Below are 71,364 nucleotides of genomic sequence, written 5' to 3'. Positions count from 1 at the left end.
TACGCGTCGAATTCACGCCTTCATGTTTATATTCATATCGAAATCGATTATTTTAAATCGATCAATATTGCAGGCCTGATCCCGGTCGCCCATGTGAGAACATACGCCGCCCGTTTCCTCCATATTTGAAGTAACGAGCAGCGTTTCTGTCCTCCGGAGGCCAGTTAAAAGGCTAATTATGACCCCTCCTTTGTCAGTGCACAAAGGGCTTTTGCGCCAAAAAAGTAAATGCAATAATTAGTGATCAAGTATCCAGATAGAGTGAGCGGAGATGATGAGAAATTTGTGAATGGGGAGTCAAATAATCAGGTATTCGTTGTGCGGTGTGACGCTGCCCAGCGCGCAGCCAATCCGGAGCCGGCTGGAAATGTTGAACACGCCGAAACCAAACCAATGGCTCATCATATAGCAAAGACTAGCGCAAGAAGAGGCCAATCAGTGGGAGGCATGCAAACGAGGAATTTGCTCCGGCAGGCTCTGAATGTCAAGTAGTCAAAGATGGAGTCCGGATCTGCGAGGCCGTGTGCTTGTGCGTGGAAGACTTGCGATTTTTTCCGACTCTTCGGGCTCCGCAGATTTCGATCTTGATCCGCACCCCGCGCGGTGGGAATGACGCCGTGAATCCTCACAGCAGCGGACCGTGAAGTGTGGGTTTGTGGAGAGGGTTGCTTTTCTTTGTTTTATGGACAACTTTTTTTTCCTCCTTCTCTCCCTCTCCCTCTCTCTCCCTCTTTTTTCTTTTTTCTTTTTACCCTATAACGGATTGTCCCTCCCTTGGCTAGATACTATTCATGATTTTGGAGGAGGTGGTGGTTGTGGAGAGAGAGAGAGAGGAGGAGGAGGAGTGGGGGAAGGAGGAGGAGGAGGAGGAGGAGGGTGAGGAAGGTGGGGGTGAGGTTGTCCACTGCGAGTTGTAGCCGATTTTTTTTGTGCGTAAATTGTCAGGAGCTGCGCGCAAACTTGGAAGTTGCTAAGGTCGCGATGTGAAGATTAAGTGTTTATTTATGAGACTTTAGGGAGGAACGCGGCAATAAGAGTTGATCCAACCCCCTTTGCGCGCTGCGCATCTGGAAGCTCGCTTCAAAACTTGATTAGGACGCGATTTAACGCCTTGTGGACAGATAAACGCGTCCCTGCGCCTTATTGGGGGCCGTTATCGCGGCGTAATGGGTCTCCGAGGGGGGACATTTTCACGGCGCTGGCTTGCGTGTGCAGCCTATAGAGGCTGTTGTGCAATCTAACAAGTCGTCAGTATTGTACTGAGGGGCTTGTGAGCTGGCAGGAATGGCTTACAGAGCAGATCCAGTGCTTCCAAACGTGAAGGAGGCGTATAGGCCGCTCACTGAGAGGTATGGCGGAGAAACCGTAGAGCTTTGAAGAACAGGTAAAAAAAAAAAAAAAAAAAAAAAGCAACAACCTCCACAGGAACACCTTGATGTGCTTTAGAGGAATACGCAGACGGCTCGGCTGGGAGAAAGCTTCATCGTGTTCTAGAGATTTCCAGCCTCCCTTTTTTCCCCCCTCATGGTATAGATTCTGTATGTTGTGTAACCACGCACTGGGCTAATTGTGTTGCAAAGTTGCAGGGACATAGTTCGCTTCTACTCGAGGGCTTGTTCCAGGTTATCGTGCAGTAATTCCACCTTAACTGAGCTAAGCAACTTTTTCTAACCAAAAAAAAAAAAAGTTTGAGTGGTTTGGTTGAAGGAGTCAATTAATTTATTTCGTCGGATTCCTCCTGTGTTTATTCAAGGCGACCACTCGGAGCCAGAGGACCGAAGTAAAGCACTGAAATGGCTGTTTTTTTGTTTTTATTTTAATGGATTTGATAGTTTAGGTGTGGAGGTTGTAGCTCTGTGAAAGCTATCCGTGTGTGTGTGTGTGTGTGTGTCCGTGTGTGTGTGTGTGTGTGTCCGTGTCCCCCTCCCTGTTTCCAACCTCCCATTTCTCCCCCAAAATTAGAATGCATGTCATTCACAGGAGAGAGAAGTATGGGCCCACATGCTGGGAAATTCCCATTCTCCCAGGGTGAGAGTAACCAATGCTTTTTAATTTAGGAAGTTCATTTAACTCTGCTATTGAAAAGTTGTATTGTTGAACTGTGATATTCTAACTTTTGTTTCCTTTTAGGCACATTTAGTGTTGCTTTTGTGTTTTCATCAGTTTGCAAACTTTTCTGTTTTTTTATTTTATTTTATTTTTTTCATTTCATCCACTTGTAGTTTTGAATGTGAGTAAGTTTAAAAACTAATACTAATAAAAGCACAGGATGGTATGGTGTATTTATTAGTGACTATAGGGTCAATTTGAAGTGATTTTCTTTTTCTTTTTTGGGGGGTGGGTGGAGAAGAAGGTGGATAGTTGAGTCAGTATGTGCAGTGGATGCTGATGGTGTCCATGTTGTTGTCCACTGCCCTTTTTCTGTTGCACTACTGGACATTGAGATGAGCAGTGCAATATTAAAAGGGCATTGGCTGATGAAACAGAGACCCACACCTCCCTTTACTGCCTTAACTGGTAACCTACACATGGAGCTGTGAGGGTGTACTCGAATGTGATTGTGTGTATGTGTGTCTGTGACAAACTATGATTGTTTTTTGTTTTTTACATTATAAAACAATCTCCCCCTATGTTATTGTGCTTCATTTTCAAGGCATTCAGATTGTGAATTTTTCTTTTAATCCAGCTTCTAGCTTCTCACTTATCACACATTTTCACAACTAACATGAAAGAAATAAGCTAAATTCAAATTTCAATGAACATTTCAGCAGCTTCCTTTTTTCTTTTCTTTTCTTTATCGATCAACCATCTAGACAAACAGCATTGTTGCTTATTTAAATGTAATTGGAGTTTGGCAGTGAAGAATAGCTGTCCCCATGTCCACGTGCTGACACATGCTGAGGTCAGCTGCTTTGACAATGTTGCACTACTGTACCATCCATTCTAGCAGTGCAATAGTATTGTCATAGCATTTGGCCTCAGCTCACACTAAACTGGTGCTAAAGGGCTCGTTTCAAATGAGTTTGTGTAGAAGTGGGGGACTGATGACTGATAGCAGGTGGTTGGTGCAGACCAAAAGCCTCCTAAACTGTTTACCCAGAGCTGTATTTACAGAAGAGAGTTTACACCCTCATGCAGGCTGACATAAGCACCCATGACCTAAATTTAAAGTAGTAAAGTACAGTTGCACATTTAGGAATTAGTAAGTAAGTAAAACAAATTGCAGTGTTTTTATTTTCTGCCAAAACTCTATAATAACATTTTTTAAATCCATCTTTTGTGATGGGACATTGTGAATCAATCATTATTTATCCATCTTTTTAGTTTACATCACAGCCCATGAAAAATATAGAGAAAACTATAAATAAACTAGACATGAAAGGAGCAAATCAATAGGTGAGGACAATTTTAAATGAAAGCAGAAAATTGGCAAAGAAACATATAAAACTAATGCATTTTAATACACAAATTCTGTTCCTGTTTGCTTACAAGTAGTTTTTTTTTTGTAGCTATTCATGGTGAAATAATTCTTTCTAAAATCCAGTTTTTTCAATGGAGCTCTGTGTGACTTTGTGTGTATGTTTGTGTGTTCTTTGTGGGGGATTTTTTTTTTTTTTTTTTTTAATTCCACCTGTATGTTGTATTTTTTTGTCGTCACACCAAACACTGACAGTGTGTATCAGTGATGGTAAAATAAGCTGGTGGGGGAAGGAGGGGGTAAAAAAAGAAAAGAAGGGTGGGGGAGAGGTTGATGTGTGTTTTTGAGCATCCTCAGTGGTAGCAGGTCGATGGGGGGAGGGGACGTTTGGGAGGAATGTAGGGAGCAAGGCCCTCTCTCTCTCTCTCTCTCTTCTTTCTCTCTCTTTCTATCCCCCCTTCGTGTGTTTTCCTTCTTTATTTTCTGTGTTGAGATTAGGTGTCACTGCTCCTGTGTGTGCCTCATGTTTGAACCCTAAAGTAAGAGAGTAAAGAGGTTTGTTTGTTTTGATGACTGTCGGCGGATCTCTCCGGGTGGAAATGTTTAACCACAGTCCAGTTGCTGTTACAAGCTGCTGCAAAGGAGGACACCAGTAATTATTAAAAAAAATAAAATAAAATAAAAACAGAAAAAAGGGGAAAACAGTGTTTGGAGAAATTAGTGCTGCAGTGCAAACGTTTCAGGTGGAAGACAGATTTGTTGGGACTGTGTGGGGGATTGTGTGAAGCCCCTTTCTCTAAAGTCCTGTTACATCAAAGAAACGGTTTTGAATTTTATTAGGTGTTAAAGTGTATTTGAATGATTGCACAGTGAAAAGGAGACCTCAGTCACTTGCCTGTGTGAAATTCTCCCTGAGTAAAGAACGTGACTTGTTTAGGCTTGCTTGCAATGCTTGCTGGGAAATCCTGGAATGTGTGGAATGGGGGACGGTGGTGCTTCTGCAGTTATCTGACTGCACAGAGCAGCAAGTATCCTGCAATGAAACCCAACATGTCAGCGCTGCCTCTTTTTTTTTTTTTTTTTTTTTTTTTTTTGAGCAGCAGCTTTGACTGTGAATTGGGAGAAGCTACAGTTGTAGATTAAAACACAGAGAGTAAAAAGCTAATGAGGAAAAATGACATCTGCATTTCATTAAATACAGAAAACACCACACACTCAAACTGTTTCACATAAAAGAAATGTTGTTGTTTTTCCCCTTTTGTAATGTGTTTATGGACCCGCTGTTTGTGAGTTGATGTGTTTTCATTACATTGTTAATGATAATGAAGTTTTCCTTTTTTTATACAGATGAAATCAGTGTAAGAGAATTTGTCTAAGGGGAAAAAGCTAACAATTGGCTAAGCACATTTCTATGCATATTTATTTTTCATGGTTTATTTGTAGCCCTTTATGTAACATTTCTGATGGAAGAAACTGCTGCTATTTGTCTCTGTCACTTTGTCCCTGAATAAAGATGATAAAAATTCATGCTTTGAGTTGTTACACTTCTTTTTACAAACTGGAAAAAAAAACTGACATAAGCATCAGACAGCAAGTCCGACACCTTTATCCTTGACTGACTGTAAGAACTAGAAAACCACAATAAATGAACTCAACAGTGAGAAAAAAGGACCTTTATACTCCAGTGAAAATGTTTAGAAATCTTGATTTTTACCTGAACATGAAAATCTCAGCCCTGACCTGTAACGATAAAGAACATAGGCTTTGTTAATGCTTTTTCACATCAGTTTCCACTCAGAAGAAAAACTGACTCACTCATTAAATATTTTTTTCTTTTACCTCTGATTTACATAAAGTGTCTTTTTAAACTCATATAATGTGAAGCAAGGGTTTGTTCGAACACACAACTTTATTCTAAGTAACAACTAAAAAAGACACTAAATACTCAGATTGAATTTTGGAGAAACTTATAAAAACATGCATGCTTAACATCTTTAAAATATGAACAAACCAACAGAAAACAGAAACACTTAATGCCTTTAATAGATTTTCCCAGCAGGGACATTAAAAGAGAAAATCACAAGCTAAAAAAGTTGAAGTGTCATGTTTGAACTTGAATAACTAAAATATTTTACATTGTAAATAAAAAGCCACGACATAAAATGCTAATAATGCAGAAAACCACAGGCAGAGAGTTGGTGAGAAGGCCTCTGGCGAAACGCTTCAGCAGGGATTTTAATGAAATATGAAGTGCTGCAGATGCCAAGTGCTTTGATGATTCGCCGCCTTCTATATCTTGATAACTTGATTTATATTTTTGACTCATACATTAATATTTATACTTTGAACCTCTGGGAAGTCCTTTGGAAAAAAAAAAGTTCTCTCATGTTTTGTGTTATAATCAAATTGAAATCACATTCAGAGTGGTCGTCAGCACTGGAGCAAACAGCCACTGTCCTCCTTCTCCTCTGTGTTCAAATCTCTATTAAAGCTTTTATTAGGTTCTTTATTAGTGGAGGGTAAACAGATATTTGTGCAGAGTGACATATGGGTGAAACTAGAAACAACAGAGCAGAGAAACTGATACTTTTCACACAGTCACAGTGTGTATTGTGTTGTGGGAAGGGGTGGGGGAGGGGGGTCACAGAGTAAGAAAAGGTAGGTGTGTGTGTGCATGCATGAGTGTGTGTGCGTGTGTGTGTGACCAAAAGCCAGTTATAGCTTGTTCAAAGGCTTCAGCTCCCACTGGAGACGAAGACATAAAGTCACACAAAAAATTATTTAAAAAATAGAAGTGTTTTTACATTCTGGGCTAAAAGTTATGGTTTTGGTTTGGGTTTTTTATTTTTTGACTAAGAGCTGAAGATTTTTGCAGCACGACACATCACATATTACTCATATTACCTCCAACACTGTGGTATTTGTGCCATTTCCTCCTTCAGTTTGTTGTAACCAGATGATGAGTTCAGATGAAAATGTCCTGTCTGTCTTCACACATGAAGGCAGCTGTTAGTCTGGTGTCACACTCTTCATCATTCAGCTCCACATTGGTTTCTGGTTATTTTAAATTCAAATCTGCAGAGTGGCAGTTTAATGCCATCCAAAGGACAGGAGATGTAGTGCAGAGTCGGAGATCTGGCCGACATAATCGCTCACTGGTACAATGAATAATAAATGGTATAATGAGAGTTTAAATGAAGAAGATTGTATCAAAACACAGATGGGGATCATTACTGTGTGTCATCAAACATCAAATGTCACAGAGCTCCGGGGTTAGTTTATGTGCACATGGGTGAAGCAGAGTGGATGAGCCATTTAAAACGTAGGAGACGTGTTGGGTAATCAGTGCAGGTGAGAAAATAAAACCCTGACAAATGGAATGAATAAAATGAGAAAAAAACAGACGACAACAATAAATCCAGGTGACAAGCAGACAATGACAAGGGAAATCCAAATAAACCGAAATAGCTCTCATTCAGGAAATGAAATCATCTAGGAAATGTGTGTGTGTGTGTGTGTGTGTGTGTGTGTGTGTGTGTGTGTGTGTGTGTGTGTGTGTGTGTGTGTGTAGAAGGAGGAGGTGCCATTAAATGCAGTGGGTGTTTCCTAATTTGGACTTTCCTCTCCTGTTTTATTTGAAAGACTATACAGCAGCAAGTGTCATGAAATCCAGAGACTTTCACTGACAGAGAGTAGGCTAATGAATGAATCGTGACAATACAAATAGTTTGAACTTCAAAAACATAAAAAAATATATATATATATTTTAAATGCAGTTGAATACAATTTAGTAAAAGTCAGAATTCATGGTTAATGCAGTTAGAATGATGTTTTTATGTTTTCCTTTTGTTTCCAACCACGTCTTTAAGCTGAAAGTTTAAGGAGCTTTTTCCACTGGCTTTTCTTTTCATACCCTGACCTCCAATATCAACACCAAAGATCAATAACAGTCAAGCACTAAATGGTTACTGCAAAGATTTTCTGCAGAGTGAAATTCACGTGATGCTGTGTGAACAAACAGTGCAGGAAGAACTGCGATAGTCTTCACACTACTCCCTGCAAGAACAATGTACCATTTCCTGTGCTGTGTGTGGAAAAAAAGAAAACATACATAATCACATGTGGGCACTGGTATCATGCAGCGCGGTGTGTGAGCATGTGTGTGTGTGTGTGTGTGTGAGAGACACAGAGAGAGAACAAATTCCTCTCGGCTATCTCTTGATAACGGCTCAGCTCTCGTGGGAGCAGGACTGTCTGAACCAAACACAGAACAAGAGAAGAGGTAAATACAGACTGTGTGTATTACAATAATTCACAGGTTTGTGTGTCTTTCAGTGTGTGTGTGTGAGCGCACACGGGGGTGGGGGGGGTGGGGTTGTGTGCTAAAAGGCAGCTCACATATCACATTTTGACTATTTCACTGCTTTTGTTGGTGAGTGAAGACGCTGCTGAAGCCTCCTGACACCTACACCTGCTGCCACCGCGACGACGCCAGCAAAATAAGCAAGAGTTTTTTATGTTTTTTTTTTAACCAGGAGGAAACATACAGAAACGTGCACTGATCTGAAGTCAGCCAGGAGAGGAGCTGCTGTATTTGCTGCAGAGGTTTGTGAGAACACACATTTCACTGGTACTGCAGTGATTCACAGAAAAAAATTAGATTAAAAGAATAATAATAATGATTCATCAGGTAGAAGCTCAAACTTGTTTGCTGTGAGTAAAGAATAATCTTGCCTCATTTAGTCAGTGCACACAGGGATGGACCTGCAGGTTTGTTGCAGAGGTGATTCGCTGCCATCCAGTGGACAACAGATGTAGAAGCAAAAGACAGGAAAAGGAAACAGGACGGGGAAGAAAAATATACACCAACAATAAATAGATTAAAGAGAGGGTTCACACAAACAAGAAAAAAAAACACATTATTTAATTTGCTGCTTTTAACTTCTATAGTATTTGAAGCTCTGGCTTTATTAACCTAAATTAGACAGGTATGGATTTATTTTTACTTTTGTTGTGGGGCTTGGAACAAAAAAGTGTCCCGGTTATTCAAGATAATCCATAAAACACAGTTAAGTTTTCGCTGGAACCACTTTCTACAAAACAAATAATCCCAGTGAAAACTGTCTGTAAGAAACTGTCTCAACAGTCACTAACACAGTATAAAACAACTGTATGAGCATGTCCTTCAGGGTTAATAATACCAAGATCCTCTCACAGCACATACAACTGTATGTTTAGTTTCAGTTGTTAGACAGTAAAAACTCATTATGTTAACAATATATGTAAGATCATTTACTAAAAATTGTTCAAATAACGAATAAATAAAGTAGCTTCTTAAAAACCATTACACAAACCTCAGAACAAAAGTGCAACATGCACCACAGGAAAATATAAAACAAATTCAGTCAAAATTGCACTCCTATATACAGTAACCCTGAGTCAGTTCTTGCTCGGAATACAAAATCTAAACTAGCTGGTAAACGTTCCTGCACGTGTAATGCAATTCATATCCAGCAGGTGGAGCAAGAGATTATGTTTTGTTTTTGTTTTTTGTTGTTGTTGTTTTTTGTCAAAGTGGGCACAAGATGGCTGCAACAAACCCTTCATGCACGCACGGGTGCAAAGAGTCACCGTCATCCGTGAGTGAGAAGTGTCTGTGACAGGTAGAAGCTCATCAGAAGATTCCTGCTTCACGTTTTCTTCCTCTGTCTCGTCTCAGTCAACTCTCCCCATGTAGCACTGCAAGAAATAAAAGTCTCAACAACTGATTCCTTAACCTACCTTCAATTATAAACAGTAAAAGTGAGGTAAAATGTTACAGTAATACTGGGTTATAATAACCTTAGTTTCTCACAATATGGTCGTTGACATCTGCAAGCTCCTTCGGGTCAAACTCAGCTGAATGTTGTGCCGTGACCTCGTGTGGCATCTGTAACAAACAAGAGTAAGATGAAGGAAATGACCGCAGCAATAAAGCAGCAATAGACCACAGTGTTATTGTCTGTGCAGGCGTGTGACCGAGTGGAGACGACTGACCAGGACTGGAGGAGCCATGAAGAGATAATTGAAGGGGTAGTGCAGCAGGTTGAGGCAGGTGGAGGAGTAGAGATCTGCATATCTCATCAGCTGGCTGGCGAACAGCGTCTGTCTGGAGCCGCTGCGCAGGAGGCTGCCCGTCTGTCCGTAGGACATGTCCAGTCTGTGGGTCAGCACCTGCAAGCACAAACAAACAGGAATAAAGCCTGGGGAGGGGAGGAAGACGAGAAAACAAACTGAGACGCCACTGCGAGGATTAATGACAGACTCTGCTGCTCTTTTATACTGCAATAAATCATCACATCAAATGTTTCAATGAAGCTGATGTTACAAATGTCCCAGCAAACAGGAGGAAACTAGAGAATCTATGTCTCCTCATGACATCTGAAGTTAGAATAATGCTTAAAATAATAATTACTGTAGCGCCTCTTTGTGAGTGTGAAACTACCTTAATTCGGGTGTGAATGGCGCTGATGTCAGGATAGTTTTGACTCCCGCTGTCCACGTGCCTTAAAACCACAAATACAGAGGACAATTAAAGTGAACAACAGAAAAATTAAAGTCACGTGAACAATTGTTACTAGACTTTACTAAATGCTAAATAAATTTCCTTTTTTGTGCTTTAAACCAAGATTTCAAAAATATCAACGTTTTATGATTCCAACAAATACTTTGGAGGAAAGAGTGATTGATTAGTTGATAATGAACGACTTATCTGTTAATTATTTATACACAATACAAAACAAACCTTAACTTCCTTAAGGATAAAGGATTGGTCCTTAATCTTACATTTTGTAATTTAGTAGACCAGCTATTTTTTTTAACATGGTATGAATATCTAAAAGTTTGAAACAAATAATTAAGAATGACATAATGTAAATTATTAGATACTTAGTTAGATAATTGATAATAAATCATATCTTATTATATATGAATTATTTCCACATTAACTTGTTATTAATTCATAATGAACCATATTTTTTTATTAAAGGCTTATAAACAAGAGTTAATTAAGTAAGAGAAATGTAGTAATGAACTCACTTGTAAATTTCAGCTAAGAACATGTCGAGACGTTTCATCTCCTCAAAAAGATCTGAAAGCCAGGAAAAAGCCATCACGACTTTGAATCCCACCACAACAATCACAACAGTAACTAGTTATTGACTTTTTCTTACTTTTCTTCTCCTCCCACACTTGCAGCTCCTTGGTGAGCTCGGGTACGACCAGAAAAGTCTTCCAGCCCTGACGTTTCTTAGATTTGAGGATGTCGCCAAAGATGTGATCTCCAACGTAGAGGATGTTCTTACCTTTGACGTCCAGCAGATCACAGACCATGTCGGAGGAACCTGAAGGAAATATTAAATAAAACATCCAAATCGTACACATGAAAACACACGTGCATATTATGAAATCCAAGAAATGTTATAATCATTTAACTTCCAACTTTATGAGCAACTGAAACTAAACCACCACTAAATATTTAAAGTTTCTTTTTTAATAATAATAAAGTATTATTATTGTAAGTATTTGCAGTTCAAATTCATACAATAAATATTTAAATTATTAACAATTTATATTACAACTATATTTTTAAAAGTATATTTTTTGGGGCTTTTTGCCTTTAATGGACACGGATTTCGAACCAGTGCGGCCTACAGTGAGGACTATAGCCTCAACACATGGGGCGGGTGCTCTACCAACTGAGCTAAACACCGCCCCTACAATTTTGATATTATTTCCATTTTTTAAAAATCAACATTTTTAAACTGCACAAAACGTAATTGAAAGAATTGACATATTAAAGTAGGCTATTTGCAGTACAAACTCAGACAGTTAAGATTTCAATTACTAAGAATATATAAAGACTATAGTGAAGTTGCTTGTTTTGTCTATATCCTACATAATTTTAATATGAATTTTAAAGCAAAATATTTCAGTGCTATATTTGTGACTTTGTAAATTTAGTGTTGATTTTGGCGGCCCCTGTGGACAAAAGCGGTGGTGTTTTGCCGGAATGAAAACTGCATTTCCCACTGTCATGAAGACGTTTGTGTACATTTGTTTTGGAAACGTTGGAAAGAAGACAGGACTTGCTTCTTTTTTTTTTTTTTTTTTAGCAGCGTAATGTATCTATTCGTATCGTTTCGTCAGTGGTCCGACCCAACCATGCCTTCCACAGATATAGAATTAGACTACTTAGAAATAGCGTATCTTCACACTGATGGGCTCAATTGCTGTTGTAGGTAACAGAGCAGCAGAAACCAGAGACTTTTGCGTATCCAGTTAAAAGCTCCGTACAGGGGCCTTAAAAATGTGTTCGTACATACACAACGGTTTTCTTGGCTTGTGAAGCATGAGGATGCATTTTCGAGTTTAATTACATTTTGTAGAAATTCCCAATCCCCAAACTTTATAAGGGAGTTGAGCCTCATTTTCCTCTGTTATCTGTAAAGCCTTGACTCATGGTCAAAATAGTGCAAATCATCACCGAAAGAAAACTGTTTGCCTTTTCCACCCAGTGTTGATTTTATCAGTCCACCTTAGCTCCTGTTTCTAAGGTTTAAATACTCAAAACTGTGCAGAGCTACCAACAAAAAAGGAGACACCACTGCTTCTAAAGTAAAACTACATATTCTGAATCTCACCTCCGGAGTACACTGTCCCGTGCTGGAGGTCGCCTGTGTATGTCCCGATCCGAAGCTTTCCTGTGTCCTGTGTCCAAAATATAACATATATTATTTAAAAATTGCTGTGTGCCAACATCGCTGTGTAAATACTGTATACAGCACAATAGACTCTTCCATACCGTGTCCACTTGTCTCAGCACAGTCCCCTCTGCAAAGAACTGAGGCTTCCTGGTGTCTACGACCACGAGGTCAAAGAAGGTGCGCCAGGACCTTTTTGGACTTGTAGTCTAGATTGAAGAATAACATTACACTCACATGAGCTATGATATTGTCCAGGAACTTAAATGAAATGACAGTTGACTTACTTTAGCATTACTTTCCAGCAGGTATTTCATGATGGCCTTGACGAAGAAGGAGAAAACACACGTTACTAGAATCATTTTGAATGGCTCTATTTTATTATTTTATTGTCATTAAGAGTGTTAAATGAAGACACATTTCTATGCTCACCTCAGTGTAGTCGTAGTCACTGTTGGTGGCAAGAAAGACTTTGGCCACCTCTTTAATTCGAGTCAAAAGCACAGGAAGCCTTTCCTGTAAAGAAAACATTCATCTGTTCAAGATTTGATCCATTTTTGTCTGAAATAAAATCCAGTTGGTTCTTAATGAGGACAGTGAACTCACATCTTGCATCACATATTTCTCCAAATTCTTTATAGTTCGTTCTTTCAGGACTCCCTACACAGCAAAAACATATCACATTTAGTACACAGACAAATATAGACACACATTATATACTGTATAGCATTTCCTCTAAAAAAAAAAAAAACTCTGTATATGAGTGTGAATATAAACTTTGTTAATTTACCGTATCATGAATATGGTCCATTGCATCTCTAACATCCTGAAACATGCTTCTGTAGGACATGAACAGGTCTCCGTGCTGGTAACCTTTTAGCAGCCTGGAAAACAGACGGTTGAAAGTTTGTTTAACAGTTGGTTCCTCTGTTGATTTATAATAGTTCAGAGCTGAGAGGTAAACAGAAGCAGAAAGGAGCAGTCAGACTCACGGGGGTAGTAAAACTCACTTTGTGTATCTTTTGCATCTGGTGAAGAAGTCCACAAGGCAGGCGTACAGATAAGTCTCTGCAAACCCAGGGAAACATTTTCCATTGGATGACATCATACATTTTTTCTTTTTTAAATTTCTATAAAATGATCAATTTGTTTGTGTAATTACGAAGGAAAATAAACTAGTAATCTATGGTGATTGTAATTTTACACATAAAAACAAAGGTACATTTTCCACCTGACAGATTGAAGAGTGTGTTCAGGATGTAAAAGCGGTCGGTGTCGTCTCTTTGAATGAATTTGTTGGGGTAGTAGTTGTGAATGTCTTCTCTGTAAAACACAAACACAACACAAGTCAGTATAACAACTGCATGCACACAAATGACAAGAAAATGAATTTAAATCCCAGGGCTATAAAAGCAAGGCTTGTAATTGTGAGCATAGAAATTAGACGCACAAGTGAAAACCTGCAGTCAGTGGTTTTAAGATTTACATACATATAATAAATCTATATGATTAGTAAATAAATGTTGTGTTGCATATATTTATTATATTGTTATAGGTTTTTTAAACCTACTGCAAAAGCAACATAAATGTACCAGAGGAAAAATGTCCAATGAATTTTAGTGCTGTAAAAGTATGTGTATGTATATAAGTTGCATTAGTGGGAATTTACACAAGTCTGGTACAATCACTTCTAAATTCTGCTTAATACAGAACTTGTGTAGATTTATCAATAGTCACCAATATGTTCTATATAGTAATGTCTAGTTCTAAATTTGCTCAATCTTCAATGTCACGTCTCCAGATAAAATATTTCAACCAATATTTCTTTTTACTTTAAACCTTTTTATGATCAGTTCTGTCTGTTCAATGTGTTCTAACTTTAATTTTCGTTCTCTCTCCCTGTCTTCCTCGCTGTTTCTGTCCGACCTTACTGGAGTTCACAGCTGTACAGGTTCATTACAAAGTAGGAGAACAAGAGAGTGTGTGTGCTTAAAAGTTTGAACTTTACCCTTTGAGGAAGCGGAAGCCGTGACTGCAGACTAAAATGTTCCCATTTGAGTCGACCTTCAGGAGGTTCCCGTATGTGGTGTCAATCACTAAACCACTAAAGGTGGAAATGACAATGGAGCAGAAAGGAAAAGAAGAGAAAGGTTATCAAGACATTACAGGATTAGACATTTGTTTTGTGCTCATTATTTACCCAACTTCTGGCTTTGTAACATTGTTTCCATTTTTTTTTTTTTATTATGGTGTGTTAATATCTATTAACGGTGCAGTATTATCATTTATTCCTTCCCAAAACTGAGTTCCCGGACAAGAGACAAAGAAAACTTTATTAAAAAAGCAATAAACAGAAAGGCCTTGTTTGATCCAGGGAACTTTGGTTTGAGTTTCATTTTGTGTTTCCACAGTATAATTAGATAAATGGATGACTTCACTGTATCCTGAGTCTTGAGTTACAGAGGCAGATTTGAGGACAAACCGTGTGGGGAAGCTGGGGTCGTATGTGTAGCGTAGGAGCTCGTGTGGGTATCCAATAGATACCATTCTGTCTCTTATCATCTCAAAGCCCAGGCTCTCGTAGTCAGGGGACTTGTATGCTGCAAATTAACACAATGAAAACACCAGTTTGCATGAAGCCAGTAAATCTGTTCAAGAGACAACCGCGAATCCAGAATGAAGAATTAAACAGTGACAGACAGACCTTTGTGTTTGACGGCCTTTACATACCTGCCAGAGTGTAATCCATGTCAAAGCCGTAACATTTGATGTTTTCCAGCGTCAGGCTCCGGTTGACAAACACCCTGTGATCAAGAGCACAACACAAACTCAGCTAAAGTCTGCAGACACGTGACCCCAGGGAGCGGGTGTTTAGTTTGAGGACAGGACCTCAAGCCACGACATGTTTTGGGTTAATTGCACAATCTGTGTTTGTGGTGGGTTTGGTCTGGATGAGGTTTCTTAAGGTCTCAGTGTGTTACAGCAGCACACGCTCAGGGTCTTTGCTTATCAGCCTGTTTGCATTAAAGCAGAAGTAAGCGATCCGGTCGTTTTGGCTAACTTTTTGTCAGCCGATGGAGTTAGCAGCCCCCGCCCTCGTCATGGATCTATTGGTCCTCGTCCCTACGTCACCACATTCACGCGCATCCCTTGGCTGCACACACAGCCCTTCATGCCGTTCTCTCTCCTCATTGGATAAAACTTGTAGGATACAAGGAAGTATACAAAAATTGTTCTCCTGGGCTTACAGCAGAGCAGAGTGACCGACAGACCCGTGTTTCGGACCAAACACTCTATGTAAGTGATTGCCGTCGGAAGATATAACTATTTAAGACTTATATTAACACAAACATTCCGCTTACTTCTGCTTTAATTGTTCCCAGAGGCCGTGCTGCTCATCCCGGGCAAAAGTCATGTAAGGTGAAGAGACCCTTTTTGTTGCGGTTGTGTTTCTGTGACATCACTGCTGTCCTCATTGTGGCTTAGATGCCTATTTTCAATCACAGAAACGTATTTCTTTAATCAATAACCTCTGTCCACACCTCACTTGGAAGAAAGCCAAAACCTCCACCAATTAAAAAATCCAATCAAAACTCAAACCCTTTGACCTGGTTTTGGCTATTACCTCCCCCACCAGTCTCCACAGCGGGGGTGGAGCTGGGTGGAGACTTGAGATGTTATCATTGCCCTCAATTATCTCCACCACTGTTTCAAATGACTCCCAATAAGAATTAAAAAAAAAAAAAAAAACCTGACCCTTGATGTGTCCGTTACAGAACTGTTGTGTTCACTGGTGTAACTGTACGTGGTTTCCTGTGTCACCCGCTCCCAGATGCTGCTCTTTATCAGTGACACCCTGACAGAGGCAGGGAGGCCTATCTGCAGCCCATCCAGTGTGGATGGCCCCATTTCAACACCGCCTGACACTTCATCCATATAGAGTTGCTGTAAATAATTTACCTGCGAGCTCTTGTTTAGTGAGCTTGTTGCTGCAGAGCATCAAGGATCTCTCTCCTGAGATCAAGCCAGCAAATAAAAGCTGGCCAGGAGCGAGTGAATCTGATGCTGGGGCACTTGGAGTGGGGGAGGGGGGGGGGGGCTGCGGGTTTCAATATCTACTGGTTAAAATATTTAGTGATATGGTGCAAACCCTTTAAGGGATAGTAGCAGGGGAGGGATGTCAGACAGCAGAGACCGGTGGAGATTATAGATCATCTTCCAGACTGGATTTGCTACTGTAACATCACAGAAAATAATATCTGCAGATGTTTGAAATATAGAAATAAGCTTTTTCATGAGCGAAACTCTACAAATCTCTACTTTTATGTTGAGCTGAAAGGCTGTTAGCTTGGTGCAGAGTGTGTATGTGTGAGAAATAGCCTTGAAAAGAAAAGCACTCACTTCTGATCAAAGACTCTCTTCGACTTGGGCCCATCAGTGGAGCTGCTGGGGTCAGTGTCCATTGCATCCATTGCACAGCTGTCCTGCTCCTGTCAGTTATGTTCACATGCAGCAGTTGTGCGGTCAGTCATAAGAGGAAGAAGAGGAGGAGGAGGAGGAGGAGGGGAAGGGGGGGCATTTAAATGACCACCTATTACACAAACTTTAAAGGCGTGGACCGCTGTGTTGTTTTCAGTTTTGCAACGCAGGCACAAACTCCTCCCCGTGTCTTCTTCTCACCGCCTGGTGATGTCAATGGCTGCTGACTACGCGCATCCAGCCTCTCGTCCTGCGCATTCGTCCAGTGTAAAGTCGTCCAACACGTTAAGCTTTGAACGTGTAGATTGCGTTATCAGGGGCGCACACATGTGCCGCGGCCGCACGTCTGCGTAATTGGTAGGAGTTTCCTCCCCGACGCCTGTCAGTCCACCAAAGCAGAGAGCTTTCAGATCTTTAAAGGATTCATGAGGTTTTCAGTTGCACCAAAAAAGCTCAACCATAAACATGTTATCAGCGACATGTACCGAAGAAAAAACAACTTTGACACCCACATGCTGCGGCTCATGGAAAAACCTCCACAGTGTTGTGGAGGTTTATGGTGCCATAAAAGTTTCACTTTGTCCAGAATAAACAATGAGTTCTTCTTTTTTACATGATAATAAAAGTCTGTGCTGTCAGTTCTTTCTGCTGGGCCTTTAATTTGCATACCTGTTCTTTACAAGCCTATATATTAATTATTACATTATTCATTATTATTGCAGGCAGAAACACCGTAAATGTTAATATTATAGTCATTCTTACAGTTATAATTATTGTTATTAATTGTAATTACTGATGAAATTATAATTACTGTTCTGTATTTTTTTGTAATGTATAGGATTAAGCTGATTTGTGTATAAAAATATTAATTTGTAAAGTATTTCAGCTTCCATATTAGTGAGGTAAGAAATACAATATTTATATTAGAAATAAGTACGAATAAGGAGTAGAAGTATAAAGCTGTGGAAAATGTGAAGTATTCAAGTACCTCAAACTTTCCAGTTGCTAAACACACATGACTCGTGGATAAACCTACACAATGCAAATGTGACCACTCCTCACTTGAGGCGATTTGTGCTGCAGGGAGCAGCTTGAAGTTTATGCAACTGGTCACTCTATACGTTCTGATGCCTATCTGTGTAGCCAGAGGTTAAACACGCAGCCCCCACTGATAACCTCCATGACCAAACCTTGTTTCAAGATAAAAAAGCCTTGTCTGCCCACTGGTGCTAATATCTACCTTCGGGACATGTTAAAGTTCAATAATAGGAGTTCACCCAATAACTTAAGGACACACAAACACACACTGTGAGGTTTCTAGAGGACAGGAAAACCAGACAAGTCATGAAAGACAGTAGAGTCACATTTTAATCTCACAGCACACAGCTGCAGTGACACATTATCTGTAATGGTTAGTTTTACCTCACACTTTGTCTTTGTGTGTGTATATACGTATATATAGCACATCTTCTCAATCTGAAATTAATGTCTTCTTCCAGCTTTGACACGTTGTTTGAGCTCGGTGGATATATTCAGAATTTGGTGTCATATGTTTGGACTTCGCTAAGTTTTGCTGACTCTTTGGATTCTTCCTTGGATTCCCCAGATTTGCAGTGAATCTTATCAAACTCAGCAGCGATCTCCAGCGCCGTGCGACTCTTGGTCTCGGGGACGTTGAACCACACGTAGAGCCCGCAGGTGAGGCAGAAGACCAGGAAGATGAGGAAGCAGAAGTGATCCAGATTCTCCTGGAGAGGAGACAGTGAGTCAGCAGAGAAGCGATGCATTTAATCACAAAACATCTGTCCAGTCTCTCCTGATTATGTTTTCTCAGTAAGATTAAACACGGTGCTCACCACTATGATAGGGAACAGCATCCCCAGCACAAAGAGGCCTGTCCAGTTTATGGAGCAGGCGATCGTGTATCCAGCTGTTTTAAATGACTGGGTGAAGATTTCCCCTGGAAGAGGGGCTGTAACTCCAGCTGAGGGGCAAGAACATTACAGGGGTTTATTTAGACACCATGGAGTTGATTCAATGTGGAAATCCTAGATAGATAGATAGATAGATAGATAGATAGATAGATAGATAGATAGATAGATAGATAGATAGATAGATAGATAGATAGATAGATAGATAGATAGATAGATACTTTATTAATCCAAGTAGGGAAATTCAGGTGTCTCTCGCTCATCAAGACAATTAAAACAGTTAAAACGCAGACCGGTACATACAATAACGGGACAATAAAATAAAATAAATAAACACAAATGAGGCAGTACACTACACTACACTACAAAGCCAGCGTGCCTACCAGTGTGCGGTGTAAGAGCACGAACAAATGTAGAAGTGAAGCTATAGAATAAAATCACAGTGTAAGTGCATGATAAGAACTGTATAAAAGATAAAAGACTGGATAAAGACTGGATAAAAGACTATAAATAAAATTGATGTGATAAACATACCTGGTCCACTGGAAAAAAAGAATATGAACATGAAAATAAGGACCATGCTACAGTACGGCATCCAGGAGACCACCTGAGCCTGAGGAAGACACAAAGACCTGTTGGATGAGTTGCATGCATGAGGGATATGAGTTGCGATCAGTCGTTGGCTGACGTGGTGGTGACTCACTTGCAGGTACACGGTGATGGTGAGGAGAACCAGCGTGGCAGACATTCCCATGTACCCTCTGAACAGCAGGACCTTTTTCCCCATGTTCTCAATAACCATGAACTGCCAACATGAAAACAGTTTCACCAGTAAACCACATGGGGAAGCTCTAGCTACACATTAGGACAGAGATGTTTCACATAAAAGGATGCACATAAAAGGAGACCACTGGGAGACAAATATAAGAGCGTAGAGCCATCTGAAATTGGTACAACAAGTATAAAAAACACATTTGTGTGAGGGTTTAAAGGATATTACACCAAAAAACAGTGAAATGAGACTTACACAAGCGAGAGAGGTGGCCAACTCACACAGCCCTGTTCCTAAAGCAGCGTAACGTAACTGCTGTTCTCGGATTCCTGCCGCACGAAACACATCAAAAGAATAAAAGTACACCTGGAGAGTAAAGCCCCACAATAAAAGATTTTCAAACACTTAGACATGTTCACGTTCATGAGTCTAGGTGGAACATGAAGTGCAGGATTAAGTTCAGGGGAGAAATATGTCACTTATTTTCTATTTCTAGGTAAACATTTGCAACATTTTTGTTTGACTGTTATCAAATGTCACTAAAACGAAACAAAAAAAGAACAAAATACAGAAAAGAAAATGCAAACTATAGCCACTCATATCTACAGGAGCAGGAACAATTCAGGTTAAGATCAGGTGCAAAAGAGTGAATCCAGATGCAGGTTAAATGTTTTTTTTTTCTACATTTTTACAAATTTTCCTTTAGGAGCACCAGTGGTTTTTGACCAATGTCGAGCACATCAGCCTCACTGTTGTTCACACGAAAACAAAGTCAGACAAAATCAATAGTCCTTGTTTTTGGGATGTAGAGGTCTGAAGCTGATCATTAGTTCTGTACACTACATTACCTTAAGATAAAGAGGTGAAATGTCAGTATCTCAAAGTGCAGGCAACAACATTTGGGAGAGAATCGTTCTGTGTGTTTCCTGTAACTGACCGCGTTGATGCCACAGAGCTGCAGCGTGGTGAAGCAGACCACGACGGTGATCAGCTGCCAGCGGACGCTTCGGTTGCCAAACAGCTCCGTCACCGAGTGGTTGTGGACGTTCTGCAGGGCGGCTTTCTCCTTCATCATCTCCTCCACCTCTGCGCTGTGGTCACCGTCGCCCCATAACTGCTTTAAAGCTGAGAGGGGGGCATAAAACAAAAGCAGCAGATCACAACAGTATTAAGATCACAAACAAGTTTAAAAATAAAAAAGCTTTCTCACACCTTTGTCACAGGCCTCACGGTCTCCTCTGTCCAGCAGCAGGAACTTGGGCGACTCCGGCAGGAAGGGCAGGGAGACAAGCTGAAGCAGCGCAGTGAAACCATTGAATCCGAGCAGCCAGGGCCACCGCTCCTCCGTGCCAAGTAACTCACTGCAAGAGCAACATCAGCTTCACATCATTCAACAAGAGAGCGATTCATTGTTACACATTGCACACTCTGGTCAAGTGTATTGTCAGTGCTGAAGAGCTTCCTCTGTCGTCTATATGTACATCTGAAGTGTGTCCCCATGTGTTGCACGGTGTAGCCTACACTTAATGACAAAAACAACATGCAGTGTATCAGGTGCTTGTGCTGTTTACAATGTACACACATGGTGTAAGAAGGAGTAACCATAGACAGAGACAGATGGAGCATGGTGAGGCCTTGGTGCAAAAACACAAGAGAAATGTTTCTGATGCTCCAGAAAACAAAGAGTCTTGGTGTTTAGAGGAAAGATTTCAACAGTGAGGACAAACATCGATTGCAGTTAGAGTGTCGTTTGTTATTGGAGAGTGCTAAAAGAAGAGACTGAGGTCAAACATGGATGTTACATTACTGCTTCTAGGCAGGTTGGCATTTGTAAAATAATTGGAGTAGGCTATGTAATTATTATACTTACTCTACCTGAATAATGAATGATGTGGGAATTAATTTGTTCTCTACAACGTTTGTGTCGTTGCTCTCACTCCCAGAGGGGGGAGACAAAAGTTCAACACTACAGGTCTAAAGCCTTTCACAAAAACACAAGTGCCCTCATGGTGGTTCCACAGGAAAAGTCAGGTGGTCACCAAAATCAGCAGGATCATGGACATGTAATAAAAAACTGATATTTCAGTCCTGATAAAAGTGAAGGGAGAATCTGACAGTGGCTAAAAATAAGAAATGTCCTTTTTTCCAGAACCATAAGTGTTCAAAATGTCTGCTGTTCTCTTCCTCCTTGACATTTTGCAGTGATATAATGATTTACAAAATGTGTCAAGCCCCAGATCTTTTATATCAAATACTGGATTAATAAGACTTTTTGCACAGTAGGAAACTAAAACATGCACAGTCCAATAACTCTGCACCATCAGAGAGGCTGCTCCTCCCAATCACATCCATCCGGGTTTCTCCATCATCACCCCCATGGGCAATGAAGTCCCCAGGCAGAGCCTCCTCCTGGACACCAGTCCATAATGCATTGATTTTTTACATTTATTTGACTAGATCACCCAAAACAGCCACTGCTTTTATTTAACCTTCGTCTTGTGTTTGCTTTCTGCTACCATCTCTTGTGTTAGGGTCAGTTTTGACCTGAGTCTTAAATCAGCTGTAAAACACACTAAAAACAATTATTTATCATTCCATTTGTTTCTCATCTCTTGGTTATGTTGTTAGGCTTCCTTATCCATGAATAGGTTGGTTTTGCACTTCAGTTTTAACCAGAGCATTTTAGAAATTTGTGAAAAAATTGTTTTTGTTTTATTTCGTTTAAATAGATCCTGACAAAGTCAAGAAGCCTTGATGCTATAAACAAATTCATGTGGTACTTTTATGCATTTAAAACCAATAACCAACAATATTATAAAACTATAAATATCATAGCACCACATATATTGTTTTATATGTGGTGCTATGATATTTATGACACTGTGAACATATTAAACACCATGGGTCCTGAGGCTACAGCTCTGGCCCACATGTTGGCTGTCATATGAGCCGACCACCACCTGACCTCAGTATATGTGATGCTGGACTCCTCACCTGATCCCCAGAAGCTGACCGCACAACTTCCCTGAGGAGATGAACGTAGCAATGGTCACACCCACCATCCCTCGCAGCCTCTTGGGGGCGCATTCAACGAGGTACATCGTCTGAGCTGAGAGACTGATTCCTGGAGGCGTACACAAGGGAATCATACATTCTCAGAGGAGTCGATAATGATCAATAACTGGGTGAAAAATGACCCAGAGAGCTTAGAAATATAATAGTCACAAGTACAAATAGAAATCGACTGTCTGTAGGATTAAGTTGGAAGCCAAGAGTGATGGAGAAAAAAGAGATTTACTCGCTTCCCCACGTCGTAGATTCACCTGCATTGATGCCATAGATGGCTCGTCCCACCATGATCATCTCAAAAGACATGGCTTTCTGGCTCAGGAGCATCAACACAGCTCCACATATAGCCACAAAATTGTTTGACAGGAGGCATCGCTTTCTGTTGGACAGGGAGACAGAGACTTTTGTGCATGTGCCTATAAAGCCATTAATAAAAACATAGAAGAAAAAACAGAGCTAAAAATTGAATTTTGTTTGTCTGTTCTGTTGATGTCCACAAACCTGCCATATCTTGAGATCAATGGACCCGCTATTAACGATCCAAGTAACCCACCGATGCAGAAAATGGACACAGTGAAGGACCAGATGAGAGAGAGCTGCCAGTGCTCCAAGGAGACATTGTATCTCTGCAGACATGTTCTGTTCACCAACTCCTTTATATACTGCAAATATCAAATATCACATCATATCACATATTAGTCTCATTTTAATTCCAGCTGAAGCAGCATTAAATGACATTCATCAGGTTTTCTTTTCAAAAGAGGTGCAGTGCATTTTTCTCCATATCTACTTGTATATCACTACATTTGTAGTTCTGCTTACCTCAGAGGGAGAAGTCATCACAGATATGCAGTATCCATATTGAAATGTGCCTCCAATGCCACAGATAAAAATAGCAGCAATCACGACAGGGCAATTGAGCTGCAGAAATGAAGCATGTTTATGGTTTAACGGATAAAAGTACATTTACTGTATGTTTAACTCTTTCGCGACCATTGACGAGTTAACTCGTCACAGCCTGCCGAACGTTCACGACCACTGACGAGCAAACTCGTCAAAACCGTTTTTTTACAGATTACGATAATAGACACTCTGAGGTACCCTGTGTGTGAATATGGTAGTCCTCTGATATGTAAAACTGTTTTAAACTAAAATCAAAACATAATGTTTTTTATAAACTGTGTGATCTTGGTTTTATTTGAGTAATCGTTCTCCTTGAATGCTGCTGTGGGGACAGCGTGCAGCGCTGTGCGGCTGTCGGCTACAGTGTTGCGACTTCCTCGCTGAATCTGGCGACTTTCCAAACCCTCTTTTGACAAAAGCGACCGACGACAAATGTGGCGACTTTTACCGGTGCTGTTACAAACGTTTATGGTTTGGAGACTCGGATCTGAAAGCCCGTTATCACGGCTGTTTTCACGGCGCTCTGCAGCAGAGCGGGCGCTGAGCAGCGGGGGCTGTGTCCGGCCGCCCCCGCCACAGAGCACTCATCGCCGGCCAGTCACACAGCAGTGTCCCGGAGCTGCTGCGCTGCAGCCAGAGACCCACACCGCTGCACCGCTGCTCTCCAAGCTGCCACACCCCCCAGATATGCCTACAAATATATTTATTTAGCCGTAGAAATGATTTGGGAGACGCCACACTGCAGAGTACCGGTAAAATGAGCAGATTGCCACTTGACACAAAAGTGCGTTTTTCTCTGAAACTAGAGCGGGAGCTCCGTTTTTGGAGAAACCCAGCTCTCTTCTTCTACTTCGTCCTCACGAACGAAACGGCGGAAAAACTCGCCGTTTTTTCGTGGAGCACGTTGTAAAGTCACTCTTCAATCACGTGAAGACCGTTTGTTTCTAGGTGACGTACAGAGTTCGGTTCGACGTGAGATAAAAGGTAAACAAATAGCCAAAAACATGTGGTCCTGAGCGGATGTGCTGAGGAATTAGTGTGGTCGCGAAAGAGTTAATGTAATATTACAAATTCAGCTTTTCCATTAAAGATGCCCCAAAGGTTACTGTTGTCCACATCTGTGTTAAATCATTTATGTTGCAATCACTCAGAGCATTTAAGTTACAGTATCTGAATTATTTTTTCTCAGTGAACAAATGAGAGGTAAACACAATTCATAATATATAGATATGTCTATATTTTACCTACCAGGAGTGTTAAGTGCTGTGTCATGGTGGCTGGAGTCTGGTCGCTTTCATGTCTGCAGTCTTTACAAAGTGTTCACTCTTTAAACTGACTGCTGCGGACATTTGAACTCTGCACTGAAATCATTAACTTTCAACTCAGGCTAAATGTAATGCAGAATGACAAAGCAACCATCATGTTTGGTAAGTGTGTGTATGTGCGTGTCTGTGTGATGTTTGTGCAGGTAGATGAGCTTTATGGATTTGGTTTCTGTTTGTGGAAGGATTTTTGCCCAGCGATGATGATGATGATGAAAGATCTGGGACAAACCAGCCTATAAAGGACGGTTATTCATTGTCCAGCATCCTATATAATGGCTTAAAAACGTCCTGGAAAAGTCTCAATATGTAATGGTGACTGTGTTGTGGAGGTGTGGGCGTGAATAAAAACATTCAACACAAATTACTAAAAAAGAAACCTTCCCCCATCACCCCTCCTTTAAAATCTAACAGCCTTTCCTGGGTTAGCTGATCCCTCCGGTTTACACATTTGAATCATGGATAAAAATAAGAAATTTGGTATCACTTTACAATAAGGTTCCCTTAATTAGCGTTAGTTAGTACATTATTAAGCATGAATTAACTGTTCACAGATATATTAACAATCATTATTATGTATTACACACATTAATTAATGTAGCATATTAGTAAGCAGTTAATTAATGTTTTACTACTTAAAGTTAGTTAATAAATTATTAAAGCAGAAGTAAGCGATCCGGTTGTTTTGGAAAAACACTGTACAAGTAAAATGTACTATCATTAACATTATTGTTGTTTTATGTTATTTTGGAGCTTTGAGCAAAATAGTTGCTAATGTCAGAGTGATTGTAATAATGTTAAAGCAGAAGTAAGCGATCCGGTCGTTTTGGCTAACTTCCTGTCAGCCAATGGAGTTAGCAGTCCCCGCCCTCGTCCCTACGTCCCCACATTCACGTGCATCACTTGGCTGCACACACAGAGAGGACCGCCCCTTTATGCCGTTCTCTCTCCTCATTGGATAAAGGTTGTAGGATACAAGGAAAGTTTTCTCCTCAGCTTACAGCAGAGGAGAGTGACTGACAGACCCGTGTTTCAGACCAAACACTCTATATAAGTGATTGCTGTCGGAAGATATAACTATTTAAGACTTATGTTAACACAAATATTCCGCTTACTTCTGCTTTAAGTAATAATAAAAGTTGGATAATGTAATTAGTTATCATCATGTATGCATTACAGTACTCAGCATTAATTAACACATTAGTTTATACATTAATGCTTAATAATGTACTAACTAACGTTAATTAAGGGACCCTTATTGTAAAGTGTTACCAGAAATTTCTGCCATTTCATGGAAATCACAAGCGTGAGAAAGCAGGAGTTGACGGATCGACACTTTAAAGAATAGTTAGAGTTGTTTTATTCCAGTGCGTATACAGTATGTTCATTTGCTTAATTAGAGATTAAAACAATCACTGTCACGTCTGTGCAGTAAATATGAAACCACCATTAGCATCTGATTAGCTCAGCTTAGTATAAAGACTGGAGTGTTTTGGTAATCTTTAAACAAATTGGATACACTTATGTTAATCAATGAGCTGCTGGGTTGCTTTAATACCTTTGGACAGAGTCAGGCTCAGTGTTTTTTCTGTCTGTGTGCTACACTGTAAGCTAAGATGACCAGCAGTTTAGAGCAAAGTGATACAGAGAGTCTCATCTGACTGACCTCAGGCAAAAGTGTCAAACTGCTCCTTCAAAATACATCAAATCGTCTCATAATCTCACACACATCACTGTTAGCTGGAAACTTTAGGGATGGATTTTGTGGATTTTGTGCTTGTACCAAGTTCATGCAAACCTCTGATTCTGATGAGACCTGCACTGAGCTAAAAACAGAATCGTCCTGCGCTATCACTCTGGATCAGGCAGACACCCCTGCCAGATGTCAAACAGCTGACCTCCAGGAAAGAGCTGGTGACGGCTGTCCTGCATCGTCTCCTGGAGGAGGAGGAGGAGGATGAGGAGGAGGAGGAGGCAGTGGCAGCTTCGAGTGACAGCACACAGCAGACAGACCACTGAGAGGGGCCGAAACTTCTAAAAAAGCTGTCAGGAGGACTGTTTCCTGCAGGAGATGAAAGTCTCTGCAGCTGCCAGAGAGGCTCTATTTACAGCTCTACACGACGAGCATAAATGGCTGACACAGCGTGAAAACAGAAGCATAGTGGGCTTTTCTTTCTCTACATATCTTCAGTATCACTGCATGTATACACAGTTACCCTAAAGCGGCTGACACTGCACAAACACAAAGCGCAATCATGAGTGATCCACAGAAGAATCACTGCTGACCTCGACTGACTGAAAAACAAGACATACGCATCTACTGTTAAGTGACAGTTTTGACGTCTTTGATGTATGAGTGAAAAGTCATTCCAGAGACTAAAATAGATTAAACGAAAATGAATTTATTCATGAATTATTAAATTAAACACAATATATATAATCCTATAATCCCCTAGTTTTGATGTACAATTGAAATCACTATTTCAATAGCTTTCCATTCTCTAACAACAGAACTACAATAGATTGCGGACTGTAACTGCTCATTTTCATGATTTATAATTAGTCCGAGGCGGATCCATTGTGTATTGTCTTTTATTTCAGAGACCCATGGTTGATCAAACTAATCTGACTTGTATTTGCTGTGTAAACTGTAGCCTACTAAAAGTGCTCAGTTAGATTAATTCCCCCAGGCATGTGACAAAACACATGGAAGACATCCTGGTGAACAAGCTAAAAAGTGTCATCCTGTTTCTTCACAGCCAAAAACAACAGATAAAAGAGAGAGGAAATTAGGGCGCTCAGTTAGAGATGCACTTCTGTGTTTGAGGAGGGAAAAGTGACAATAGTTACTGATTGCAAATGGGACCTGGCGGATATGCAACACCTGACAGAGAGAGTGGAGGAGGATGGCTGCTTTTATAGCCACTGAGAATGTGGAGAGGAAATGAAAAAGCCTGAACTACTTGGATCACAAAAGAACAAAGCCAAAGCCTTAAAATTGTAACAACATAAACAAACCTCGCAAGTTACACTGTCCTACTTTAAAAAAGCAAAAACAGTCCCTAGATGAGGCAGAATAAATCTGCTAATCTAGGGCAGAATTACACCACTGCTCTCAAACTCCTTATACTGCACATTTTATAAGGGTCTGGATCTCATCAGCAACAGCAAACGTACAGGAAGACCAGCTGTTCGACTGAAAACCAGCTGAACATCTCCAGCTTTATTGTTGGATAGAGGTTATTTTGAGCAGCTATGAGTCTATTTATCAGACCGCCCACTGTGAGCAAAACACAGAGATGTGTGTTCGCTTCCATTTAAAGCTTTCCTGTAAAACAGTGAGTTCAGCTTCAGCCACCTGCCCAACACAACTCTCTCTCTGTGTTGTGCAGGTGTTGTGCACCTGTATTGTTATTAAATATCTGCATGTATCGAGTGCTCCAGTCGTTTCTTTGGGTTCAGTCTTCGTGAAGTGACCCAAGTACACCTTCCTACAACTCTCTCTCTCTCTGTCTGCTGTGTGGACACCTCTCTGAGAACTGAAGAGAAATATCACATCCTTACTCTTCTAATGAAAGGTTGAACTCAGAAACTATACAACCTGGTTGCTGCTACACTCCAACTTGGTCCAGTATTACCATTAGATTATGGTGGATAATGTTAGCTCAGTCACTGAAGAGAGCAGTGTAGCCTTTGATGACAAGGAAAGGAGGGAGAAACAAGGTGATTGGAGACCCACAGCAACACATTCAAAAGTAGGTATGAGTCAGAAATGTAGACAGTCAGTAACAAAAAACTGTGAATTAGCACAAGCTGCAGAAATAAAAGTAATTTAAGAAGTATAAGTAGTTGGCTTCACCCAAAGGTGAGGAAAGTGAGTAGGAGGGAATCCAAGAGGGATTCAAAGACAATGTGACAGCCTTTTACACCACAGACAATGTGAGTTGTGAAACAATGGGGAAAAAACAGAGCGTAATACGAGCTGAAGTCAGGATGCAAAACAGATTCCTTGTGTACACCCTAAAGAACCTGCTCAAGAAATGTGTAGCTGCCAGAGGAATCAAGGAAGTCTGTTTTTCCGTTGTGCAGACAACGGAAAACACTTGGATGCATGACGGGGTTGTGCATCCAACACTTTTCTGATAGGGAAACATGCTTGTGTATATTACATGAGAACCTGAGCTATGCAGCAGTGTGAACTTTCTCGACACCCTCCTGAATGGAGGAGGGTACGAAGGCTCCAGCCCGGTGAAAAAACACATGCAGTCTGTCACAGAGGACACAATGGACAACAAAGGCTTGACAGTGAAACCCCCTTCAGGAACAGGATGATCTCATTCAGCTCGTAAAAATTCAAAGGCTGTGTAACTTACAACAGCAAAGACACTTTAGCAAACTGAACAGGAACGTCGCTAAGAATTAATATTATGCCAAACATGTGGGCTTTTCTGTGAATTACACAGATGAGCATCTGAGACCTGAGGTGGGGGTTGAATTGGTGTATCCCAAGAGCAAGCACCACTGCACCCTGCAGCTTTAGGAGCTGGGCCATGCGTGTTGGTTCAGACATTAACGTCCCCCTCTATCATAAACGAGTACAGTACTTTATGACCTACTTTATGTTTACTGCTAACTGGCTAATGTGGGCATGCTCATCCTCTACACAAAGTTGGTGAACATAGTAAACATGCTCAATTAATATCAGCATCTTAAAGCAGAAGTAAGCGGAATGTTTGTGTTAATATAAGTCTTAAATAGTTACATCTTCCGACAGCAATCACTTATATAGAGTGTTTGGTCTGAAACACGGGTCTGTCAGTCACTCTGCTCTGCTGTAAGCCGAGGAGAAAACTTTCCTTGTATCCTACAACCTTTATCCAATGAGGAGAGAGAGCGGCATAAAGGGGCGGTCCTCTCTGTGTGTGCAGCCAAGGGATGCGCGTGAATGTGGTGACGTAGGGACGAGGGCGGGGACTGCTAACTCCATCTGCTGACAGGAAGTTAGCCAAAACGACCGGATCGCTTACTTGTGCTTTAACATTATTACAATCACTCTGACATTAGCAACTATTTTGCTCAAAGCTCCAAAATAACATAAAACAACGATAATGTTAATGATAGCACATTTTACTTGTACAGTGTTTTTCCAATGATGGAGCGGAGAGCCTGAAGACTGAGCCATGCAGCTTAATGGAAGTGCAACATTAATCAGTGGAGTGTGCCTTTAATGAAGTCAGCCAGCTAAACTGTTTCAAAACTTTCTTCCAAGAGACAGGAAAGACAAATACTAAATGTCACTTAATCATTTTCATGGATGCCATTATTCATTTTTCCATCACAATTATCACAATGGCATTTATCCAAGTTTTCATAAAGTCTTGACTTATGTACGGTGTCTGGAAACTTTCTATCCACAGCAGACTATATCCATATTCAACATCGTCTTAGAAATGTGTCAGTCAGCCTGTATTTGATGTTTCAATATTTGGCGAAATGACTTTTTTTGTTGGTTTTGTCTTTCTGTGAAAAGCTTTAGAGTAAAGTATGATGAAGTTTTGCTTAAACGACCCCCCCGCCCCCCCAAAAAATTTTTAGCTGTCACTTTTCTATGCAGCACATTATCAATCAAGCCTGCCAACAACATGATCCCTCTGTCACTGGTGAAATCTGCCATGAGGTGGCAGTAGCACAGCTGGTATTCTCAGCACGTGTGCCTGAAAAACGCTGTATGTACTGTATCTCTCAGCCTGGACTCGTTGTTTCAGGCCATAAGAGAAACACTTGGCAGCAGAAACAGACACTCAAGGAGTCGTGCCAAACTTGTAAGGTCCTCCCAAGTAGACAGAGAGTCATGGTAACGCTTGATCACGATGAATAATGGATGGCTCACAGGTTCACTTTACAAGGAGCTTTTCAGGTTCAGACACATACTCACTATATTCTCATTATGTGTGGGTGAGCTGCAGTCTGGGCAGCGTGACTTATACCAGCCGATGTTTCCACAACTTCTGACTCTGCTGAATATTTTCAGAAAGTTAATACACTCCGCTCAGACATTTAAATGCACTTAAACTTTGCAGTGAGAGTTATATACTAAAAAACAGATCTACCGGAACTAGAGCACTAGAAATGTATGTCCTTAAGGAATACTTAAGTATTTGGGGGAAATTACAGGGTTAGATGCCAGGATCAACATCCCTCTCATGTCTCTAACCTAATCATGAAACTACAGCCAGCAGGATGTTAGCTATGTTTAGTATTAAAACTGGAGGCGAGGGGAAACAGCTAACCTCTTAGTGTTGTGTTATTCAGAGGTGAGGGGAAGAGCCAACCCTCATAGCAAGACACAAACCACACACAACAATCCTCATCCTGGAGGGTGATAGTGTTGCAGTCAGTCGTTAACATGAAAAGTGAAATAAATAGTTGTCTAATGAATGAAAACCGAGATCTTGAGGCTGTGTGCTGCTGTCCAACCGTGCATGGTGTGAAGTCGATATCAGATAGTCACTGAAGCGGTTGGACACAGACCCCTTTTTTTACCCTCTGTCAAACAATCCTGAAGGAATATAATGGTCATTTAACTCCATACTTGTATTTATCAACTTGAACTGAAAAAGAATGTCACATAACATTTCAGTGATGATTAAGAAACAGTAGGCTATTTGTAGCTGGTCTCCGATAGTATCGTAGTTGATCTAGTCAGTAAAAACAAGCATATTGTTGGAAAGAAAAAGAAAGAAATTATTTGCAGAATAGCTTTGGTGTGTGACACTATTCATTGCTGTTGGTGGGACAGTTCGGATCATGACAGTAGCATTCATGCTTCCACCCACGTGGCTTTAGTGTTTATATCCGACCCTCCTTAAACATATCAGCGGCATGGCACTAAGGATTGAAAAGTTGATCAGTCACTCAGTCAATCACTTTGATCCAGATAATAAAAGCCCTCAGCTATCAAGTGGATTGAAATTTGACTTTAGGCTACATCACCATCAGTTTGACATTTGCAGTTTTTTTTTTAAGGTGAAATTCTTTTGAACTTTCTTCGAGCACCACCTTTAGATCAGCATATGACTTTGTCCAGTACTTTGGATTATGACCAACTATTTGCAACTATTGTCTCAGCTCTTTGTATTTTTTGTGCTAATTAGCAGATGTTAGCATGCTAACATATAAAGACAGTCAACATAGTAAACAATCTGACAATATTAGCATTTTAGCATTGTCTCAGTAGCTATGTTGGCATGGTTGCATCACAATTTGGGCCTCTGTAGAACTATAAACTCTTAACCTTTTTGTCTCACTGTAAAGCTCTGAACTTTATGTGCTTTTGTACGCGAGAGGCCTAGGAAAGCTTATTTTAACATTATGATTTTTATCTGTCTCTTGACAGATGTTAGAGACATAATCTTCTTACTTCACTAAACTGCATCTAGCTGCAATATGATGTGATAGGCTAATGTGTTACAGACTAAAAAGAGATCCAAGCGGAGGTGAAAGATGCAGCTGGTGTCAGACTTTAGGCGAAACCATCATCATGTAGCTCTGCTCAAAGCATAAAGTCATTATACAGTACCTGAGCAATGCTATATTTCTGTACGCATGATTGTAGTTATCTAAAATGTCAAAGTCTCAGGTATTCAAGTTCTTCTTTGTGAAGCGCACACGCAAATGTACACACACACAATATTCAAGGATAAAAACATGCAGAGCTTGTCAAAGTTGTCCTCAAAGTGCCAGTCATGAGGGATATGTTTTCTAATCTCCACTGGCAGGAAGCAGAGAGGTAAAGCAGAAGACAAAACAAGTTTAATAAAAGAATTTTGCAAGTATTGATGTTAATAATAATAACGTTCGGAAATGTCAAACATGCTTTTGTGAAGTAACCAGACAATCCTCTTGTCTTTGCAAAGTGACACCGATTGGAAAACACACTTCTTACTTTGTGTGTTACATTCATCTTCTGTCAGGCATCTGGCCAGAACACACTTGTGTAGCCTATAAGGTAACACGACAAACAGACCAATTATGTTGTGTGTGTTCCTGCCCGTGCTTGGTGTTAAAAACGACAAATTTGCAAATGAACCAGCGCGGCGGCCGTATATCTCATGGAAATAAACTTGAAACCTGAGAATCAAAATCCCGCATAGTGTATCGTGCCATCATGCCCTTGAGCGTGGCACTTAAACCAGATTGCCAGTAAATCTCCAGCTCAACACAAATGGCTCTTCTGTCAGGTGTGACGCGGCTAAAAGCCCTCTGGATTCAGGTATCAGGGACATTAGAGGAGGAATTGGAGTGAAAACAGGTGCAGAATGCTGCTTGAGGGCAAGTTTCTCACTCAAGTCAGGTATCCACTGTCCATATGACTCACAGCTAAATAAATCATGTTCAATTAATTTCCAGCACAATGGAGACAGGTGACATTGGATTTTTGGTGAAACTTGGATGGATCAATTACACCCAACCTTTAGACAGTGTTTGACAATATTGTGTATTTTCAGTTATCTTTGCAAGTTTACTTTCATCACCTGTGTCTTATTTATGCAGTTGTTTTCTATGTGAAAACCTTTGTGGTGTTTCTGTTTTAATTTGCCATTCATTTGGATTTTTATCACTTGAAAAGCAGATTGTGACTGAGCCACAATAAATCCCTTCATGTGTTCATGTTCACACACATTACCATGGTACCGATGATGACGTATGTGTGATTGTGGATGCAACATAAAAAGAGAGAAAGCTTTTACTTCAAAAGGTTCACCATTAATTTAGGCATGTGTAGATTGTAAAACACACTTTGTTGGCTATACTTTGGTGTGATAATGTATTTAGGGGTTAAGAGTTTCTTTTACCAGGTATTTTGTCATTTCAAGTCTAAATCTATGTAATCGCTATGATCAAATCATCATTTCTTCTTAAATGGGCTGCGCTGAACAAGTATTTGGCTTGTATGAAATGATTCTGTAGGAAGGTGTGAAAGGGAAACCTCCCAGCTTGCAAGAGAAAAGCAAATTTATGAACAGTCTCATTATATCCGGAGGTTATGTCTTCCAGAAAACAAACAATTTGGACCAATTTGCACCGTACTTGGAGAGATGGGGCATTGGCCAAGTAAGAACCCATTAAATTTTGGTGAAGATCCAGGTCATTTACTATGAAATTGAATTTTTTTTTTCCTCTGTACCCTGGTTTATATTTTTCCACACTGGCCTTGCCGGAGGTTTTTACTGTCTGAGTGCTGCTCTAGTTTAATGTATGATCACACATTGTTACCAGTGTGTTGGTGTTTTACACTGTGCTCCACAGTGTTTTAACATTGTTGTATAATTAGGAGTGAATGCAGTTGGGCCATGATTAGTGATGTATGTATGATTGGTGTTAGGGGCAAAGGGGCCAGAACATGCAAAACATTATGCAACGCCACATGAATCATCAGAATAAACACATCCCCAGCTAACTTACAGGTCGTACCACACTTCAACAGTATGCACACTTAACTGCTGAACTTCCATATCATTAAATCTCATGTTGCTCAAACATACAGTTAAAATTATCCTGGTGTTCATTTAAGGGTCTATTGATTGCCTGGCAGCTGTACAGAAAATGCACTCATTTCAAAAGGAGTAGAACAAACTTTTAAGAGGATGATTTACCTGCTGCTTTGGACAATTGTCAAAGGAGCAGTGAAAAAATATTGATCTCAATAGACAAGTGCATATAGTACAAACTGCTGAAGTATTATGGATAAGATGATGGATAAACCCTTCATTTGCAATCATTCGCAGTCTTGCAGCCACCTAGCACCATTTATGGCCTTGAACTCGTTCATTGCTTTGATCTTCTCATCCACAGTCTCAACTGTGCTGTCAGAGTCATCGGAGGCCTTGAAGTTATTAAAAAGAAGCACTGGTGCTCAAGCAAAATGAAACCTCTGCCCATAACCTAACAATACCATAACAAAACCAATTTCTCACCTCCCACCATGGGAATTCAGAGGCAATCAGTGGTCTTCAAATGACTTCAACTTTTTTCTAATAATGTACAAGAATTTGTCACGGAGGCATTGGTGCAAAGATATAGATAACTTTCAACGCTACGGTACATGAGGAGCAGGTGCAAGACTGTCTGAATATAATTAATGTTTCTGAGGGACAAAATGTGTCCAGGAGGTTCTCAGTCATCCAGGTCGTGGTCACTCAGGAAAAGATGAGTCAATGAGACATGAAACACCTCCAAGTTTTTACAACTTATCCTCAAGTATCCCAACCAAGTCTTTCTTGGTACTTTTTGTAGAGACTCCCAGTAAGACGCCACAACGAGAACCTATCAAAGTCAGGAATGTTCACGTTGTTATTTAATGGACTGGTACCTTCACCCAAAGAAAACGGAAGCGGCTGCTAAGCCCCTAAGTGGATGTTTCTTCAACCTAAGCAGGCTACCCACTTACTTACACTACAACTTTCCTTACTCCGTGTTTTTCTACCTGCTTGTCAGTATGATCAAAACACAGTCCAGTAGGTAAACACATGGCATTGCAGGGAAAAGTGGTGCTGACTCTGTAATTGTGTGAGGCAACATAATGTTTCCTTTTCAAGGTACATTACAGGAGAACGGAGAGAGCTGCACGCTCGCACTCAGAAGCAAACTTTTATTCATGAACTGAAAAAAATCTGCTCAACCATAGCAATTTAGGATCAGAACAGGCTGCTCCAATCCAACTATATCCAATGCAACTACAGCATTCAATGGGAATCAGTGAAAATCTAACAAAGTATTTTACTCCTCTGCCACTCAGACTAGTCTCAGGTTGCATCCTTGTTTATCCAGAATAATATAAAATATTAATTGTAAGCATAATTTTCTTTTCAAAAGTTATAGCTAAAAACATGTTTTATGAGGTCACTGTTGTAACCTTTGACCTTTGACATCCAAAATCCAATCCAGTTTATCCTCGAGTCCAAATGACAGTTGTGACCTATTTGAAGAAATTCCCTCTTGGCATTACTGAGATGCGGCGTCACGAGAACAGGAGTGCTGGGTGGACCGACACACTGAAAACATAAGGTCTCTGCTCTTAACTGCCCCTGGTGCAGATGGAGAAAAAATGGATCAATAAATGTAAATGTATATGGTTAAATCTTTGCCTGTTTTATGAGACAAACATTACTATTAATATTTGTCTGGTAGGAATATCTAAGAGTCTCAGTGATCCTCATTCATTTTCTGTACATTTCCACATTCATATTTAAATCATCCATGTAGGGACTGAGTTCATTATCAAAATCTTGATTGGGAATTGATTATTGAATTCTCTAGACTTATTATGAGTGTAGCTGTAAATCCATGCTCCCTAAGTTTTATCTGCTGTTTATTTTTTATATGATATCGTACTGCCAATTCCTTGTCCCATTAGCTGATGTATGGATGTTGGAGGCCGCCCCTGGACGATGAATAACCCCCATCATGTTTGCCTTCTGTGAACCAGCAGCACAATAGATGTTTTTCTTCTCTTTCAAAAAGGACTGGATGGTCGGGCTCCAAAATCATTTCCACCACTAGGGGGTGCACTAACCAGCTCCACAATAACATGGACTATAAATGAATAATATGTGACAAATATAAATGCACTTTTTATAATTATCATGACATGACCATAAATCTTCAGCTGAAAGAAATGTATGAACACTGTGCCACTGAGGCTCATCACAGATCTTCCTGGTTCAGATCCTCATTCTTACAGTAATGTCTAAAGTTCTGCTTTTCAACATACTTAAAAAAAGAAAAAGAAAACTTCTCCTGTACTATATGTAGCCTATATCATATATTATATCTTCAGTGTCCTCTATTGTTTTTCCGTGAACATCAAGATGACTTATGGGGAATTTGACATTGAGATGTCATTTTTAAATGCTTATGAGATGTAGCAGTAATACCAGCTCCTCCAAAGATTTAGACATTTAATAAATATGAAATGTGGTTATAATGTATGAATAATGGAGTAATATACACAGTAGCACAATTCTGAGATGAGCTCAGCAGAAAATCTGGTATTTTGTGATGAAGTTTTGCAGTACAGTATGTCGATACTGGATTCCCTCGGTAAGTGGGTTATGATGTGTTTGAAAGTCGACTTTGGGTGGACCACGAAGATACCCGGGAAAATATCTACATGATTGAGACGTATGCTACGAGGTAATACCTTCTGGAGTGATCACCATTCAGTTTATATGAATAGCTCTCCAGCGGAATCCTATCTCCTCTGACTGCGTCTCACACAGAGCGACGACACGGCTCAAACATTAACCGGATTGGAAGATTACCGTGTGTCCATCCTGTGAGGGATATGTGTGTTGAATTTATAAACCCTGCGTTCATTCACGAAGACTGCACACACACGCACACGCAGACACACACACACGCACACACACATTGAAAAAGGAGAAGCTTCCGCCTGGAGAAGGTGGGAGGTGTCAGGTGGTACGTGTGTTCAGCCAATCAGGAGTAAGTGCGCATTGCGATCCTGTGCAGAAGGATTGTTTTATTAAAGGGTTGGTAGTGATCAATGGGCGAGTGGAGCTGTCCGCGGTGCTGAAAGTTACTTCATGATGGACTGCCCTTCAGCACCACGGACAGCACCGCCGTCATCGCTCCTATTCAGAAACAATACATACGAGCCTATATGCATCAGATAATACTATACTGACACATTTCAAACCAGCGTCCAACTTTATTACACTTGTTTAGTTAATCAGGGATAATATTCAGATAGAGATGTAAGAGAGGGAACTTTACGACTCCGATGCAGATGTGGCAATGAAAGGGAGCATTGTGAAGAAGCTGCGTGCAGCTCTGACTAAAACCCCACTACTAATACAAAAACATAACTCCAATATAGCCCAACAGCTCTAAGACTAAATTTGTTGCTGCTGCAACGCAGGGACGTGTGGATGATTGGGTTTCAGGCTTTGGTTTATGCCTCCACAGCTGCTCAATCTCGGGCAGTTGGCTGTATTTCCTCAGGGTGATATAACTCTTCTACTCCATTAATAACGCAGCCACCAGCGGTCACATCAATCTGTGGCTGCAGACACAGGCTCCGGTCATTTAGGTGCTATACAGGCCTGCACGGTCACATGGTCGGCGGGCCAATGAGCTGAATGAAATCAGCACCTTGTAAATCAACGGTTGCGGGGTGTTTCCTGTGAAGTCAACAAAATGGGAAATCAGTCAAAGAGTTTATGAATAGATCGATATGCGTTGTGGGCAAAAAAGCTAAATTGCACCTGTGAGAGTGGCATATAGGCCTATCTTAAAAAGTGCAAAGATGTATTGGGGAAGTGGCATCCAGGCAGAGTGCAAATAAGAGATAGCCTAGTTTACACTTTGTATAGGCCTGTGTGTGTGTTTTGATCTAAACTTCAATATCTTCTTATAATATCTTCTATCATTTATTCTGTTGTTGGTTGCAGTTTACTAAAAAAAAAGTGGAGATTTTTCTTTTTATTTGTATAAAATTGGAGGAAGATCTTTTTAATAAAGAAAGAAAATAAATAACAATAATAAATGGGTAATAATCTGTATAGTTTCAGTTGATCCTGGTGATCTAAGGCTGGGCTTCACTTCTCCTGGTTGCAACCTTTTCATGACGTCGAGCCAGTTGTTTTGGTCCCCTCTGCCCAATCGGAGGATCCTCTCACATTCTACCGGAGCCGAAATGGGTCTATTCATGGAGCGGCTCTGTCCTCCCGTAAGTACCATAACGCCCTTCGTCGGGTGCTCTGTGGTACCCGCCTGCTGCTTTAAACAGCAGCACTGACATGGAAACCCCTTTGCAGCTGCAGAACGATTTCTTTCCAGAGCAGCAGTTCCAGCACTGTAAGTACCAGCACTACTGCGGGCGGGAGGATCGCCTCGGCAAGCAGCACGACCAATGCTGCACCTGCAATAACTGCACCTGCGATGCGAGAAAAAGCCTCGTCTTTCGCGGGACGTCGCCGACCACTGTGGGAACTTTAAGGACACCTTCGGAAACGTCTTCGAGGCAAGGTTGCCAGTACAGCGTCTGCGAGTTCACACCCTCTAGTCATGGTAGTTCATCCAGACATCATCATCATCCTCCTCCTCACCATCAGCAGCAGCAGCATTGCCGCGATCGGCAGCGGGGCAGCCTGGGCAGCAGCCACAAAGACAGTAACTCCTACAATGAAATAGCCATGAGCAGCTGCAGATACAACGGCGGCGTAATGCGGCCGCTGAGCAACTTGAGCTCGTCCCGCAGAAACATACACGAGTTTGATTCCGAGTCCCAGCCTTTACAGCCCATCTCAGCCGCAGATGCGTCGGACACTCTAGTATCCAAGCCGGAGAATAATTCCACCACCCTGATGCCTTACGCATCGGGAGACGGAGGGGGAGGCTGCGGCCACAGCGGAGGCAAATCGGGGAAAAAGAAGAACCAGAACATTGGGGAAAAGCTCGGGCACAGGAGGGCCTTGTTTGAGAAGAGGAAGCGGCTCAGCGACTATGCTTTAATCTTTGGGATGTTTGGGATCGTTGTTATGGTTATAGAGACTGAACTCTCATGGGGAGCCTATGGAAAGGTGCGTATTTACTCCCGAGCCCCATGCCGCGCAGCAGTCCCGTCTAGACTTAGAGTTAATTTAGTGGCATGCGACTGAGGGGGAGCGAGCGAGCCGTTTTAGGATTAAAACAACTTTCTGTCACAAAGTGTTAAAGAAAAGCAGTCACTTTATCATTCAGCACAAGTCTGGGGGCTCATTATAAAGTAGTCACATGTAGGCCAAAAGGCCCACCGCTGTCCAACCATGAAGGGGAACCCCATAATAAAACAAGATATCATGTCAGCGTTTGTTGCAGTGCGCCTTCTGAATTGTGCTTTATATTCTCTCATGTGTTTTTTAACCCCAGATTTCTGTCACATAGCTACAAGTAACAAGCTGCTTTACCATTATGTGAATGTGATTTTATGTCATGATGCTGTGTGTTGTTTGGCTTTAGTGTTGTTGCTCTTTTCCAGGAGTCCCTGTATTCATTAGCTCTAAAATGCCTGATAAGCCTTTCTACAATCATTCTCCTGGGGCTGATTATCATATACCATGCCAGAGAGATACAGGTAATGTTGCAACACTTTCCTCATTCCTTTTCACTGCTGTTTAAGGGGTCATCCATCTATGTGTCATCACATTTCATTAATAGTAATATTGAGCTAAAGGTGCACTTTATAGAATGGTATAGATTGGTTTGGTAGCCTATAAGATTTGCAGAAAAAGTATTTGCAGGTTAGAGAATATGTCTTTTACTGACTTATAAATGTACATGCAAGTGATGATGTGTTATATTTCAGTCTCTCTGAGGCAATGAAATTGAAATTATATTTGCAACATGAATATTTTGGATGTCTTTAACAACTTTATTTTCCTTTTGCATCATAAAAACATCATGTTTGTTCTATAGTCGAATTAACACTGTAATAGCAAAGAGGTTTCAGCCCTGTAGGCTGTAGTGTTGAAGCCACATTGATAGTTCATTATACATTTTTGATAAGATTTAGAAACCCCTCACAGTGTGCAGTGGATGAATATAGATCGTCAGCCTCCCCCGAGACGTTTCAACACTTGCACTGTTTTATGACCCTGCCTCAGAGCATTGTTGCATTACTTACAGAGCTTCCTGCGCCTCAGCACTCGTGTCTATGTTAAACAGCCACTAAATTAATGGCGCCACTTTCTGCAGGGTGGACGCATGTTTCCAGAAAGCTTTTTTTTCCTGTCTTCCTTCCTTTTTTTCTCTAAATTAAATCAGCTTAAAAGGAAAACTTGAAAAGAAACACAGCTCAAGCATTTCTTATGCTGTTTAATCATGTTAATGGATTTTCTGACTTGGTGAGATCCGAAAATGCCTCGAGATGAACTGTAAGAGCTGATCAATCTGTTTTCATCTTCATTCTCTTCTCCATTAAGTCAAGATTCAAGATGTAGAGTGGGCTTTTTGAGAAACCAAACAAAACAAAAAAAAAGCAACATTTGGTTCAACATTGGGTTTTTATCTCTTGTTTTAAAGGTTGCATTAGTCACGGTATATTCATCAGCCTTGTTGGTATTTTAGGACCTCCAAGTCCCAGGGGAGTATCAGTCATTGAAATAGCCCAACAGTAAAAACGTGTCGCCCCCTTCAGATGTCTCATTGTAAACCTTTCTTTATGAGGAATGAAAGAAATGCACAGACATCATTACCATATTTCAATGCATAACAAAAGCGTTTTCGTTTCCCTTGCAGACAGCTCCCAGTAGCTGTTTATAAATTAGAAAGCATACTGTAAGTTTGCATGAGTATCATATTCACTCCTCCCCCCCCCCTCGGCCTCCGCACCTTTTATTTTAATTCTGTGTAAATTATTCAATTCATGAACTGAGCCTTTTCACCTCTTGCTTGTACAATCTTTCCTTGATGCTAAGTGATGTAATGATTCAGTTGTGACTAATATATTGCAAAGGCGCATTCCTCGTCACAGCAGGTTTCATTTAGTTGAGTTTGATAACAGATTGTGTTCAATTGGTGCTTCATCCGTGAGTTTATGATCCCTGTTATTAATATTACAGTCAAATACTTAAGCTCTGAATTAGGCTACATACTTCTGATCACTGTGTGACTGTTTATTCTCATACAGTCGCACAGAAACACAGGCAATAGATGATACCCAGTTTCCCAAAAGATGGAACCCTCTGTTTTACATATTAAAAGCAGCTGTGAAGCACCGTGATATCCTTCATTACAGATTAACTGAAACGCTCCTTCTTATGCTCTAAAAACAAGCTTTTTCTTTCCCTTCCTTTCGTTGTCAGCAGCTGCACATTTGCCCCACAGGAAGGCTGCTCAGACCTCTTTGATCCAGACTCCGCTGACACTCGCGTCAATATCCAAAACATGTTTCACCCCAGATAGCTCCCTCTCTCTCATCACAATCAAGACATTTTCTCCTTTGTCGACCTAGAAAAAACCTTTTCAAGGCAATTGTTTGCCTCAGAGTTGATTACCGCAATGCACTTTTCACCACGTATCCTTTCCACACTCATTTATATACAATTTATTCAACGCCCCGAACACTTGAATTAATCAGAAAACATCATCACGTCACTGCAGCCTTAGTCACTCGCTCTAAAGTTAATTATGAGGTCCGGCTTCTAATTCATCAAGTCTTTTGGAACAAACTATCATCCTGTTCCTCGAAACTTATTATTTAAATCCAGCTCATAGTGTTTATACTTTAACTTCTACCACACCAGCTGCTCCTTCCCTTCTCAGCCCAAGGGGCTTTTGTGCCTGTTGTTGCTAGTCTGTCATTACTCAGTTCTTGCAGGCTGACATACGCGCTTGCACATGTACACTCAATGCGGACAAGTTCATTCTCAATCTATCTTGCTAATGACACGTACATGCGGCGCTGACATGCGTGTGTGTGCTGTGTTTCTGCAGTTTGCTGCTCAGTCCAGGCTTTTGTGACAAACTAATTTGATCAAAGGATGTCCACTGAAGAAAGAAAGAAAGAAAGAAAGAAAGAAAGAAAGAAAGAAAGAAAGAAAGAAAGAAAGAAAGAAAGAAAGAAAGAAAGAAAGAAAGAAGACAGATTTGACTTCATTTGAAAATGTGATTTGGAAATGTGGCGTGTTAAATTTAAAGACCAGAAATTAGCCTCAAAGCGTGAAATATCACGCTGTGTCAGGTTGATGAGGGGCTGAATGGGGACTGAAATTGATCCCCATAGATGAAAAGTCTGAACTTAAGATTCATTTTTGTCAGCAGTAATTAGCTTTTTCAGGTGAAAATCTCCATCACAGGTTGTCCTGGGCCCAATGTGACAACTTTATACGTCTTGTTTGACCAATAGACACTTCACAACCTAACGACGTTCAGTTCACAGAGAAAGGCAGCAAATCCTAACTGTGTTTCTATTCTCTTAGTTTATAACATCAAATATCTGCAGCCTTTCAACTCAAAGCAAAGTATTCAGGTGATATCACTTTAGTAAGTGGAGCTATTTTAACTATAAATAGCTGCAATCAACATTAACCAGAGGAAATTCATTATCTTTATTAACTCGTGAATTGTTTGCTTCGGAAAACACAAGATAACAGTGGGAAATATCCATCGCAGAAACTCAGAGCTCAAAGTGACATCCTCACTCGTTTTGTTTGAGGGTTTATCGTTTACACGGCATCATGTTCTAAAAGCTCTTCATATGTTTTGTACGCTTATCTGTTGGTGTATAATTACAGTGGGGTAAACAGTGCAACATTTCCCTCTGCACTATGATGTAGAAGTAGATAGTGTTAAGTAGTTGAGGTCATGGATTTAATTTCCTTCCGCCACTGAAAATTGGTGGAGTCCATTTAAGTTGTGGCTATTTGACAGAGGATTTCACTTAACCAAACACAAACCCACGACTACTTGACATCATATTTATCCATATTATCGCTTGGATGAATCACAGCACCAGACAACGGCTGCTCTTAACACATCCACATAGACTTCTGTTGTGCTCTGCAGTCTTATGTAAAGTCTCTGGTTTGTGACCCTCACTGTTTTTTTTTGTTTTTTTTTAACTCTAAATGAGGCCAAATTGTTTCAGATATTAGCGGAGTGCTTTCTAAAGTGCACTTTTCCATGTCGGAAATTTTGCTTCTGCAGTGAAATAGATTATGCATGCACATCCATGTGTACTCACAGATGCCTGTCAGATGCAAAGGCATGAGTCAAGATGATGAAATATTTCCCCACCACTTCTAGCCCCTTAAAACTGATTTACTTGTCAAACTCGGTAAAGACTGTGCCCTCTCATTTTTACAGGGTATAACAACGGGACTTTTTTCCCCCCTCCTCTCCCTCGGAGTGACTGAAAACTCGAAAAGGTCAGGTCAGACAGGATAGATGTTGGACACCATCTTTCATTTCAATTGTTGAGGGACACATCTGCAGAGGCGGTGACGGCTGACGCACAGAGCCCAGTGTATTAACGGAGAGACAGTGTGTCCACGTTCTGCTAAATGTCCTTAGGATTGTACCAGCATGCACAATTAGGAGGCATGGGATCCTCCTTTATACATGCTGCTGTCAATCAGGATGCTGAAGCTCATATCCCTTTATACTTCTCCTTCAAATGTTATCGGTCTGATTTAGTCCCAGTAATGTCTTTTGTTGACAGCTGGCGATCCGCCCGAGGAATTTTTAGACGTTTTTTTACTTTAGTTGAGTTTGCTGTGTTGGCAGGCAGCGGCTTACAGTATATGAGTGGGAAGGGAGAGGCTGGAGTCTGAAGCTCCTTCCTGACTTTGATTTGTCATTGTCAAAGTCTGATATGAGCTATGAGCTGGGAGCATCTTCCTCATCTCACGGCTAAGATGCTTGATGAGTTCACCTTTACCTCAAGCAGACACAAACTGACATTTTGAAAGTTTTCTCTTCTTCTCGCATCAAAGGCTCTCACGCCGGGGGGCATTTGTGTTAAGGCCATTGCTATGTCGCTCTACCTTGTGATGACAGTTCTGCTGAGTTTTCTCAAGCTAATGCAAAACGCTTTGGGGCCTGTTCTGTCTTTGATGTGTACTTTTGTGATAAAAGTCAGCACTGATGTTTCACAGTCGCCCAGTATTACATTTTACAATCTGCAGAAAAGATAAAATAACAACACATCGTTCCGATGCTTTGCCAGCGAATCCTGCCAAAGCCAAACTTGGCCGTGCTTGTCAAAGCGCCCCTGGGTGGTGTGTATGCGTGAGAGATATGGTGTAACTGCAGGAGACGCTCTGCATTTCTCACAGTGAAATCTGTCCTCTACCTGAGACTCCAGACTGGAGTCAGATAACCACCACTGGCCGGTGACCTCAGTGTTTTCACTGAACATGCAGGCTTTCAAGGACAGAGGCAGCCTCCCAAAGAGTTCAGAAACCCAAAGATTATTTATTGATGGCATTTACTAAATTGTGCTCGGCATGTGGCTTTAAACATGCAGCAAACTTTAGATTATTAATGTCAGCGACTTGGACACAACAGCCAGCCAACGGTCTAAAGACAGATTTATACAGGCTTTTATTCTGGCGCAGAGGTTAAAATGACTTTGCTTCAGTAGAGGAATGTATATGCAAATGTGAAACTTAATTTCAGAAACAAAAGCAAACTGCAACAGCTTCAGATTTACTCAGCAAAGTGGCCTCTTAGTGGCTCACTTTGATATCATAAATAAAGCATTGCATTAATGTCTAATTGGGCTGAACCTCTCAACCTAATTCACTAATGAGATTGAGCGATTTCATTCTCAGTGACAAGATATATGTTCCCATCTCCACATTACACAGATTAAATATTGAGCTGGACTCCATTAGTTATATTGAGCGTAGTGAAACCAGTAACCAACCCAGCTAGCATCGCTGGTGAGCTCCTTGGAGACTGTACAGTATATCGAGGAGGGGACAGCAGCGGGCGGGGGAATGATCTCAGGACACATTCAGCTGCGTCGTCTCTCAACCTGACATGAATGAAACTGTCACATGATGAGCAGAGAACATGCACTCTTAGTGATTAGACTGTATTTCACTATACAGCAAACAAAAAAAAAAACAAGCTGACTGGCCAAGAAAACCATCTGGATTTGTCCACACTCAGAAATGACTGCTGTGATGTTTACATGCTGTTTGCCAAAGATAACTTTGAACAGTGAGGATGTTTTGGCCATTTAAGAGGGTTAGGGTACAGAGGCGTCCCCCACATGTAAAAAGCACAATCATGTGCATGTCCATGTAATAAATTAGAGGTTATAAGGACGACATAGGACACATAAACAATTCATGGGGGGAAAAAAAACATACAAGGGTCAAACATTCATTTTTCCCCCCGGTAGAGGTCATGTAGACAGATGGATGGTGACACCATGTTTGGTGTTTGTTATATCAGGCAAGAAACAGTGTCTCTGCTGTTGAACTTTAACTTTACACTGAATGTAATGGTCATGTCATTTAAGGAACAAGGACATTGGATAAGTCGCTGCAAAACTTTGTCTAGAAATTCACATTCCCCAGACAAAAAGACTTACTGGCTTTGCGGCTCCCCCGAGTGTCTCTCTAATGCTTACCACTAGGTCGACATTTATTGTGTATTCTGCGATGGTGCGAGCGCCACAGATGAACCTCCACTGACCTCTGCTGTGATGTAGAAAGAGGAGGAATCGCTCTCAAAAACACTCAGACGGTTAAGAGAGAAAATGTGTTTGTATGACAAATTAGTCACTAAATTACAAATCACTCACATTTGTCGGCGCCCTTAAAGCACTAATCCCCGTTTTCATCACATTCTGGCCAGTTTCAGCTCGAAACACAACGCTCGTCTTGGCTTGTGCAGTTTGACAGGTGTGATTTTCTGAGACCGTATAACCTCTTACTGGAACTGTCTTTATTATTTATTGATTGTTTATCCTCCTCGCCTCAGTCAGAGGCAGAATTACAAGTTGAAAGAGCTGAAGTGTTTTTAATTTAGGGGCTATTTTTATTTTAGCTGTTCTGGAAAATGGTGGCATCTCTGTGAGGGCTCACATACTGTAATTTAACACATTTAAGACTCACTATTTAAAAATTGACATATCAAACCCTCATTATCAGACTACAGACTTCTGCGATGCTTTCAGCCTTTGTAGATGTGCTCAGCTGTTGAGACGAGTCCATTTAAAAATCTTTTAACATGTGGGTGTTTAAATTATTTGTCAGCCCCCTGTAACTAATTTAAAGGTTTCCAAGCTAATCATCTGTCTTCTTGTCGTGACTCTCATTGTGTTCTCCTGTCGTACATCCTGACATGGTGTAAACCACGCAGTTGAATATTTTTTTTCCACTGGAGATGTAGCTTCCCCCACCTCTCTCGTCATAACTGCTGGTTCTGCTGCTAGCATGGAATATTTGATGCTCTGAGGTAAAGGGCCCTTGAGTATTGTATTTCAGGTCATCCATTACCATAATTGCTTTTACCCACCAAGTAGGCTTTCCTTATGTAACCTGCGTTTAAATGTTTAATTACATTGTTTTGAGGTAACAAACTTTGTAACTGCTTTTGACAGGACTGGTTTGTTGTTGAAAATGTAAAATAAAACGCAGCTTGTGCTGTGTGTGTAAACAATGGAGTTAGCAGCGTTCAGCGAGGCCTAATTCTGTAAGTAAGAAACCGTGGCAGAGAGGAGTCACAGCTTGCGTTTCCGTGTCTACATTACACTCACTTGGAAAGCTGAACAAGACAAGCTGTGGTTAGAGTTACACACTTCTCTGACAGATGTCAGTATGTTAAAGGAGCTCGGTGTCACTCATTTGATATGAACAACTACCTGAAAATTTAATCCATTTGTTTTCTGTGTTTCGGGGCGGAAACTTTGATTGTAGCTTTTAAATAAATATAAATGAGCTGCGGAGGCTTTTGTGAGGCAGTTGTGCTGTTTGTTCGGGGACATGCGTTAGTTGTTACTTGCTCTGTTCATGTTGTTATGTGTCAGATTGTTGACAGCTGATATTTCTTGTACAGTGGCTGCTGGACATATAATTGGCTCAGAGGCTCTAATGAGTACGCAGTGTTTGCTGTTGTGGGCTCAGTGAAGTTTGTGTGTCGAAGGCTTTAAAGCTGTCGAACTGTAGCATGTGGAGCGTTCATGTATGTCTGGGTGAAAAGTGGCAGCGCGTGCAGCGTTATTGATTTTTCTGTGTGCTCTCTTTGTCCTTGAGTCGAACATGTTGAATGGGAGCCTTCTTTTCAATGAGAGAAATATGACTATTTCAGCGATTCCATTTTATGTAACATATCAGTGCTAAATTTACAATCTAGGTCACTGATCCCATTAGCCCTCCAGAACTGGGACAGTTTTTTACTTCTATAATGAGAAATTCCAAATTAAACCAAATGGAGACTAGTTGGCAAGATGCCGAGTCGTGATGTGTGTCTCCTGTGTGTGCTGAGCATTTTATTTCTCATAGCTTTAAAACTGATGTTTGAATGATAAAACAACATATAAAGCACATTTCATACTTAGGCAGTCAAGGCATGAAGGAGACTGAACTTTATGTTTGACTTTGCTCAGGGTTATTAATATTTAGTTTGGACACTGCATAGTGCTGTAGATGTAACCCCTAATTCAGGCTTATTATTTTTAATGGTACAATGTATTTTTTTACATAATCTAAATCTTGGATAAGTTGTTGAATTTGAATTTTGTAGCCTTCATGATTAAAAACTTAATAAACAAATGGTGCATTTTGTTTTTACCAGGCACTCCAGCTGCTTTCTATTTTTGAACCAAGAGCCACGACACAAACAGTCATTACCGGTGTTACTGAATAAGTGAAGGGGCCGAGGCAGGGGCTGTTGTTCTGTTATGATGCAGAATGATGGGGAGGCAACAACTGCCAAGTGCAGAGATGGCACAGTCTTGACAGAGATAATATTCAATGTCTACTGTTTGTCAAAACTGACACATTGACTGGACTAGAAACTACATAATAAAGTTCTGGTGCAGAGACACGATAGTTGTCCTCTGCATGTGGCAAAATGGACTTTGAGCTTCTTTTATATGGTAAATTCAGCAAAAAGGGAGGAAATAAAATATAAATCTGGGACATGAAAAATGTAAATCCCCCCTTGCTCTCTCAAACATTTTAAACCACCCTACTTTGAGCAAAATAAACAAAAAACAATAATAACTTTCGCCCCAGTTTCTTTCCACCTCTGCCCCCCAATCATTTCTGCACAGTTCCTAACTTTAAAATGCACATTAAATTCTTCCTCATTCGTCTTCATGAGCAATGCAGCCAGGTATTTGGGGTTTTCAGGGACTTTTGCGTGCTTCACAAACTGTGCACTTTAAAGATGAGCTGAGCTGACAGATGAACTGACCTGAGCACAGTCCCATTTGCGAGGATGCCAAACTGTTGGCGAAAAAACATTGTATGTGCATATTTTCCTTTACACCCCAAGAAGTCACGGGACATTGTATAATTGATTAGCAGGCGTATGGGTGGGGGTGGGGGGGTTGTGACAGAATGAAATCACGTGCAGTTTTTCTTTCCTCTCTCCTCTGGGTTCTGCTATCAAGGCAAAAAAAAAAAAAAAAAAAAAACAGGGACCAGGAAACCTCGCTTTTATTTGCTGACAGCAACATTTTGTGAAATACCTTCTGCCAGTTGTGATGGCCTATACACAGGCAGAGGACGTTGAGGTGATTGAGTGGAAAGAACAGGAGCAGCTGTGGAGGGATGTCAGCATTGGCCTGTCAGAGAGAGGACTTATTTGACAAACGTAGGAGAAGCTAATACAGTTTGATAGTATTTAATCTGCAACCTGCACCGCTACCTGTGCAGCTCCGTGAGAGCAGCAAGACTGAGATAGCAGCATCTACAACCGCAAGCATGATCCAGGAGCACTGCGAATTAGCCGGCGATGGTGTGGTCATGGGCTCAGCCATTAGTTCGGGGTGAATACACTGAGCAGTGAATCTTCTGAGAGAAGATGACTGCAGATTGAATTGAGAGTGATGAAGAGGAGGGAGGAGGAGGAGGAGGAGGGGAGGGACCAGCAGCAGCAGCAGCAGCAGCAGAGGTGACCATGTGAGGAAGCTACAGAGTATGACGGAGGGTGAGGTGGAGAAGAGTGATGAGGGGTGTTGAAATTCACCCACACTGTAATCCCCAGTGAGATGGCCTACCTTCTGGTCGGGGTGGCCAGGCGATCAGAACCTAATGCTAATGTGGAGGTGGCAGATGTTCTCATCAGTATAACGCTTTGAAGTTGGAAATGCCTCTGTGCGCTGCTAATGTTACACTTATTTTTTAATTCAGGGAGTCTGAGAAAACAGAGCAAGTGGGACATACGAGGCAGAATCCCTTCATCCTGTTATAATCACGCATTAGTCGCTATTTAGCTTGTGGTAAATTTACATGCTTAACATCAATTATTGCCATTAATTGTAGAATTTCTAATCGTTTTGATTAGATCTGCGACAAATTGTTTCATTATCCATCTGCTGATTCATCGTTTAGTCTGAGATGTCTATTGTAACTTGTTTACTCGAAAGTTTAAAATGCAATTCAGTTAAACAGTGACAAAGAGAGGCGGTAAATCCTCCCACTGAGAAGCAGGATCAAGAGAATTTGGATTTTTTTTTTCTTTTCACAATTTACACTTGAAGAATGACTGAAACTGATAACTGAAATATCCGCTGATCAGATCAACTCATCAAATAAATCAGTTAGCCCATATTTTAAACAGGCTTGAAACATAAGCAGACAGCAGGGCCATATGAAAACATTATGAAAACAAATTAAACAATAGTATTTTATAGAAAATGCATTCTGTCAAACAAACGTACGATATTTTAGTGTTTCGACATCACATATCCTCGTATCATGGGTCATTTTTGGCCTTTAAGACCATACCATCCTCCCTTTATCATGTCAGTTTCAGTTTTTATTCTATTTCTCCCTCACTCACTCTCTCTTTCTCTCACTCTGTATAAGATCTGTCTAACATGGAGAAGAAACTGCTTAGGTCTTTAAAAAAAAAATGCAACTTAAAAATGTTATTTAACGACCTCGGGCTATTTATGACTTATTGTTTAATGGGTTTAATGATTTCCTGCAGCTTGCTGTGTCACCATGATGAAAATGTTAGATGGCTTTTACCCTCCGTCAGCATCACTGTGCCCTTTCCTTGCAGTTATTTATGGTGGACAACGCGGCTGATGACTGGAGGATAGCCATGACATACGAGCGCATCTTCTTCATCTGCCTGGAGATCCTGGTGTGCGCCATCCACCCCATCCCAGGGAACTACACCTTCACCTGGACCGCACGCCTGGCCTACACCTACGTGCCATCCAAGACGGATGCGGATGTGGACATCATCCTGTCCATCCCCATGTTCCTGCGGCTGTACCTCATCGCTCGTGTCATGCTGCTGCACAGCAAGCTCTTCACGGACGCCTCATCCCGCAGCATCGGTGCACTCAACAAGATTAACTTTAACACACGCTTTGTGATGAAGACCCTCATGACCATCTGTCCTGGCACTGTGCTGCTGGTCTTCACCATCTCGCTGTGGATCATTGCTGCATGGACTGTGAGAGCTTGCGAGAGGTGCCTGGATCACTTTCTCACGCTATGCTGCGCTGCTCAGCATGAAACATAGATAAGGAATAAAAATAGATAATGTACACACTTCTCAGCTCAGTCTGCGTCTGAGCATTAAGATAGAAAGATTTACACGCAGTGTGAGAAAAGATTATAGCCCTAACCTATTCTCAAATTTAATCTCATAAACTACATTGGATTAAATCTTCATTCTTTTATTCTCTAAATTAAGAAATAGTCATTAGAAAGGCTGGAGTGTTATTGGTTTCTGCAGGCGTATGAAGGTTGGTCAACCTGTTCCATTTATTATTTATTTCAGGTATCATGACAACCAGGACATAACCAGCAACTTTCTAGGAGCCATGTGGTTGATCTCAATCACGTTTCTTACCATTGGATATGGGGATATGGTCCCAAACACATACTGTGGGAAAGGAGTCTGCCTCCTGACTGGCATTATGGTAAGAAAACGCAACTTACTTTTTTTTTTTCCTTAAAAGTGTTGAAAGACAAGCAAGACAGAAGGCCTGATGATTTGCATGAGTAGTGCTAAATCTGATAACAGCAAAACATATTTGTGTGTTGTGCCCGTGCACACTTGTTGTTTCGCAGGGTGCTGGCTGCACTGCTTTGGTGGTGGCTGTGGTGGCAAAGAAACTGGAATTAACCAAAGCTGAAAAACATGTCCACAATTTTATGATGGACACCCAGCTAACAAAAAGAGTAAGATTTCACTTCTCTGACATCACATATTATTTCACCTGAACTGCCCTCTTAACCACACGTCTCTCTCTTTCCTTAGGTGAAAAACACAGCTGCGAATGTTCTCAGGGAGACATGGCTCATCTACAAGAACACCAAACTGGTGAGGAAGATGGACCACGCCAGAGTCAGGAAGCACCAGAGGAAATTTCTCCAAGCCATTCACCAGTAGGTACCACTCCGCTATCCCTGACCTCAGCACTTTAATATCTTCTTCTCCCACAGTGAATTTTACATGACTCACCAATGCAGCACGAACCTGAAATCTGAATTGTTTGACACCTGTAGCAAAAAATATTTGCTTATATCATCGTCGGATCTTTGTATATCATGACCATGTTTCACCTGGTTTGACCTCCTTTAATTCTGCAGATGTGGTATAGAATTGGTCTGTTGATTCAGCATCATGACGAATTGAAAAATATGCAAGGGACTAAATTTATGTAAATATTATTCACCGATACACTAGAGGTTCCTTGTAATTCATTTATTTTTAAAGAGGGTAGGAATTGCCAGCATGAAAGACATATCTTATCTGTGTAAGATGGTGTTTTCTCTGAATGAGATTTTGGGGGAAAAATTCAATTTTCCAAGAGTTAATGTGGAAAGAGTCAGTCTTACAGCAGCCACTGTTTTACAGAATTATTCCTTCTTAAAAAAAAAACAAGAAAAACAAATTTTACCTTGAAATATTCCCAAGTTTCAGAATTCACAGCAGTATGATATTGATCTCGCTCTCTCTCTCTTCCCTCTCCTCTTGCTGTCAGATTGGCTTTTGTGTGTCTCTCTCTCTGTGAGTCAGGTGTCAGGCTGACCTCAGAGCTGATACATGTGGGTTTCTACTTTTCTAGCGGCTGGTCAGACACTTACCTGTCAGCTAGTCTTTTAGTGCATCCCCAAAGGACCCCCAGAGTGCTATCTAACTCCAAAACAGTATTGATTTTAGCCTTGCCTCATCTTGTTTTTCTTCAACCTACAGTGCTTACATGCACATTTAATCTGTGGCGCGTTTCAGGAACTGAAACTCAGCTTGAAGCTTTATTTGAAAAAAAGAAAAAAAAAGAAACTAGATGCATAGTGACTTTGTTATGCAGCTTTTTGCCCAAGTAAAATGTTTCTTTTAAATATGTTTGTCTCATATGCTTTCTGTGGTTTTATGTATGTAGCCTATATGGGTTTTTTTGCTCTCCTGTGTACAACTTTGATTTGCTCATGAATCTTTTGAACACACACTTTTGTTTTAGAGACATTAGGATGTGTAATTACAAGGTGGAGAATCTCATAAACTGTCTGCTGCTGCTGCTGCTGCTGCTGCAACCCGCATCCAGATTTGTGCCGTTTAATAGCCTTTTGTCATGGTTGCTTTGTCGAGTCATTATGTCCTTGCAGGCGATTTGCAGCGGTGGTGACAACGTCTCCTGTCCACCTCCTGTTCTCTAGGACAGCCTAATAAGGGAAATCCCTCTGAGCTAAAGCTAAATCTATAAAGAACCCGATTCGGTGGAAAAAAGTCACGTCTAGCTCTGTGTGCAAGGACAAATACTCAGCATGGTCTCGGCATTGTCCTCTTATAAAGATTTGCTTCTGTTCATGACGCAGTGTGTTTCACAAGGCTTATCTGTGAGAGTTTTAAGCATTGCCTGTAGCCCATCTGTGTGTGTGACACAAACTCGGGGACTGAGATGAATATAGGACAGGAAGTTGCCTGGCAGCGAGCAGATCGCTAAAGTGGAGGGCTGGAAAAGGCCTACAGCTGTCCTTTACCTGTCACGCGGCAATATCAAACATCAAATCAGATATCATCGCGCCCGTTTCCTCTGGTCAAAGCAGCAAACTCACTCCGACATCATCATCCCTCACAGCAACAAAGGATATGAGGTGCAAACAGTTGTTAAATTGCACCATAGACGCTTCGAGGCACCGCCTGTGTGTTGATGGTGAACGTTTACAGACGTCACGTTTAACGGGAAGGTTGTACTTTGTATATTTCTGATATCCGGCACTAGTGTGGAGAAAAGGGATTAGACTTGGAGAGCGAGCTAAGCTGCAGCTACAAGAAAACAGTCCAAACAGAGACAGAGATAACACGCAGGTTGCAGGGAGAAGCAAGTCAAGCAAAAATGGCTGCTGCTGTTCAGAGGTGAGGCGACAAGTGTGTAGCATGAGGGTTAAAGCGGCTGGACCTGAGCAAACAGATTTTTTTACCATCTGAATATGTTTATCTGATGTTGTAATAATTCATTTGTCTACTTCATGTTTCCTTTTTTTCCTGTTTGTGTCAACACAATGAAAATAGAGCTCGAAAGTAAGTCTTCGCCTCACACGTAGATACAGACCTGTTGTGTGCATGCTAACGAGAGCTTGTCCTTGAACCCAATAATGTGACTAAAAAAATTACACTCCCTCATTTGATAAGTGAAATTCATGCCACAAAAAAAAATTGTTTGCAATGACTGAATTGTTTCACATGACACAATTTTGGTTAACGTTGCCAGATTCATTCATTTAAACTGCAACAAAGGTTTGTTTTTTTTATTAGATGATTATCATGTTCAACTGAGTAGCCTGCCAATTTGATAGAATACACAACAGTCTCATTTTCAATCCTCAACATTTTGTGTTGCAATCAAACAGCTTCAAATAGCCAGTGCAAACACCTTTTACACCTTATTATTCAGTGGACCAATGCTGCACATTGTGAACACGCCCACAGATGCATATTAAGTGAATTTCAATTATCGGTGATGGAGGGTGTTTTTCTTTCCATTTCTGCATGGATGTGATGAGAATTTGATCTTTAATCAGAAAGCCACTGATTAAACTCCAATCAACTGTGCTTTCACTTACCGAAGGATGACGACTAGAGCTCTACAGGAGGCAGACCCGCAGTAGCACAAGTATATGATCTATTATATACATATATATCTCAATACAACCTATAGAAGTCATGCTCATACAGATCAGGGCTCGGGGTCATCTTTCGGCGTGTGGAACCATTGTTACGCCTGTTTCTACATTTGAAGCCACATTTCTTCCATTTCTCTGTTGGATGACACATTAGCAAAGACGCCGATCCGGTGGGTTATCATGGCTGGTAAAACAGGATCATAAGAGGGACACTGAGCTGTCATGCATCTCTGCTCCGAGAGGAATTGGCAGAATTAACGACAGACGCAGTTGAGAAAACACCCCTGGGGTTATCTGGTTGGTGCCTCATCCCACACCACAGGCAAGATGTTGCAGTATGTGTTGGGCCATAACAGCTGTTCAGTCGAGCGTCTCGGTCGGTACAGTTTCCCTGTGGGAACGCTGTCCCTTCCCAACCACAAGGTTGAAGTGGGAATCATAGCAAGACGCAGGAGAGTGAGTGCTTGTTAGCTCGGAGATCAGTGGATTGGAGAGAGGGGAAAGTGACCTGAGAGGAAGGTCAGGGTAAAGACTCCGAGCAATCCCGTTTGTGCCCGAGAGGCTGCAAACTGTGACTGACGGCATGAAGCTGTCAGCAGAGAGAAGAAAAAAAAAACAGAATAGGGCTGCAGAACATTCGCCCTGTCCATTACACCCAAAGAAAAATTAGCATTTTTTTTCCTCAGTGAGGTAAACGGAGGTCATGACAAAAGAAAGCGATTCTGGAGGGTAAAAAATATGGCACAGCACTAACTGAGATTGCCTAAACAGATTTAGTGGGGTATTGAAAAGCTAAGCGTAGCCGTTTTCCCTTGATGAATAGCAAGCAGATTGAAAGGGTCCATTCAAAAGCAGAGCTGCCCATGAGGAGTGATTGACTGAGGCAAAGAGACACATAGACTATAAAAGACGGGGCATGTACGCTTCCTTGTCCTGACCCCACGCTGCCCAGTGCTTCGACCTCATTCGACAGCTACTGGTCATCCAACTGTGAAATGTACAATTCCAACAGGTCTTACATCAAGTGCAAAACCATTTGACATTAGATATTTATTATCTCTCATCATTTTAGATAGACTGCTCCCTTCTTTTTTCCCCCTTTCATTTAATTACCTGAATCAGAAAAGTGCTGTTTTGCAATAGCAACACTTGCACTTGTCTCCAGAGTCTGCTCTGTATGAAGCATTTTGGCCCGCAGCTGTCAGGACATCTACCTTTGCCTGTAGTTTTCTGTAGTGACTCCTGTGGCACCCTCTGTTGGTCTAACCTGTCATCTTCGCTCCACATCTGCCTGTCCTCAGGAAACAGAGAAATGATCCTTGCATTGCATGAGAATGGGTGTATCTCGGCTAATTAGCAGACTCGCCTACCCCCCCCCAAGGACCCCCCTGAAATCCCTTCTCGATCTTCTTTTACATACAACCGTATGATCACCTCTCACTGCAGTCATGGCTCACTTAGTTCTTGTTTATGACAACCAAAAATGTTGGCAAACTTGCCGTCTTGATATTACTCTGGTATTCTGCCCAGTGTAATTTCGCATATGTGGGTGAGTGAGGGCAAAAAAATAAAAACCTCTTTTAATATCTCGAAGCCACGTGTGGTCGACACGCTATAATACTGCACCGTTGCTGTTTTTGAGCCCCCTGAGAGAATGAGTAAAACAGGCTAGAAGCCTAATTAAACAGGAGCTGTGAATTATTTAAGCATGTTGTATGGAGTATAAGTTTTTTTATGCAGACTTTTGGTTTGGAAAAGAAAAAAAGAAAAGCAAGTCATAATGCAAGTTGTTTTATGTCACAATTTAACTGTCATGGGGGAATAATGTTGCTTATGAATTTTTCTAACAAGCTTTAATCAACAGGTAAATTATGAGGACTTCTCTCAATTCTAATGTCACATTTTTTTATGTTTACACTTGTAAGTCGCTGTAGGAAAAAGGTCTATGCAAAACAATGTTTGATATCTGTGGGGATTTTGAGTGACAAAAAAAATAGACCAAAAAAAGAGAGAATTTTCAGTTCCTCATTCCTTTAGCATAGTTGGTTGAGTAGGATGTCTATCTCTCATTCTCCTCGGTGGCAGCTACCTCCTCCTCTCCCCCTCCCCCTCCGTGGTCTCCTTTCCACTTGCATGCAGCTCAACCAAACAGACTGACCCCTGCATTCTCTACACACATCTTGTGCATGTCCTAGGAGTGTTCTCCATGTGTATGCCTTTGTGTGTGCACATTTTTTTTCTTTTTAAATGATTACAAAAAAACAGAACTTCTCATAGCGTTAATTTATTGGGTTCTGAATGGTCTTGTGTTCAGATTGAGAAGTGTTAAAATGGAGCAACGCAAGCTGAATGACCAAGCAAACTCACTAGTGGACCTTGCTAAGGTAAGATAGACCAACAGTCTACTGCTGCATTGTTCATTAGGATAGACAACTATCCTGATAAGCTTCTTTCCCTTTGTGTGATTGAATTCAATGCATGCTGGTTCACTCGCTGAATTAGTTGTGTTTTCTAATATAATCAAAGTCTACAGGTGTCAAATAAACAGACAGGCTTTTCAAAGGGTGATTAAAAATAAATCTGTGTGATGATTCTGGTTCACCTAAGTGCTGGATCCTTTGGGTATGGAATAATGACTTAACACATTTCATTTTCCAGTTCACATAACTATCCCCAGGACATGCTCTCCTGAAAATTACTAACAAGAGCTACTTTTCTCTATGCAAAAAAAAAAAAAAACTCAATGCAGTTTTTCACTTAATGCATTCTCTGATATTTGTCTCCAGATGCACTAAACAGAAGTTGACAAACCTTAGGGAAAGACCAGGCAGTGCGCCAGCCTGACACAGCAGAAACAGTAACCTGGGAAGGGAGACACACTGTGATCTGATGATTCAGCCAGAAGTAAAGGCAGAGAAGGAAAGGAGAGAAAGGCAGAGGGCTTTGACATTCACAAGTACACCACAGTCAAACTGGATTCAAGCCAGCGTGTCATGAAAGGTATTAGTTAATATTGCCCAATCACCTCCTGCTGTAAAACAGTAGCAAGAGCCAGGATGTGACATTGGATAAGGTGGCCTGTGGCCAGTGCCACTCAGCAGCCTCTTTAATCATTGTTATAAGAGTCTGACGCCATGAGAGGGCAGTGTCGCTTCAGTCTCTTTATGCTCTCAGTGGAACGATGGAGCTAAATAGAGCTGAACATATCACTGGCAACTGCATTGCCTCTGCAGTGCAATGTGAAATTCCTCAGATCACAGTGTTTCCCCTTAACTCATTATCTCCTTTACAGTCTAATATAAAATGTGGTTTCTCATTTAATGTGACTTAAGTGATGCAGTCCTCCCACCCCACCCCACCCCCACAGCATTTTCTTCACTTTTGCCGTTCAGGCTAAATTACATGTCCTCCAATTGCAAAATTGCTCGCTCAAGCTGCTGCAATCTCTGCCGCTCTTCTCCCTCCTTTTCTCTCCTCCCTTGTCCACAAATAGGTTGATCGTGTCAATTTGTGATTTTATCATAGGGTGGAAGTGGATCTATAATAACCACATTTATTCTTGCTCCATCAGTAGCATCCTCTGTTTATAATATTTGTTTCCCCCTGGTGTACTAGACCTCTTTTTCTTGCTGTTTAGCATCTTATGCCATCACTATTTAATGTGATCATGTTTCATTTCATGATTTACAGATGGAGCCCATACGTGATGTGGTTCCTAGATGCAATTAAATTCTTCATCAGAGGAAGAATTACATCTATAATATGTCCATACACTTAATGGTGGTCGTGAACAAACTTAAAGCTAAATTTCTTTTCTAATCAACTGAGAGATCCTCACAGAAACAAGGCATTAAGTTAGTGTTAATGTAGCTAACACAACACACAGTAAAAGCCTTGTCCCCACGAGCTGTCAGGCCGAGAGGCATCTTTAGTCCTCACTGATTCACATTCCTATCCCATTATTGCCGCCTCAAATCAGAAGAGGACAAGGTAAGTGATGGATGGCATCGCCTCTAGACTGCCAGGGATTATTAGTCCCCTGCTGAACAACACCTCAGAAACCACCCTGCAGCAGCAACAGTCCGACTCCTCACTCTAAATGTGACAGATTTCTCAGAGTTTGTTGTTGACCGTTTTTGAAGACTGAACCTTGAGAGTAAAGAAAAAAACATAGCAGTTTCGCTGTATTTCTAAAAAGTCTGTGAACAGATGGTTGATGCATCAAAAAGCGTCATGCAAAGTCAGCATGCTCCTTTTCCATCTCCTCAAGGTCATCGACTAATGTACTCTGGCATGAACATGAACTCAAGTATTTGAACAATAAAGTCAGCTGTTCCTTAGCTAACAAGAAATCTGCTGGTCCTCAAGGTTGCAGCCATTTAGCATAAAAATAACTTAACCTCATGTTCCTCTGGCCTTATTATAAAATGTGGGATTGACTTTTGTGTCTTCAACCTCTGCTCACCAAAAAGTGCAAGACAGTGATACAGTCTGCTGGGAAACCGCAACAGCTAAAATAGATACAGACCCCATCTCAGTCCTATAATAGAAGCATTTACCTTGACCTGTACAAATCTAACTGGTCAGGTTGTCTGGGTTTTTTTATGATGATAACTTGAGGATGTATTCAGCTGTGTCTTTCATCAATGTACCTATGTAGGACAAGTCATAAGGGCTGTTGTTTGCTATAGGCTAATTGTTTCTCCTGTTTGTAGCATAGACGGTTTGTAGAGGGTTATGCCCTCTAAAAGACATCTCAAGAGGGACAAAAACCACAGTCATAGTCCTTTTGGTAATGCAATTTAGGGTTAATTCAAACTATTAGTCTTTAATAATAGCAGGGCTCCAGAAATTTAGGAGCGCACACAATAAATCGACTTGCAAAGCAGGATTTACTGGTTGCTCAGTAGGCTAGATGAAAATTTTACTTGCAACTGTCTCAAATTTTAGGGGCAAAATGCCCCCATTTAGGATCAGTTTGTGCTCTGCTTTAGTCAACACTGGATATCCATCAAAAAACTGTATTAACAAACTTTACTTTTGTTTTACTCGCCCTCTATTCAGGTTTACCTAAAAAGGTTTACCTTAAAAAAAAAAAAAAAAAAAAAAAGTCCTGTACGACCGTCGCTGCCACTAGATGTTGCACAAGACCAAAAACAACTCAGACCAAAACAAATCCTTGTTCGGCCATAACTTCCCTACTGTCAACACTAAGATACCAGTCAGCCAAGTGTTACAAAGCTCAATGAAGCAAGCCACTAGACACACAACAACAAGAAGAGCCACAACTCAGTAATAAAGTTACACACCGTACAAGAGAGCCAACAAAAACCGTCCAGCAAAGTCAGTTAGCACACGTTAGCATTGAAATGTTGTAGTCCATATTATTGTAGCAGTAGCTAAGGCAACTAGCCAAGCAACATTTGCTCAACTAATTCATAACGCTGGGGACAAAAATGTTAACTAAAGCTGCCATGTATTTATGTAGCCACTGAAGACAGACATTGCGTAGCCAAGAAGTTACTTACATAGCGAGGAGATGTGAAGGTAATTCTGGGTGTAGTAGGAGCATGTAGCAGCAGGTGGGGGCCGCCATCTTGGTAGAGTCAGGCCTGTTTTGGCTTCACAGGTGGACAGGGAGAGAGGTTCAGCCTTGACGTTAGATTCGATGAACACCTTCCATACAAACGAGGAGCCGACAAAGACACTGACAGAGCAGGTAACAACACTTTTATGGATGTTTTGAAAGTCTACCAGCGACTGAATTTGAGTCACTGGCTCTCATGGTCAGTCCACCTGCATGTGCTCTGGTCCTCCTCCTGTTTTGGAGGGCTGTGTAGTTGTGGTTAGTGGTTAGCTAGCTACCTGTGTGGAAGAAACTCCGGGCCGCTGTCATCATCTCACCTGCCCTTTGTGTTTATATAGGAAAGTGCTATAGGTCACCTGTGCAGCTAGGGGGACTCACGTGCACTCAGGGTAGCTACATTGCACACGACTTTGCTCACACCAAAAAACTGAACAGAAAAAGTTAGACTACAAAAGACACTGGGGATAAAGGGGTTTTGTTTGACTGTTGTTGTTTTGTATTTTTCTTTTCTTTTCTTCTTTTCATTTTATTTCAATGCATTTTGCCCAGTGAGATGACTGTGGATTTTGCCACCCATCCCTCATAACTGAAATTGCTCCATAAATTTAAATATCTAATGCAAACAATAGCCAAAAAATGACTAAGATTTGGTATATGCATGTTAATATATTCTCTAAACATGGAAACATGTACAATTCCCTGCTATCTAAACAGGATGTGTTGTGTGAATCTTTTGATTTAAATTTTCCAACCTCTTCCACTTCCTTTCTTCTTCTGCTTTGCTAACTTATTTGAGCAAAACTGTCTATAAATTGTATGTTTATTGACATATACAGTAGAAGAAGCATTTTATCTTTAACCTGTTTGCTACTAATGGACAAATACAGAATTTTTTTTCAGGTTGCCCATCAAAAACGACCACAATTTGGAAAATGATCATGTTAAGTGTGTCTCCTCTCCCTTGTTCCAGACTCAGAACATCATGTATGACATGATATCGGACTTGAATGAGAGAGGAGAGGACATGGAGAAGAGGATTGCCTTGCTGGAGACAAAGCTGGAGACTCTACTGAGTAACTTGCAGGCTCTGCCAGGACTCATCAGCCAGGTCATCAGCCAGCAGCACAGGGACTTCCTGGAGGTTCAGCTCCAGCCTTATGACAAACACAGCCCTGAGCGCTCACAGTCAGTGTCCAGACGGAGGTCGTCCTCCACAGCACCGCCCACCTCCTCCGAGAGCAGCTAGAGTCCAAGGGGAATGCCTCCACTGAAGACTTTTGCCATCATATGGCCAAGTTGCATTTATCGTAAAGCCTTATGGTTTCAATAAGTATTATCCAAATTCTGATGACAGAATCCAAGATACTGGGGACAATGCATTTTAATGGATAACTTCATGCTGTTATTTGTTTTTTATTACCTCAAAAGATGTTGTTATCCTTGCTCTGGTGACAAGACCTCAAATAATGGCGCTTCCCTCAGTAAAAACTAAAGGCCTATCGATGGGGCTATGATAAGAACTCTACTCCATCTCTATGCAGAGGTAGCCAGTTTTAGGTGGCGAGGTTACCAAGTGTGAAACTATTGCACTAAAATAGTGCTTCTCACAGACTTTGTGCTTCTGCGGGCTTGATTCAGTTGCCGTGTTCCTCAAAGCAAACTGAGAAACCACTGAGAAATCAGTCAGGGAGAATGACAGTGATATTGAGGAAAAGTGCTGTGTTTGATGGCCTGGAGTGAACTGATAGCAGAAGGCAGATGAAAATCGCTCCTACACACTGTCACTCAGAGATAACTTAAAAAGCTTGAAATGAGGAAAAAAAGCATATATCTTTTAGGTTAGAAACAGCATCAACTATAGCGGTTTTCTTTTTGCAGAGTGCCCCTGTAGAATGACTATTTTTGGGGCGATGTTGCAAATAATTTAATCCTCTAGTCAAAATGAATGCATTAAATCTGTACTTGCACTTACTTTTTAATCAATGCACTTCAATGCTGACTGACGTATGCTATAAAGATGCGTTGCTCATTAAAAGAAGAACATTTGAGATGTTTGGGCATGGGTTTATTATTGTCAGTTCTCAAGTTGTGGCTAGTGTTGATGAATCAAGTCAAAGCCCTTTTTCTGTTTTTCACAAAGACGCATTGACTTAGACCTGCAGAGGTCTACAGAGATATGTTGAGTGATCACAAAATAGCCCTTGTCTTGCTGTGTCTCACCTCCTGTCCTTCATTCCTGTGCTATTTATGCTTGCTGTCATCTCAGCTGGGCAACAACAAATGCTGAACAACAACTCGCAGAAACCATATCTACCTTTTAAAAAGAAAATGCCTATTTTTATATATTTTGATGAGGACAAGCACACCTCCTACAACAAAACAAACAACAATGGGGACGTAAGAAGCGACAGATTCAGCATAACTAGCATATGGTTTCATATTTCTTGGACTCGAGATAAGATACATACAGTAGGCTACAGTACATATATAGACATTTATAGTTTCTTTTCTGAACTTAGTTGTACACAGATTTTAAAATTGCATTATTCAGATTACAGTTATTTTTGAAAGCAAATGCATTCGATGCTGTGGGCTGAGCTGGAAGAGCAGAACTGGCAAATCTACCTGTAGTGACTGGCTTTTATTTGGGCTGAAAGGTTTTGATGTCAGAAAGCAAATTGAAATATTTCAGTTTGATTGAAATATCCTTCTTGGCCTTTCACACAGTGTGTCTGTATATCGACTGCATGTGTGAAAAGCCCTGAGGGGGCCTATAAACCCTCCGGACAGTAATATTCACTATATGAACATACTGTAGTTGTTAATGCAATCTTTTCAACATTCACAGAGCATAGCATGGGTCAGAGAAGATCTGGTGGTCACTCATCAATACAGCAGCACTGAACTTGTTCAACCAGCCAACCCACCAACCAACAAGTCAAACAGAAGGTCAACACAATGACAGATGTTCAGTCCACAAACCTAAGCAGCATAGAAACCAATGAGAGATTATACTGTATGCGACTTAAACAATAAACAATTAAACTATAAAAATAAACAATTTTACTGTGTCACTTTGTCATTGTATGGAAATTTATATTTACCACATAAACAGGTAAGACTGTTCATCAACATATAACCATAATTTGTCATCCAAATCACTTTCTGATTTAATTGACTTCATTTAAGTAGTAACCACTCTCACTGTTTTAATGGAGTCAAATGGCTGCTCCTTTAATATTTGTCTTTAGGGGAATCCCCCCCCCCCCCCCTTAATAGTTACTTTAAGGCTTTCTAGTGCAGGCTGTAAGGTGCTACGCATATCATTCATATCACAATTTGACATCTAAACTGATTTCAGTGTTCAGTGTTATATAAAATGGAATTGTGTTGTGGTGCTGTTGAATTGTAATGTCTTATACTGGGAGGTGTTTCTCATATTCGGTCTACCATCAGTAACTGAATAAATTTTCAGATTATATGATTACTCCAAGATCTGAAAAAATACTACAATTATAAAAAGTAAAAAAAGAAAGAAAAAAAAAAAAGGTGCAGGCTGTGACTGCTTACATGTGGTGCACAAAGAATTAGTCTTGAATTATTCATGGAGTAGGATAAAAAAAGATAGAGAGTTATTTAAATTCAACTCTTGGGGAACTTCAGAGCGGAAATGTATCTTTCTTCGTGACAACTAACAACCCCAAAATCTCTGGTGTGCTCTTTTACACAGCCACACAAGCCAAAAACGCATGGGAACCACACACACACCCTCATCAAAGCTTGATTTTAAAGGAAATTAGTGATTGTGGCCTTCAAACAAATGTTGTGGAGTGAGATGTTGTTTCTGAAATAGGCTATTTGGTGTGGAAGCATACCATACCATAAAATGTATATTCAATTTGAGTACAAGAATTGCCTGTACATGTATTTACTTAGTGTGTTACATTTCACGTATGACCCTAAAAAAGTGTACAAAATGTGAAATGAATATAAATCAATACAATTCAGCAAAACCCAACTGAGTGTTGTGCTCAGGATGATACCTTCAGTCAAAGATAAACCGTCTTTGCTTCAGGTCATGGATGTATTAGGCTACCTCGGAGTCAAAACACGGGGCAAAGATTCCCACTGTTACACACCCATTCTCGCGAGATTTCCCGCGAAGCAAGTTCTCTGGCTGAGCGGTACTTGCGTGGTGTGTGGACCTGAGTGCATGCTAAACAAAATCTAACTTTGCCAACTCCCATGTAAAATCTTTCCAACTTGTTTCGGCACCGTCGATCGTAGCGAAGAAGCACCGCCATCATGAGTATACTCGCCAAAATAGCAGAGATAGAAAGTGAGGTAAGTCTACGGAGGATAAACAGCGCGGTAACCCAATGAATCAGTCACGTTTTAGCTAACGGCTAGCCGTTAGCGCTAGCAAATAGTTAGCCTAGCTTCCACAGCTGGGCCTTGCATTTTACATGTTATTTCATGTGTACAGTCCCCTTGACCGGTTACAGCGGTTATAGGAGGTGTGTTTTCAATTTGTAACAATAATATGAATCTGATATGTTAAATTATACCACGTTGTCAACCTCCGGGTGGTTATCGTCGAGGCTTTGACAGGCTGGCAACCAAACTAACGTTGGTAACCGTGGACACGTCTGTTTCCAGTAATGTTAGCCCTCAAAACACCCAAGACCAAAAAGAGTTGGATATGAAAATACAGCATCGTTTTTCGACAATCTACCCTTTTATTGGTTACAGTGTGTTTTAATTTCGTTACATGGTCTACAAATATGTTAACTGAACTTGGATAATTGAGACTAGAGAAGAGAATGAAATAAGTAGCCTAAACCGTGTAATTTCTGTAGCAAAAAAAACAAAACAAAAACATCAGACTGAAACATTATCTAATGTGTCACTCTTTCAGGATTAGCAAAAACCCTTCTCAAGATAAGTCCTGATACAGGACAGGTAAAAGAGAAAACACTCCAAATCAGTTTCAAGTGATTATTTGCCTCAGATAACCAGTTCCAGCACTGAGGACTAAGTTAAAACCAACAGAACTCTTTATTAAAGTCCTCAGTATTATATTATTCAGTACTGACATCTTTACTGTAGTTTACTGGTATGTCAGTACATGTTACATGTTGGAGCAAATCCGGTGTCTTTTATTTCATCATTAACAACAATAAGAACAGCTTAAAAATCATGTATAAAAACATGTTATTTGTCAAGCATGCACAGTTTTGTGGGTGAACACAAAACTGTGCATGCATCTTTCTGGCTGTAACAGTTTGTTTCTGGTCTCAAAAACAACTATTTTGGCAATAAAGTAAAAAAAAAAAAAAAAAAAATTAAACAAATACTCTTGATGTTACTTGAAAATTTGCTGTTATGTTATGTGAGAATAAAATGGACAAAAGGCAGCGAAAACACCATGGATACACCAACAGTCTGCTTCAGTGTGATCTTAAATTAAAAAAACAATCTTTCTGCACTGCTGTCTATAAAACTGAGATGGTATGGATAGATTTGTAACCTCATAGTGTTGTTGTTACTGTGAAATGTAGATGGCCAGGACGCAGAGGAACAAGGCCACAGCTCACCACTTGGGTCTGCTCAAAGCACGTCTAGCCAAACTGAGGAGGGAACTCATCACACCAAAGGGAGGCAGTGGTGGTGGACCGGGAGAAGGTAACATCACATTAGTCTTTTACTTCTCTTGTCTTTTTTTTATTACAAACACATCTTTTGCCTTTTCTGTTCTGCAATCCATTGGTATGTGTTATGATTATCATTTCTGATACATTTTTCTAACCACATTCTTAGGTTTCGATGTTGCAAAAACTGGCGATGCCCGTGTCGGCTTCGTTGGTTTTCCCTCAGTAGGGAAGTCCACACTGCTGAGTAACCTTGCAGGTGTGTACTCTGAGGTTGCTGCTTATGAGTTCACCACCCTTACAACGGTACCTGGAGTCATTCGTTACAAAGGTGCCAAAATTCAGGTACAAGAGTTTTTTTTTTTTTTTTTTTAATACGTGTCAAAGTGTCTTCAGTTTAATGTGCTTTTAGTAGGTTGATTCTTTTCTGATTGTGTCTTCTTCCCTTTAAGCTCCTGGACCTGCCAGGAATCATTGAGGGGGCCAAGGATGGCAAGGGTAGAGGCAGGCAGGTCATTGCAGGTAAAGATGTGATCAGGGACGTTTCTGCTGAGACTGATGCACGGTTTTCCTGGAAAAATCATTAGTGTGCTGCTGATATTAATAATGCCAGAGTGGCATGCTTTTCCAGTCATTCCATTTAATGAGACACTTCACTTTTGTCATTACTGTGTGCTTTTATGTGCTTGTGGTGGCATCTAAGCAGCATGATGAAATTTAATAAGGAGTGAAATGGTTTAATCAGATGGATTTCTGCCCATAGGGTTTTTTGATTACTATGGAGGCGGAAACGCAAACAAATGTGTCTCTGCAAAACTTTGAGCTGATATTTTAGCAAACAATTTAGACTTTTACAGTCCCACAGCTGCCTTTAGACATTTTGCAGGCTCCACTAATAGAAGGAGAACGCAAAACCTCACAAGAATCCTGATTATGAGATGTTAGCAGATACATACCATATTCACCAGAAGTAATGCACTCTTTTCTTATTCAATTCAGTTGTTTTCTTGCTCTTTTCTATTTCAGTGGCTCGAACTTGCAACTTAATCCTCATAGTGCTCGATGTGTTGAAGCCTCTTCTTCATAAGAAGCTAATAGAGCACGAGCTGGAGGGCTTTGGCATCCGACTTAACAAGCAACCACCCAACATCGGGTTCAAGAAGAAGGACAAAGGGGGCATCAACTTCACAGCTACAGTATGTCTCACGCAGATGCAAACTTCTCACAGTTGTAATGCTGATAGCAGTTCTTAGTGGCGAGATGAGCGACAGTGTTATCAAATGCTGGATGTCTACTTGTCATTCAGCCAACCGATGGGCTGGAGTGAGTGGGATTATCAGAATGCGTGGTGCTGTTCTTATATTGACATGCAGGATTTCAGTTGTCAGTGGTCTGTAGCTGACTGTCAGTTCATTTTGATGATGGGTGTTTTTCTGGCATCCCACTGATTTAAACAAATAACTTTGATCCACAGCGGGTACAAAGAAGTTATTTAAAGATCTGAAGGGATCTGGAGAATTAAATGTGGACAACACGTAGTCGGTCTTATCGCCCTTGTTACAAACACTCAAACATCATTGCTGCCCCCAGGTGGACATGCAAGAGATTACAATTGATTTCTGCACTCGTGGATTTTCATGACGACGTACTGGAGGTATAATGTCAGATGTGCAGTCTGAGAAATGGATAATATTGGAGGTGTTTGATATGTGTCAAATATTTCTACTTTCATCCTCTCGCTCTGTTGTGTTGATTGACATCATGCCCCCCCACCCCCCATCTCTCTCTTCTTCTCTTTAGTGTGCACAAACTGAGCTGGATGGTGATACGGTGAAGAGTATCCTGGCTGAGTACAAGATCCACAACGCCGACATTACTCTGCGCAGCGACTCCACAGCTGATGACCTCATTGATGTGGTGGAGGGAAATCGGTAAGCTGCTGAAGTGCCTGAACGGGCCTCCTTAGTCATCCCAAGTGGGTGTGGCCTGTTGGAGACGAAAATCCTATTTCAGTTCCCACTACACCAATGCAGATAAATTTAAAAATGCATTTTATGTGCCACATGGGGTTTCAACCACAGCTGTTCTTTTTTCATGCCATCACCATAAGCAATGTGATTGCTCACCAAGTAACCTGTGCTGTTACCAGGCTTTAGTCTAATTGAATAAAAGAGCTCAACCAGTGCATTCAAATTAGGGGAGATGGATAATGTGGGGTGTGGTATGTATGTGGGTTTCACTCTGCATTGTCCTGTACTTTGAACATGGTTCACACATCCCTGGATTTTACTGCAAGACACCAGAAATGGCAACATATAACCTCGTGGCAACTGCTGAGACGGAAGGCATTAACACAATTTCTATTTGTTGAATATTGTGTGTTTCTTTTCTAGTGAACATAGTGTAATGAAAAATGAGCCAATTAATTGTACTATGGGTGTAATAATACACAATATTCATATTTGGTACCACTCGCAGTTTTGAAATCATGGTTGATTATGTTTTTGTTACAGTGGGGAAAAAAAGAGAACATAAAAAACATTACATTAATTTAGTATGTATTTAACAGAATTTAAAAGGGAAAATATGCACCAAACTGTTCTCATGGTTGTCAGATTATCAAAATGTAAAAATATCAACATTCTCTTTTCATCTGAAGTAACTAAACATATAAAGCAGATGTAAAGAAATAAAACACAAAGAACATGCAAATATTTACCAGTGCAGTTCAGCTCAGTCTGATTTGTGAAACAAAACCCGCTGATGGTGCAAAACAAAATGTAGTAACAGAATTTTGGGGAACATATGAAAAAGAGGAAATTATAAATTACCGTATGATAAAAGAGGAATTGTTCTATAGAAATTTATATTCACTTCCTAATCTACATACACACTGCCACACATGAATGAGATACAGTCTACATCAAAGTGTGAAATTAAATTCACCTGTCTGCCATGATTGTTTGATGTTTGAAGATTATTTAACTTAATCTGACAACTCTAAGCAAAATCATCTTACCTGTAGTTTAACAGGGACGACCAAATACAGTAGTAAAACGGTGAAAATCAGATGTCTTTTTTTTATTTCTTCATTTGAAGGTGTGAATTCTTAGATGGAGAGCAAGCCCCTCACAGTCTCTTTGTCACAACAGGGTCTACATCCCATGCATATATGTGCTCAACAAAATCGATCAGATCTCCATCGAGGAGCTCGACATCATCTACAAGGTGCCCCACACTGTGCCGATCTCAGCCCACCACCGCTGGAACTTCGATGACCTGCTGGAGAGGATGTGGGACTACCTCCAGCTTGTGCGCATGTAAGAGTTGTTAATCCATCCTTTCATCCATTTCAACAGCTGGGGGTTTAAATGCTGCAGAACCAGGGGGACTTTTGTTGGTTCAGACTATAACATTTGAAATGATGCTTTCATTTACAGCTACACCAAACCCAAAGGCCAGCTTCCTGACTACACGTCTCCTGTTGTACTCCCTGATGGACATACCGCAGTGGAGGATTTCTGCTTAAAGATCCACAAAAACCTCGTCAAAGAATTGAAGTAGTAAGTACTGAAGATTTGTCTTCATTTCTGTCACTTTTAAAAGGACCTCTGCCTCTGAGCACCAGCACAGGGCAGATCATTTTCACAATCCTGAACACTACATCCAGACGATTGCTCTATTTTTGTCCCTCTTTTTTTTTTAAATAAATGTTATTTTAAGTAGACATAGCCAAATAACTGTAAAAGATAAAATGTGTCTTTTTTTCCCCATTGTGGATTTTTGGTCACTAACATGGTGAGGATAATTTAGACAAAAGCTAATTAATTCGCCCATTTCTTTAAGGATGGCCAGGTTTTTTACAAAAATGCATGGATAGAAAAACCTTGTAACAGAAGTGACAAATGTTCGTCGGATGGATAAAACAACAGTTGCTTTAATCACAGCCAGTGCCCTCTTTATGGCGAGATCTGCCAGATAAGCTTTAATTGGGTGGTTTGGATTAGGATCTGAGATGATGTGTTGCACCCACCATCTTCAAATGGCCGAGCCAAGATCGTCAATCAGTCAATATGTTAGTGCTGCTAAGCATTAGCCATCCTCCCGGGAATGAATGGGTCAGACAGTGACACATGCGATTAGAGAGCCTTTGTAACTAAAGGATTAGCTGTCATTGTATCCTGCAGGTTACTTTATGCTGCACAGCCACTGCAGCAAAGAAAGAATACATTGATCTCCATTGTATCATTTCTGGTGTAATTAAGCTGCACGATCGGCTCTGTTAAGGTGGTATAAAATGAAACGGAGGTGATCATGTTTAATCTGTTCCTCTTTCAGTGCTCTTGTGTGGGGAGCGTCTGTGAAACACAACCCTCAAAAGGTGGGAAAGGACCACGTGATGGAGGATGAAGACGTTATCCAGCTGGTGAAAAAGTAAAAAGGAGTCTGAATTCACTGCATGGCCTGCGTATCACACGGTGTTCTGTACTGCTGCTCAGTAAATCGACAAACATCCATCGAAACATCTGTCGTTTGGTTTCCCAGTTTTTTTCCCCTTCTAATTTAAAAACGGTGAAATGTCTTTAAGTGTCACATTAAAAAGAACATACAGTACTTAGCACCATGAATAGTTCATATTGAATATTGGTTAAGGCATTGCAATAAAATCTGAAAAATCTCAACAATAAAAACATAAAGCATTCTTGCTTCATTCTTACCCTTTCTTTTATTATCTTTTTTCTTTTCAAATCCAGTTTATAATGGATGTATTTGATCTGTCCATATGAACACATACATAGCACATACTCAGAAGCACACTTTTCCATTTAAAACTATATAATTTCCTATGCTATATACCGACTGCTACTAAAGCGACAGAAATGTTGCATCAGTGAACCCATTCACCGTTACATGGTCTACCTCAGAAACACAGCTGCATTAAGCAACTGTGTTAGCACGACCACTTCAGTCTGGCTCCAAAAAAAAAAGGCTCATTTGAAAGCCCTGTCCAGCCAAGTGATTTATGTGACATTGATGATGAAGGCAGTTATTCAGGCTGCCGGCCCACCCCCTCTTTTGGTAAGGACGGCCACTCAGGTTAATCAGTTCATTCACTCCGACGCAGTCTGGGGACATCATATGCCAGCTGTTCACTACTAACATGACTCCACAGAGTGAAACACAGAGCATTTCATCAGAGCAGGGAGCACTTCTGGAGGCTAGCATTATCTAATGTCAATATGTTGCAACCTGTATGAAGTGGAGCAGCCATTTTGTGTCTGAGCACTTGGTAGTAGCCAGTGATTGCAGGGGATGGTGCCAGTGCTTACCGGAGTAAATATAGACTGTAGTATGACTTTGTATGATGGACAGGAGATCTGAAGAATAAAGACTATTCTATATTAAATTGAGCAACAAAGCCACAGACAGTTGAGTTGAGCTTTTCCAAAGGTTTATGTGATTATTGTATTTAACGCTGCAAAGATGTGGCAGTAGGTTTGTCTGGTCAAATCAAGTCAGTAACATTTTATGTAAAGTTAAACATAAATGTATCAAACTGGGAAAGGTAGGCTCATTAGCATTACATATCTTTGAACCAATACAGAATATCTGCAATACACACTACAACCTTAAAATGGAAAACATAAAATTAT

The 71,364-nt window shown here is 40.8% G+C and overlaps 4 protein-coding genes across 7 annotated transcripts; 2 read left to right on the top strand and 2 right to left on the bottom strand.

Moving 5' to 3' along the window:
* Positions 1-7,831: 7,831 nt before the first annotated feature.
* On the bottom strand, positions 7,832-16,699 carry nt5c2l1 (5'-nucleotidase, cytosolic II, like 1). Of its 3 annotated transcripts, XM_083983303.1 has the most exons (19): positions 16,561-16,699; positions 15,522-15,649; positions 14,890-14,963; positions 14,642-14,759; positions 14,168-14,263; positions 13,391-13,482; positions 13,170-13,227; positions 12,950-13,043; positions 12,766-12,819; positions 12,592-12,675; positions 12,447-12,482; positions 12,261-12,368; positions 12,100-12,166; positions 10,630-10,800; positions 10,496-10,547; positions 9,903-9,963; positions 9,455-9,631; positions 9,273-9,347; positions 7,832-9,157 (listed from the first exon to the last, which is right to left on the bottom strand). In XM_083983303.1, exons 2-19 carry the CDS (start codon positions 15,572-15,574, stop codon positions 9,134-9,136), a joined length of 1,494 nt encoding a protein of 497 aa, XP_083839429.1. In that variant the 5' UTR covers positions 15,575-15,649; positions 16,561-16,699; the 3' UTR covers positions 7,832-9,133. The 3 variants fall into 3 exon arrangements, with proteins under 3 accessions (XP_083839429.1, XP_083839428.1, XP_083839427.1); XM_083983302.1 differs by lacking the exon at positions 15,522-15,649 and having other exon boundaries at positions 9,260-9,347; positions 16,561-16,680; XM_083983301.1 differs by lacking the exon at positions 15,522-15,649 and having other exon boundaries at positions 16,561-16,680.
* Positions 16,700-17,998: 1,299 nt separating this feature from the next.
* On the bottom strand, positions 17,999-24,611 carry slc2a11l (solute carrier family 2 member 11, like). Its single transcript, XM_083984207.1, has 12 exons — positions 24,562-24,611; positions 23,233-23,331; positions 22,912-23,072; positions 22,665-22,789; positions 22,336-22,465; positions 20,554-20,702; positions 20,279-20,466; positions 19,597-19,707; positions 19,273-19,374; positions 19,104-19,182; positions 18,495-18,622; positions 17,999-18,386 (listed from the first exon to the last, which is right to left on the bottom strand). Exons 1-12 carry the CDS (start codon positions 24,583-24,585, stop codon positions 18,171-18,173), a joined length of 1,512 nt encoding a protein of 503 aa, XP_083840333.1. The 5' UTR covers positions 24,586-24,611; the 3' UTR covers positions 17,999-18,170.
* Positions 24,612-38,440: 13,829 nt separating this feature from the next.
* kcnn2 (potassium calcium-activated channel subfamily N member 2) lies at positions 38,441-61,305 on the top strand (the record flags this gene model as incomplete). 2 transcript variants are annotated; one of them, XM_083983104.1, is made up of 8 exons in its annotated part: positions 38,441-39,238; positions 39,676-39,771; positions 50,391-50,809; positions 51,123-51,264; positions 51,416-51,526; positions 51,606-51,733; positions 56,787-56,856; positions 61,030-61,305. In XM_083983104.1, 8 exons carry the CDS (start codon positions 38,456-38,458, stop codon positions 61,303-61,305), a joined length of 2,025 nt encoding a protein of 674 aa, XP_083839230.1. The 2 variants fall into 2 exon arrangements, with proteins under 2 accessions (XP_083839230.1, XP_083839229.1); XM_083983103.1 differs by having other exon boundaries at positions 38,852-39,238; positions 39,679-39,771.
* A 2,930-nt stretch (positions 61,306-64,235) lies between these two features.
* On the top strand, positions 64,236-70,427 carry drg1 (developmentally regulated GTP binding protein 1). The gene is made up of 9 exons (XM_083983889.1): positions 64,236-64,403; positions 65,621-65,744; positions 65,880-66,055; positions 66,163-66,232; positions 66,737-66,906; positions 67,511-67,641; positions 68,863-69,030; positions 69,151-69,273; positions 70,049-70,427. The coding sequence occupies exons 1-9, from the start codon at positions 64,365-64,367 to the stop codon at positions 70,146-70,148; spliced, it is 1,101 nt and encodes a 366-aa protein (XP_083840015.1). The 5' UTR covers positions 64,236-64,364; the 3' UTR covers positions 70,149-70,427.
* Positions 70,428-71,364: the final 937 nt, after the last annotated feature.

This window comes from Trachurus trachurus, assembly GCF_905171665.1.
Source record: "Trachurus trachurus genome assembly, chromosome: 12".
Taxonomy (NCBI): domain Eukaryota; kingdom Metazoa; phylum Chordata; class Actinopteri; order Carangiformes; family Carangidae; genus Trachurus; species Trachurus trachurus.
Note: the sequence above shows the minus strand (reverse complement) of the source record. Positions and strands in the feature narration are given on the sequence as shown.

Bases quoted from the DNA above. Each gene is read 5' to 3' on its own strand.
- nt5c2l1 (XM_083983301.1), bottom strand. From the start codon at position 16,631: ATGGATGCAATGGACACTGACCCCAGCAGCTCCACTGATGGGCCCAAG. The intron at 12,820-12,949 runs GTAAATTAACAA...TTTGCTGTGTAG, and splicing joins TGGACCATATTCATGATACG to GGAGTCCTGAAAGAACGAAC. The intron at 10,801-12,099 runs GTGAGATTCAGA...TATTTCCTTCAG, and splicing joins CGGGACAGTGTACTCCGGAG to GTTCCTCCGACATGGTCTGT.
- slc2a11l (XM_083984207.1), bottom strand. From the start codon at position 24,585: ATGACACAGCACTTAACACTCCTG. The intron at 22,466-22,664 runs GTGAATCTACGA...GTACGCCTCCAG, and splicing joins CATCTATGGCATCAATGCAG to GAATCAGTCTCTCAGCTCAG. The intron at 20,703-22,335 runs GTGAGGAGTCCA...TTGCTCTTGCAG, and splicing joins GGTCAGCTTCTGGGGATCAG to TGAGTTACTTGGCACGGAGG.
- drg1 (XM_083983889.1), top strand. From the start codon at position 64,365: ATGAGTATACTCGCCAAAATAGCAGAGATAGAAAGTGAG. The intron at 64,404-65,620 runs GTAAGTCTACGG...TGTGAAATGTAG, and splicing joins TAGCAGAGATAGAAAGTGAG to ATGGCCAGGACGCAGAGGAA. The intron at 66,907-67,510 runs GTATGTCTCACG...TCTTCTCTTTAG, and splicing joins GCATCAACTTCACAGCTACA to TGTGCACAAACTGAGCTGGA.